At 43.3% G+C, this 72,089-nt stretch overlaps 3 protein-coding genes and 1 pseudogene across 6 annotated transcripts in view; all 4 read left to right on the plus strand.

The window, feature by feature from the left end:
- Window positions 1-1,618: 1,618 nt before the first annotated feature.
- On the plus strand, window positions 1,619-18,318 carry LOC106567925 (alkaline ceramidase 3). Its single transcript, XM_014137821.2, has 11 exons — window positions 1,619-2,142; window positions 11,367-11,477; window positions 14,501-14,553; window positions 14,801-14,853; window positions 15,220-15,301; window positions 15,401-15,436; window positions 16,469-16,527; window positions 16,755-16,856; window positions 16,963-17,067; window positions 17,284-17,329; window positions 17,440-18,318. Exons 1-11 carry the CDS (start codon window positions 2,040-2,042, stop codon window positions 17,491-17,493), a joined length of 804 nt encoding a protein of 267 aa, XP_013993296.1. The 5' UTR covers window positions 1,619-2,039; the 3' UTR covers window positions 17,494-18,318.
- Window positions 18,319-23,589: 5,271 nt separating this feature from the next.
- Window positions 23,590-24,253, plus strand: LOC123726146 (protein BTG3-like; annotated as a pseudogene).
- A 4,181-nt stretch (window positions 24,254-28,434) lies between these two features.
- Window positions 28,435-44,084, plus strand: LOC106567924 (collagenase 3). 4 transcript variants are annotated; one of them, XM_045692246.1, is made up of 14 exons: window positions 28,666-29,075; window positions 29,795-29,918; window positions 30,143-30,294; window positions 34,964-35,181; window positions 35,917-36,081; window positions 36,266-36,510; window positions 36,888-37,036; window positions 41,703-41,831; window positions 42,144-42,305; window positions 42,480-42,615; window positions 42,777-42,910; window positions 43,106-43,265; window positions 43,384-43,487; window positions 43,701-44,084. In XM_045692246.1, the coding sequence occupies exons 5-14, from the start codon at window positions 35,980-35,982 to the stop codon at window positions 43,799-43,801; spliced, it is 1,422 nt and encodes a 473-aa protein (XP_045548202.1). In that variant the 5' UTR covers window positions 28,666-29,075; window positions 29,795-29,918; window positions 30,143-30,294; window positions 34,964-35,181; window positions 35,917-35,979; the 3' UTR covers window positions 43,802-44,084. The 4 variants fall into 4 exon arrangements, with proteins under 4 accessions (XP_045548201.1, XP_045548202.1, XP_045548200.1 ...); XM_045692245.1 differs by lacking the exon at window positions 28,666-29,075 and adding an exon at window positions 28,435-28,579 and having other exon boundaries at window positions 34,964-36,081; XM_045692244.1 differs by having other exon boundaries at window positions 34,964-36,081.
- Window positions 44,085-69,321: 25,237 nt separating this feature from the next.
- The window catches only part of mmp30 (matrix metallopeptidase 30), a 12,092-nt gene continuing 9,324 nt past the window's right edge, over window positions 69,322-72,089 (plus strand). The window contains exons 1-2 of the mRNA XM_014137818.2: window positions 69,322-69,576; window positions 69,841-70,100. Coding sequence (XP_013993293.1) covers window positions 69,463-69,576; window positions 69,841-70,100 — 374 coding nt within the window. The 5' untranslated portion in view covers window positions 69,322-69,462. The remainder of the gene's footprint in view (window positions 69,577-69,840; window positions 70,101-72,089) is intronic.

The following is a 72,089-nucleotide window of genomic DNA, read 5'->3' on the forward strand; positions in this document are numbered from 1 at the left end:
CAGATGAGCAACAAAATCACGTTATATGTAGGCAGTGCCATAAAAAAGTTACAGCCAGGGGTGGAAGCACTACAAATCCTTTTCACCACCTAAAACAGTGGCACAAACTGCAATACGAAGAGTGTGTGAAACTGCGCGCTGCAGAAGCCCCAGCCGCAAGGCGTCGACAACCCGAAAAAGCTCCAGCCCCGAAACAAAGCTCACTGCAAACTTCATTTTCCCGCAGTGTGCCTTATGAAAAGAAAATTGGCAAGTGGTGTACTATAACTAAAGCGGTGTCCTATCACATTGCTAAAGATATGGTCCCTGTTGCAACTGTGGAACAAGTCGGATTCAAAAAGCTACTGAAAACTATGGACCCGAGATATGAGCTTCCCAGTCGCAACTACTTTGCACGAGAAGCACTGCCACAAATGTACACTGAAGTCAGGCACCTTATGGAGCTTTGATTTAAAAAAAGGTACTCCTGTTGTTATACAGTGTTTATGTTTACATGTTATTGTTATTTGAACAGCTGAGCATTTAATCTGAACCAGGTGAAGAGCCCTGTTTATTATTTATTCATTTGATTTTTCAACTGTTCACTGAAATAGCCGGTTTCAATAAAACTACTTGAGACATGTCATATCTGGCTTTGACTTTGACTGAACATTTGCTCTCACTTTGCGGAAAAAATATCGGGATATATATCTTATATCGATATTCAGCCTAAATATATCGGGATATGACTTTTGGTCCATATCGCCCAGCCCTAGTATGACCGTTGACCTAAGCCCTTGAGGAATTTCTAAGTTATATTCTTCAAGAATCCCCCCTTGGGTTGTGCCATGGCGGAGATCGTTGTGGGCTATACTCGGCCTTGTCTTAGGACGGTAAGTTGGTGGTTGGAGACATCCCTCTAGTGGTGTGGGGGCTGTGCTTTGGCAAAGTGGGTGGGGTTATATCCTGCCTGTTTGGCCCTGTCCGGGGGTATCATCGGATGGGGCCACAGTGTCTTCTGATCCCTCCTGTCTCAGCCTCCAGTATTTATGCTGCAGTAGTTTATGTGTCGGGGGGCTAGGGTCAGTCTGTTACATCTGGAGTATTTCTCTTGTCTTATCCGGTGTCCTGTGTGAATTTAAATATGCTCTCTCTAATTCTCTCTTTCTGTCTTTCTCTCGGAGGACCTGAGCCCTAGGACCATGCCTCAGGACTACCTGGTATGATGACTCCTTGCTGTCCCCAGTCCACCTGGCCGTGCTGCTGCTCCAGTTTCAACTGTTCTGCCTGCGGCTATGGAACCCTGACCTGTTCACCGGACGTGCTTGTTGCACCCTCGACAACTACTATGATTATTATTATTTGACCATGCTGGTCATTTATGAACATTTTAACATCTTGACCATGTTCTGTTATAATATCCACCCTGCACAGCCAGAAGAGGACTGGCCACCCCTCATAGCCTGGTTCCTCTCTAGGTTTCTTCCTAGGTTTTTGGCCTTTCTAGGGAGTTTTTCCTAGGGAGTTTTTCCTAGCCACCGTGCTTCTTTCACATGCTTTGCTTGCTGTTTGGGGTTTTAGGCTGGGTTTCTGTACAGCACTTTGAGAATATCAGCTGATGTACGAAGGGCTATATAAAAATAAATTTGATTTGATTGATTTGAAGAATCTATGGGTTTATTTTATTCATTTAAAAGTCCCAAAATGTATTATAGTATATAAATCACCAGCTTTTTTAAAATACATGGTAAAATTATAATTACACAGTAATAACAACATATTAATAAATGTAAAAGTACAATTTTGCACCATTTGCCAGTATGAGTACCAGAAAGTGGGCTATTCCTTTGATACATTTATTTTCCAACTAAATATGCAGTAAGGAAATACTGTTGCGCCTGTAGGCATGTTTCTGCAGCAACCTGTCAAACCAAACCTCAACTGTGCTGAGGTTAACTGTAATTGAGGGAATGGAGGGAGCCTCTCAGTCATTAATCCATTACTAAAGATTCTGCACTCCTCCCTCACACACACAGCTCTCCCGTTCGTTTTTTTCCATCATGGCTCCCTCAGCAGACAGACTGGGATATTGGGGGCGACCAACCTCAACGCTGGATTGGTGTGAGGAGAATTATGTCGTCTCTTTCTACATCGCAGAATTCTGTAAGTACATCTGACACCATGCGTATGGCTAAACTGGAGTTTTAGGACACGAAAACGAATGCAATAAACACGGATGTGGATCCTTGCAGAAGGCCGTCTCGGATATAGGTAAACATCATGACAATGAGCCTGGTGGTGACAACGACATTCCCTTACGCTCGCGTCAGTAGATCAAGGTGCTCTTATATTTTATCTTAATATAACTATAACTGATACATTTTGTCGGTGATGTTTTATACCGGTAAGTAAGTTGCGTGTACGATGCCACGATGCAGACCTGCTAATGACTCAGAACTTCACTTGCAGCTGCAGCACCGCCCTTTCAAGTACCGTTGCTATTACTGTAATAGGCTATCTAGCTAACGTTATATCAATGAGCTAGCTATACATTGATTCACTGGTGTGAAAAATTTACCGCACATTAAAGTCGCTACAAGACAGCTCCAGCTTCAATCTGGGACGGCACAGCCTCTCACATAGACACCCGCAACATTTTTTATATTAATGATATAAGACTAAGAGTTCCATTCCATGATAAACACTGGCTACTCGGCTTTCGTGATTTTCTTTTGCATACCTTTCTGAATGGTACATGAGAGTGATAAAAAATGATGAGTGCAGCAGGCACTAGGCTTTCTGAGGATACAACGCCCATTGACCTGTTCATTTTTGTCAAAATGCGTTAAGGTCTGATCTGGCTACAAATGGCACTTCATGATGCAAGGTGGAACTATGTCAAGTGGGTCATAGTTAATTGTGTTGGACTACTGCTCTTTTACCTTTCTCTCTCTCTGACTCACTCATGACTCAGATTACACTGAGTGATCCAACACCCCTTGTCCTCTCTCCTTCATGACCACGGGAAGGTGAAAACACTGGGTTGAAAGACTATTTACATGCATGATGCATCATATGAAGAAAAAAGGCATCGTACTGGGAACTGATAACAGAACACTTACATTGTTCTTATAAATGTGTAGTAACACAGTATTACTAAAGTGACCATGTAAATGAGCCAAGGCTAGCTTTTTCAAACAGAAATTTGCATCCTGTAGCAGTAATTCCAAAAAGTTTTGGGACACTGTAAAGTCCATGGAGAATAAGAGCACCTCCTCCCAACTGCCCAACTGCCCACTGCACTGAGGCAAGGAAACACTGTCACCACCGATAAATCTACGATAATCGCTAATTTCAATAAGCATTTTTCTACGGCTGGCCATGCTTTCCACCTGGTTACCCCAACCCTGGCCAACAGCTCAGCACCCCCTGCAGCAACCTGCCAAAGCCCCCCGCCACTTCTCCTTTACCCAAATCCAGACAGCTGATGTTCTGAAAGAGCTGCAAAATCTGGATCCCTACAAATCAGCTGGGCTAGACAATCTGGACCCTCTTTTTCTAAAATTATATGCCGGAATTGTTGCAACCCCTATTACTAGCCTGTTCAACCTCTCTTTCGTATCGCCTGAGATCCCCAAAGATTGGAAAGCTGTCCCGGTCATCCCCCTCTTCAAAGGGGGGTGACACTCTCGACCCAAACTGTTATAGACCTATATCCATCCTGCCCTGCCTTTCTAAAATCTTCGAAAGCCAAGTTAACAAACAGATCACCGACCATTTCGAATCCCACCGTACCTTCTCCACTATGGTTTCCGAGCTGGTCATGGGTGCACCTCAGCCACGCTCAAGGTCCTAAACGATATCATAACCGCCATCGATAACAGACAGTACTGTGCAGCCGTCTTCATCGACCTGGTCAAGGCTTTCGACTCGGTCAATCACCGCATTCTTATCGGCAGACTCAATAGTCTTGGTTTCTCAAATGACTGCCTCGCCTGGTTCACCAACTACTTCTCCGATAGAGTTCATTGTGTCAAATCCGAGGGCCTGTTGTCCGGACCTCTGGCAGTCTCTATGGGGGTGCCACAGGGTTCAATGCTCGGGCCGACTATTTCTCTGTATACATCAACGATGTCACTCTTGCTGCTGGTGATTCTCTGATCCACCTCTACGCAGATGACACCATTCTGTATACATCTGGCCCTTCTTTTGACACTGTGTTAACAAACACATGTATGGAGCTTTAATGCCATACATCACTCCTTCCGTTGCCTCCAACTGCTCTTAAATGCTAGTAAAACTAAATGCATGCTCTTCAACCGATTGTTGCCCGCACCTGCCCGCCTGACTAGCGTCACTACTCTGGATGGTTCTGACTTAGAATATGTGGACAACTACAAATATCTAGGTGTCTGGTTAGACTGTAAACTCTCCTTCCAGACTCACATTAAGCATCTCCAATCCAAAATTAAATCTAGAATCGGCTTCCTATTTCGCAACAAAGCCTCCTTCACTCATGCTGCCAAACATACCCTCGTAAAACTGACTATCCTACCGATCCTTGACTTCGGCGATGTCATTTACAATATAGCCTCCAACACTCTACTCAGCAAACTGGATGTAGTCTATCACAGTGCCATCTGTTTTGTCACCAAAGCCCCATATATTATTACCCACCACTGCGACCTGTATGCTCTCGTTGACTGGCCCTCACTACATATTCGTTGCCAAACCCACCAGGTCATCTATAAGTCTTTGCTAGGTAAAGCCCCGCCTTATCTCAGCTCACTGGTCACCATAGCAACACCCACCCATAGCACTCGCTCCAGCAGGTATATTTCACTGGTCATCCCCAAAGCCAACTCCTCCTTTGGCCGCCTTTCCTTCCAGTTCTCTGCTGCCAATGACTGGAACGAATGCCAAAAATCACTGAAGCTGGAGTCTTATATCTCCCTCTCTAACTTTAAGCGTCAGCTGTCAGAGCAGCTTACCGATCACTGTACCTGTACACAGCCAATCTGTAAATAGCACACCCATCTACCTCATCCCCATATTGTTATCCTCTTGCTCTTTTGCACCCCAGTATCTCTACTTGCACATCTATCACTCCAGTGTTAATGCTAAATTGTAATTATTTCGCTTCTATGGCCTATTTATTGCCTTACCCCCCTACTCTTCTACATTTGCACACACTGTACATAGATTTTTCTATTGTGTTATTGACTGTACGTTTGTTTATGTGTAACTCTGTTGTTGTTTTTGTTGCACTGCTTTGCTTTATCTTGGCCAGGTCGCAGTTGTTAATGAGAACTTGTTCTCAACTGGTCTACCAGGTTAAATAATGTTGAAATAAAAAAATAAAAATGTCAAGTGTTACTGATACTCCACAGTCCGCTGCAACCTGGTCTCAGAGCATTTTTTATTATTCTGTATGTAAATCCGAGATACTCCATTTAGTATGACGTTACGTATCAAATCAAATTGTATTAGTCACAATAGTCACATGCTGTAACGCGTGTCGTGTGTGGAGGACAAAGACGCAACAGGGAAGTGTATACTCATCTTCTTTTTTAATATTGAAGAAGGAGAAACAAATGAAACACGTATAAAATTAACGGAAACGACACTAACGGTTCTGTCAGGTGATAAGCACAAAACAGAATACAACTACCCACAATCCACAATACAAACAAACCCCTAATTATAGGACCTTCAATCAGAAGCAACGAGGAGCCGTTGCTTCCAATTGAAGGTCAAGAACAAAACTGCACATAGAAACAGAGTGACTAGAATAAACATAGAAAATGCCCTAACATAGAACATATACCAACACTCTAGACCACTCTAATCAAACACCCCTTGTCTATACACATAGACTAACAATCCCCGAAACATATAAACAAAATACCCCCTGCCACGTCCTGACCATACTAAACACTAACAAATAACACCTTTACAGGTCAGAACGTGACACATGCGCCGAATACAACAGTGATATGCTTACTTACGAGCCCCTAACCACCAATGCAATTTTAAAAAATACAGATAAGAATAAGAAATAAAAGTAACAAGTTATTAAAGAGCAGGTATGTATTATTATGGTATGTATTATTTTGGATGTCCAGCACACATTTCGGATGATATGTTACACATTTTCAAAACAAACAATATGTTAATCGTTTGCAAAACTTACTATATGTTATGTATGATATGTTATGAATTCTAGCTAGGTGGCTAACGTTAGCTAGCTGGCTAACATTAGCTAGGCTAGGGGTTAGGGGAAGGGTTATCTAAAATGGTTAAGGTTTGGGTTAGGGGAAGGGTTAGCTAACATGCTAAGTAGTTGCAAAGTAGACTAATTTGGGTGTTCCGGATTTACATCTACTATGTTACGTCTAGTCTATGAGACCAGGCTGTCCACATGACTAGTAGAGCTTTAGGCAATGGTTGGTTTGGCTTTTAAATGGGTCCCAAATTGTAGAATAAAAGGCCTAGAATGTGCAATGTCCAGTAAATTGTATGTGGAAGACAGACAAAGAAAGAGGCCACCACAATTTTTGTGCTATTGTGTGTGTGCTAGAGCTCAGATTTCAAAACCTCAGCAGAGTAGAACAATAGTAGCGCTGCTTGCACATTAAGGTAGGTCAGAGTACGTTAAACAGGAGATTCTCATGTTTGCTAAATTCAACGTACGGAAACGTTAAACAGGAATGATCCTGGCATTTGACTGAATACAGCAGGTTGGGGCATGCCTGCTGTTATTTGATCTGAAGTCAGTCAGCCTAATGTACAACACAAGATTAAGATTACGATCACTTTATTGGTCAATTACACACAAGGTCCAACCGTAATTTGACTTTGAAAGACATACATACATACACATACATATACAGGTGTGTATGTAATGTACAACACCAGCCTAATGTAAAACATAAATAATGTACAACAGACATCCAACCTACAGTTGAAGTCAGAAGTTTACATACACCTTAGCCAAATACATTTAAACTCAGTTTTTCACAATTCCTGACATTTAATCCTAGTAAAAATTCCCTGTCTTAGGTCAGTTAGGATCACCACTTTATTTTAAGAATGTGAAATGTCAGAATAATAGTAGAAAATGATTTATTTCAGCTTTTATTTCTTTCATCACATTCCCAGTGGGTCAGAAGTTTACATACACTCAATTAGTATTTGGTAGCACTGCCTTTAAATTGTTTATCTTGGGTCAAACGTTTCAGGTAGCCTTCCACAAGCTTCCCACAATAAGTTGGGTGAATTTTGGCCCATTCCTCCTGACAGAGCTGGTGTAACTGGGTCAGGTTTGTAGGCCTCCTTGCTCGCACACGCTTTTTCAGTTCTGCCCACACATTTTCTATAGGATTGAGGTCAGGGCTTTGTGATGGCCACTCCAATACAATGCCTTTGTTGTCCTTAAGCCATTTTGCCACAACTTTGGAAGTATGCTTGGGGTTATTGTCCATTTGGAAGACCCATTTGCGACCAAGCTATAACTTCCTGACTGACGTCTTGAGATGTTGCTTCAATATAGCCACATAATTTTCCCACCTCATGATGCCATCTATTTTGTGAAGTGCACCAGTCCCTCCTGCAGCAAAGCACACCCACAACATGATGCTGCCACCCCCGCGCTTCACGGTTGGGATGGTGTTCTTCAGCTTGCAAGCCTCCCCCTTTTTCCTCCAAACATAACGATGGTCATTATGGCCAAACAGTTATATTTTTGTTTCATCAGACCATAGGACATTTGTCCAAAAAGTACGACCTTTGTCCCCATGTGCAGCTGCAAACCGTAATCTGGCTTTTTTATGGCGGTTTTGGAGCAGTGGCTTCTTCCTTGCTGAGCGGCCTTTCAGGTTATGACGATATAGGACTCGTTTTACTGTGGATATAGATAATTTTGTACCTGTTTCCTCCAGCATCTTCACAAGGTCCTTTGCAGTTGTTCTTGGATTGATTTGCACTTTTCACACCAAAGTACGTTCATCTCTAGCAGACAGAACGCGTCTCCTTTAGCGATATGACTTCTGCATGGTATGGTGTTTATACTTGGGTACTATTGTTTGTACAGAAGAACGTGGTACCTTCAGGCGTTTGGAAATTGCTCCCAAGGATGAACCAGGCTTGTAGAGGTCTACAATTGTGGGGGTCTACAAAAATCTACAAATTTTTTCTGAGGTTTTGGCTGATTTCTTTAGATTTTCCCATGATGTCAAGCAAAAAGGGTACTGAGTTTGAAGGTAGGCCTTGAAATACATCCACAGGTACACCTCCAATTGTCTCAAATGATGTCAATGAGCCTATCAGAAACTTCTAAAGCCATTATATCATTTTCTGGAATTTTCCAAGCTGTTTAAAGGGACAGTCAACTTAGTGTATGTAAACTTCTGACCCACTGGAATTGTGATACAGTGAATTATAAGTGAAATAATCTGTCTGTAAACAATAGTTGGAAAAATTACTTGTGTCATGCACAAAGTAGATGTCCTAACCGACTTGCCAAAACTATTGTTTGTTAACCTGTTGGGGCTAGGGGGCAGTATTTGCACGGCCGGATAAAAAACGTACCCGATTTAAACTGGTTACTACTCTTGCCCAGAAACGAGAATATGCATATAATTAGTTGATTTGTATAGAAAACACTCTAAAGTTTCTAAAACTGTTTGAATGGTGTCTGTGAGTATAACAGAACTCATATGGCACACCAAAACCTGAGAAGATTCCATACAGGAAGTGCCCTGTCTGACAATTTGTTGTCCTTCAGTTGCATCTTTATCGAAAATACAGCATCTCTGCTGTAACGTGACATTTTCTAAGGCTTCCATTGGCTCTCAGAAGGCGCCAGAAAGTGTAATGGGGTGTCTGCTGTCTCTGGGCGAAGAACAGCAGGAGAATTTGTGAGTGGTCAGCCTGGGAACAGTGACACTGGAGATGCGCATTTATGAGAATTCTAAAAAAAATTCTTTCAGCCTTTGAATGAATACAACGTCGCCCGGTTGGAATATTATCGCTATTTTACAAGAAAAATAGCATAAAAATTGATTTTAAACAGCGTTTGACATGCTTCGAAGTACGGTAATGGAATATTTTGTCAGTTTTTGTCACGAAATGCGCTCGCGCGTCACCCTTCGGATAGTGACCTGAACGCACAAACAAAACGGAGGTATTTGGATATAACTATGGATTATTTGGAACCAAAACAACATTTGTTGTTGAAGTAGAAGTCCTGGGAGTGCATTCTGACAAAGAACAGCAAAGGTAATCCAATTTTTCTAATAGTAATTCTGAGTTTGGTGAGCAGCCAGTGGAATCGCGTGGCGCGAAATACAAATACCTCACAAATGCTATTACTTCAATTTCTCAAACATATGACTATTTTACACCATTTTAAAGACAAGACTTTCGTTAATCTAACCATATTGTCCGATTTCAAAAAGGCTTTACAGCGAAAGCAAAACATTAGATTATGTCAGGAGAGTACCCTGCCAAAAATAATCACACAGCCATTTTCAAAGCAAGCATATATGTCACAAAAACCAAAACCACAGCTAAATGCAGCACTAACCTTTGATGATCTTCATCAGATGACACTCCTAGGACATTATGTTATACAATACATGCATGTTTTGTTCAATCAAGTTCATATTTATATCAAAAACCAGCTTTTTACATTAGCATGTGATGTTCAGAACTAGCATACCCACTGCAAACTTCCGGTGAATTTACTAAATTACTCATGATTAATGTTCACAAAATACATAATTATTTTAAGAATTATAGATACAGAACTCCTATATGCAATCGCGGTGTCAGATTTTAAAATAGCTTTTCGGCGAAAGCACATTTTGCAATATTCTGAGTACATAGCCCGGCCATCACGGCTAGCTATTTTGACACCCACCAAGTTTGGCCCTCACCAAACTCAGTAAAAAAAATTGGATTACCTTTGCTGTTCTTCGTCAGAATGCACTCCCAGGACTTCTACTTCAACAACAAATGTTGTTTTGGTTCCAAATAATCCATAGTTATATCGAAATACCTCCGTTTTGTTCGTGCATTCAGGTCACTATCCGAAGGGTGACGCGCGAGCGCATTTCGTGACAAAAAATGTCAAAATATTCCATTTCCATACTTCCAAGCATGTCAAACGCTGTTTAAAATCAATTTTTATGCTATTTTTCTCGTAAAATAGCGATAATATTCCAACCGGGCGACGTTGTATTCATTCAAAGGCTGAAAGAACAAAATGGAGAATTCTAATGAACGTGCACTACAGTGTCACTGTTCCCAGGCTGACCACTCACAAATTCTCCTGCTGTTCTTCGCCCAGAGACAGCAGACACCCCATTACACTTTCTGGCGCCTTCTGAGAGCCAATGGAAGCCTTAGAAAATGTCACGTTACAGCAGAGATGCTGTATTTTCGATAGAGATGCAACTGAAGGACAACAAATTGTCAGACAGGGCACTTCCTGTATGGAATCTTCTCAGGTTTTGGCCTGCCATATGAGTTCTGTTATACTCACAGACACCATTCAAACAGTTTTAGAAACTTTAGAGTGTTTTCTATCCAAATCTACTAATTATATGCATATTCTCGTTTCTGGGCAAGAGTAGTAACCAGTTTAAATCGGGTACGTTTTTCATCCGGCCGTGCAAATACTGCCCCCTAGCCCCAACAAGTTAAAGGTGCTATCCAGAACCTAAAATGGTTATTTTGCTGTCCCCATAGGATAACCCTTTGAAGATCCTGTTTGGTTCCAGGTAGAAACTTATTGGGTTCCATGTAGAACCCTTTCCCAGAGCGTTCTACATGGAACCCAAAAGAGTTCTACCTGAAACCAAAAAGGGTTATCCTATGGGGACAGCCGAAGAACTCTTTTCGAACTCTTTTTTTCTAAGAGTGTTGGCAGACGGGTTGCCCCCCTCAATGTAAACAATGCGCCACGTCTGAGATTTCCGAGACTAGGCTTCAAACTCTGGATGCAGGAGGAACAAAGAACTGAGTTAGCCAGGGAGCTCTTTTAGTGTTTTACCTCTTGCATGCTGTATAAGCCCCATTAAGCACCATTCTAATCATTAGCATGTCATTTCCCATCAGTCTATATGTTCAATTCCTAACTTGATCACTAACCATCACTGGGTGTGGTGAAATCTTCAAATGAATGACTAAATTAAACAAATTTTACCAGTCTAAATCTTGCTTACAGAATGTAAACACGATTCTTTCTCTAAAACCTTGTTTTCTGTCTGCTAAGAGACACTACTCATATACACCAAATGACTGTGTTTGTTGTTTGCTGTCATACAGTACATGTTGTATTGTCTTCCGCTGACAGTTGCTCTGTCTGTTATCTTGTTGTACAGGGAACACTGTCAGTAACCTGATTATGATCCTGCCTCCTATCTACGGTGCCATCCAGACGTATAAAGACGGCCTTGAGTTCCGCTACGTCTACTCCTTCCTTGGACTGGCAGGTAAGTGTTCCATAGACAAGGAAAGCCGCACACACTAGGATCTCAGTTGCAATAATTTAATAACCAATGTTTCATCAGGGTATAATTACAGGTGTCTGTATGTAATCATGGCCGGGTGTGGCTTGATTTCATTGGTTAATTTACAGATATAAATAGAACATATAAAAAGCATGAACGGATAACATACAATCGTAGATCAAATTTCCCTACATAGGCCTACAAACATTTACAATTTGTAGGCCTATGTAACCTATTTGTATCTATGATCGTATGTTATCCATTCATGCTTTTTATATGTTCTATTTATATCTGTAAATTATCCAATGAAATCAAGCCACAGTTACAGACACCTGTGTGTCCTTTGAAACTATATAAACTAGTGACCCGCAGTGTTTGTCATTGTACCCTGATGAAGACAGCTTGTCTGTCGAGACGTTGGTTGTTAAATTATTTCATCTGAGCTCCTAGTGTACGGCTCTCCTTTTCTTTTTCAAGTGTTCTACTCCGCTAGCCAGCCCCTTGCCTAAACAGGTTTCTTTTGCCTCCAGTTTTAAGTGTTCCATAGGCATCTGGAATTATTAGCATGATTTACTCATATCTGATAATACATATATGGGTCAAAGACTAGAGGTCGACCGATTAATCGGAATGGCCGATTAATTAGGGCCGATTTCAAGTTTTCATAAGAATCGGAAATCGGTATTTTTGGACGCCGATTATTTTTTTCTTCTTCTTTTTTTGACCTTTATTTAACTAGGCAAGTCAGTTAAGAACACATTCTTATTTTCAATGACGGCCTGGGAACGGTGGGTTAACTGCCTTGTTCAGGGGCAGAACGACAGATTTTTACCTTGTCAGCTCAGGGATTCAATCTGGCAACCTTATGGTTAACTAGTCCAACACTCTAACCACCTGCTTTACATTGCACTCCACGAGGAGCCTGCCTGTTACGCGAATGCAGTAAGAAGCCAAGGTAAGTTGCTAGCTAGCATTAAACTTATCTTATAAAAAACAATCAATCAATCATAATCACTAGTTAACTACACATCATTGATGATATTACTAGTTTATCTAGCCTGTCCTGCGTTGCATATAATCGCTTAGGTACACGTTGCTCCAACCATAAACATCAATGCCTTTCTTAAAATCAATACACAAGTATATATTTTTAAACCTGCATATTTAGTTAACCTCGCTATATTTAGTTAACCTCTCCGACCATCACCCCTGGTGAGACAAAATCGCGACTCGTCAGTGAAGAGCACTTTTTGCCAGTCCTGTCTGGTCCAGTGACGGTGGGTTTGTGCCCATAAGCGACGTTGCTGCCGGTGATGTCTGGTGAGGACCTGCCTTACAACAGGCCTACAAGCCCTCAGTCCAGCCTCTCTCAGCCTATTGCGGACAGTCTGGGCATTGATGGAGGGATTGTGCGTTCCCGGTGTAACTCGGGCAGTTGTTGTTGCCATCCTGTATCTGGCCCGCAGGTGTGATGTTCGGATGTACCGATCCTGTGCAGGTGTTGTTACACGAGGTCTGCCACTGCGAGGACAATCAGCTGTCCGTCCTGTCTCCCTGTCTTAGGCGCCATCGTGCATACATTTATTTTGTCCCCCCACACCAAACGTGATCACGACACGCAGGTTAAAATATCAAAACAAACTCTGAACCAATTACATTAATTTGGGGACAGGTCAAAAAGCATTAAACATTTATGGCAATTTAGCTAGCTAGCTTGCACTTGCTAGCTAATTTGTCCTATTTAGCTAGCTAGCTGTTGCTAGCTAATTTGTCCTGGGATATAAACATTGAGTTATTTTACCTGATATGCCCAAGGTCCTCTACTCCGACAATTAATCCATACATAAAACGGTCAACCGAATCGTTTCTAGTCATCTCTCTTCCTTCCAGGCCTTTTCTTTTCTTCTTGACGTTATATTGCGATTGGCAACTTTCATAAATTAGGTGCATTACCGCCACTGACCTCGTTCGTCTTCAGTCACCCACGTGGGTATAACCAATGAGGAGATGGCACGTGGGTACCTGCTTCTACAAACCAATGAGGAGATGGGAGATGCAGGACTTGCAGCGCGATCTGTGTCAGAAATAGAACTGATTTCTATTTTAGCCCATGGCAACGCAGACGCTCGTTGGCACGCGAGAGCAGTGTGGGTGCAATAATTGAATAACATAGATTTCTAAATATATTTTGCAACGCTCGCGTCGTGGTCAGCCTATAAGGCACGTTCACGCAGATGAGCAGGGACCCTAGGCATCTTTCTTTTGGTGTTTTTCAGAGTCAGTAGAAAGGCCTCTTTAGTGTCCTAAGTGACTTTAATTGCCCATCGTCTGTAAGCTGTTAGTGTCTTAATGACCGTTCCACAGGTGCATGTTCATGAATTGTTTATGGTTCATTGAACAAGCATGGGAAACAGTGTTTAAACCCTTTACATTGAAGATCTGTGAAGTTATTTGGATTTTTACGAATTATCTTTGAAAGACAGGGTCCTGAAAAAGGGACGTTTCTTTTTATGCTGAGTTATTGTTGCAAACACTAACACAATAATGCCATGGGTGTTCATTTATATTTTTAGGATGAATTTCTACATTTTAAAAACACTTTTGTCATTAGAATCTTAACCTGAACAGTTACACTGCGGGACATTTTGACGCTTTAGAGCTCAATAACTTAATTGAATAGTTTGCTAAACAAATATTTCTGGGTCAAAAGAAGAGTAACAGTTGAGTGATTTAATATAATATTCATACAGATTTATCTTTTTATCTTAAATGAATGGCCTTCGGACACCAAATTTACACGTCTCGTCTTTGACCCATATAACCTATAGTATAACCTTACAGTCACAAGGATTTGGAAAAGTTAGTCTTGTTCCTAATGTCTTTTAAAGTGAGAGTTTTTTTAGACTGAAATTGCATTATCAAGATGCTTATCTTTATTTGAAAGATGGGTTTGAATGTCTATGCCTCTTGCTGGTTGTTTGATGTGATCTCTTCTTTTGTTCCAGCTGTTGGCATTGGTTCCTGGTGCTTCCATATGACACTGCAATATGAGATGCAGGTGAGCTGACTTTTAGTATCTAAAAATAAATCATGATTTGTCAGCATACTGTATGCATCCACCATAAATCACTGTGTTCTCATAATTGCATGGACTTTTTCAGCTGTTAAGGACATACAAAATGTCACCTCATCGTTTCCTGCAGAATGTTCATAAAACTGTTTTTCAACTCTCCTTATAAGTAAGGTTTGCGCCGACCATCCCATTATACATCACTATCTGTGTCTCTGCTGTCTGTCCCCCACAGTTGCTGGACGAGCTGCCAATGATCTACAGCACCTGTGTCTTTGTCTACTGTCTGTAAGTACCCAACATAATGAATTTACACTCCAACTTTCACAGTGCCATTGCCATTGAGCAGCCCAGGCCCAAAGCCCACTGAAAGTAATTTGAGGGCAGTATACATGTGATCAATGAAAAGTTAATCCAATCCTACAATTGATTTATCCCAAGAAAACACACATTTTTCATGGCTATAGATGACATGTAACAGAGCTGATGTCTATTGATTCAGTGCCACTTGCACTTCCCCCATTTTAACTGGGTCATCTTTCATCATCTTTCTCTCCATCCCTCTCAAAAGCCTTACTGTATACTGTATGTCTATAATTACAAATATGTGTTTTATTAGAGGAATGAGAAATTAATTCATTTTTTCTGTTGCAGATATGAATGCTTCAAGCAACAAAACACTCTGGGTGTATTCCCTATCATGTTGCTATTCATCTTCAGTGTCTCAGTCAGTGTGGTGAGTGTCTTATATTTCCCACATAACTGTTTTGTCCCTTTTCATTCCATGACTATATGTCAATGATTAATGTCACTATCTCAATTCTCTTTTTCCCAGGTGTACTTACAATGGAAAGAGCCAGTCTTTCACCAGGTAAGAAAGAGAGTACATTTTCACTCTTCAGTGAGCATGCTCTTTGTTTGCTTTTAGAGTTTACTGTTTCATTAGTACATATTGCCCCTGGCTAACTGTGGAAACAGCCGGACATGAGGTCCTGTTAGATCCAGTTAGATTGCTATTGTGGCATGTCCGTTCAAATGTCTCTGTTCAGGAATGTAATATTTTGCAGCATTGTCACTTTGGGCTATTGACAATGTCGCAGAACACCTTTTGACTATGGCTCAGTCTGATCTTAAAACTCCAGGTTAAAGTTGTATTATAAACTCCTCTCTAGCATACCTCACAATAGTCAGTGAGGCTGTGGATATTGAGAGTCTAGAGAAGCGTCTGTGTTGCTCCACAACAACAGAAACAAAGTGACAAAGCAACCTTTGTTTACACTTTAGAGCCCTCTCTGCTTACTAAACCCCACCGCTCCATGGTGGCACACATTTAGCCATAAACATGCAGTTTTAGCGGACATGGAATTGATTTATTAGATATTTAAAAGAAGTAGGCTGCTCCAGCCGGAGACAACATTACATACATTAAAAATGATAGAGGATAAAAACACATTAAAGCCCAAAGAAGTTGTTTATCCATTGTGGTCCTTGGAGACAGTTAGATGGCAGGTGGTCATGAGCTCTATATCAGCATATGTCAGCATATTATTTAAACGGATTCTTACCAAACTGATGCAAGTATTTGATTTGCTACAGTGTACCCATTTAGATACAATACAACAACTGTGACCATTTATATGTTTCATTAACTGTCACAAAATAGCAGTCTTTATTTGAGCATGGATTTAGCACAACCTTGTGGTTGGAACATGTACATGCTGTACAGTAGTGTTGTCTATCAAGGTCCTTAGTGTTGAGCAGACTGGTGAAAACGTGCATTATACACCTCACACTTCATTTCACCTCTGTTCTGAAAACACCAGGTTTAGGCTACTGTAAAATATGACAGGTCTAGATTTGGTTGCTTTTCAAAGTGTGTTCTTTGTGTGTCCTCACCCCTCAGGTCATGTATGGCGCACTTGTAGCATGCTTGGTGATGCGCTCTATCTTCATAGTTACATGGTAAGTGGCAGTGTGGCAGCAGAAATGTGGCCCAGTAGTTTGGGAAATTAACTAAGAGGTCAAGAGTACATTTATTATCCTTACAATGTATATCAATTGTTTAATAGCCACTCACTCACTGGACGATGCTGGTATCCTGATATTTGTGATTCTGGATGACATTTTCAGAAACTAAAGTTATAACAGTGTTTATACATCTCATCTGACTCCATGTGTTTCCATTGCAGGGTGTACCCCTGGCTCAAACCTGTGTGCTACATCTCCCTGAGTGTCTTTTTGCTGGGGTTCCTGTTGTGGAACATTGATAATCTGGCCTGTGACTCACTCAGGTAAATGTACAACCAAATGACAAATTCTGCCAACAGAATATGAACATCCATTTGTAGACAGAATCAAAATGTAAAACTCTCTCTCTGCTCGCCACTCTCCTTTTAGATCCACCAGACAGAGACTGCCCCCTGTTGTTGGGGCGGTGACACAGTTCCATGCCTGGTGGCACATCCTCACAGGCCTGGGCTCCTACCTACACATACTCTTCAGGTAAGCCATGAATAGATCTATAGGCTTTATATAGGATCTGCTCTTTGTATTTGTTCCCACTTAAATTGATTTATGCTGCTTCAAGAACATCGTCATTGTTGGATGAAAAATTGACTGGTATCTTGCGTAGTTTATGATTTAAGTGTAATGACTGATTAGATGATTCTTACAACAATGTTTCACAAACAAAATCTAAAATGTTCTGTTGTCACGTAGCCTCCAGATAAGGTCAACCTTTCTCAAACACAGACCAAAAGTAAAGGTAAGCGTTCTCTCCTCCCAGTTCTTCAACACATCCCAGTCCTATGCTTGTGTATATGGCACCACAATACCAACACTAACTTAACACTGGTCTACAATGTGTTCAATCAGTTCCTATGTGGAGTGTGGCCCATGTTGCACATTGAGGCACAAAAGACTAGCTGAGTGACTGGGGACCATGAAGGATGGTGACTGCCATTCAACAGGCATCAGCACAGAGACCTGACCTGCCAGTCTGCCAACCCCCCTCTGCTGTCTATGGGATATATGCACCCCACTACCAGAGGGCAGGCAGGCTACACCCCAACCTACCACTCCAGGGACCCTTTGGTTCTGCACTGTGACGATTTGCCAAGTACAGTATAGCATTGAGAGTTTACATGGAATTATATGATTTTTCTCTTTCGTCTATCACAATATAGTAGATTATTAGATTTTGGTGGTGATGTTATAGTGACATTCTGTTTAAATTTACTCGAACATATTTCCTGGAATATGGATACCGCAAAAAAAAGAATATATATATATAAATCATACTAGTGTATCTATTATAACATTCAATATAACACCTTAGCATATTCACAAACCATAATAACATCAGGCTGTATGTCATGGTTGTGTTTAGACCAGGGAACTGTTTGTTACCCATCCATCCTCCTCTGAGGGAATCTGGTCTAGATGATGCAGTGTGTTGGTCACAGACGGGACTGAAACAGACACAGGAAAAGGTTTAATATCAATTATCTTGTCCATTTCTTTCCTCTGCAAGGGATTGGTCACACAAGAAAACTCTGACTTCAATTGCATATATTTGATGTATGCCAAGTGTGGATCTGCATTGCAAAATCTGAAGTTGCTCTGAGATTGTGTTTTTGATGATTTACTTTAATATTATTAACAAATCAAAGGGATATGAAACAATTTAATCTAAGGATTGTTCCACTGCACAAAATGAAGTACCATTTATATCATAGTGGGAATTCCACAGGGTCATTATTTCCATGTGTACTATTACAAAAAAAATTCCCAATGCAAAATATCATAAAGGCTTACCTAAAATACATACACTATCGTTCAAAAGTTTGGGGTCACTTAGAAATGTCCTTGTTTTTGAAAGAAAAGCACATTTTTTGTCCATTAAAATAACATCAAATTGATCAGAAATACAGTGTAGACATTGTTAATGTTGTAAATGACTATTGAAGCTGGAAACAGCAGATTTTTTATGGAATATCTACATAGGCATACAGAGGCCTATTATCAGCAACCATCGATCCTTTGTTCCAATGGCACGTTGTGTTAGCTAATCCAAGTTAATAATTTTAAAAAGGCTAATTGATCATTAGAAAACCCTTTTGCAATTATGTTGCAGAGCTGAAAACTGTTGTGGTGATTAAAGAAGCAATAAACTGGCCTTCTTTAGACTAGTTGAGTGTCTGGAGCATCAGGATTTCTGGGTTCGATTACAGGCTCAAAATGGCCAGAAACAAAGAACTTTCTTCTGAAACTCGTCAGTCTATTCTTGTGCTGAGAAATGAAGGCTATTCCATGTGAGAAATTGCCAAGAAACTGAAGATCTCGTACAACGCTGTGTACTACTCCCTTCACAGAACAGTGCAAACTGGCTCTAACCAGAATAGAAAGAGTAATGGGAGGCCCCAGTGCACAACTGAGCAAGAGGACAAGTACATTAGAGTGTCTAGTTTGAGAAACAGACGCCTCACAAGTCCTCAACTGGTAGCTTCATTAAATAGTACCCACAAAACACCAATCTCAACGTCAACAGGGATTTGTACAATGCATGAACAAGGCTATTGAACTTGACATTGGTGTCTCCCTTTATTCCTTTATCCAACATATCAAACTGAAACATGGTATCAGAAGTGGCTCGAAAACCACACGTTGTCACATCCTGACCATTGTCCGGGATGCTGGCCTTCTAGGCAGAGTTGCAAAGAAAAAGCCATATCTCAGACTGGCCAATAAAAAGAAAAGATTAAGATGGGCAAAGGAACACAGACACTGGACAGAGGACAGAGGAACTACACAGAATACACTATTTCTGATCAATTTGATGTTATTTTAATCTACACATTTTTTTTGCTTTTCTTTCAAAAACAAGGACATTTCCAAGTGACCCCAAACTTTTGAATGGTAGTGTATATCTGCACAAGCTTTGGTGTTGCTGTCAAAACAAGGAATGAGGGATGAGAAAATAGTGTTTTGACTGACCACTGACCCTGACTAAATAATTTGGAGTGGTTAGTTTTTTCATGGATTTGTCAATTGATATCTATACTTTGTCTTAGCAATGAATACAGGAATCTGCATGTCTGCAATATTTAAATTATTATCATTGTCCCGTATTATCCCACACACATTTGCCTGAAGGATGACAATTTTGAACCTGTTAGTATCTACTGTACCGCTCAGTTCATGCATATCTTTTCTAATGGCCACTAGATGGCATGGATTGCCATATTTCAGTTTCAGGTTATGTTCATTTGCCAAAGGAACCTGTCCTGTGAAGGTTTGCCTGCTAAACACCCTCCAGTTTTATTTGTTTAACTCTTACGGGTCACAAATGTAAACATATTGGGGAAATACTGTAGCTTACAATGCAGCATTTTGGGGATGTGGCTATGTGAAACTTCATGTGACTTTGATCTTCAAATGTGAAAATGTAATGTACTTATGTATGGGAATAATATACTGTATGTGTCTCTTAAGTAATGGAATAACACATATATGAAGTGGATACAGAGTGTGATACAAGAACCCATGAACCTTATGGAGTACCTGAACTGCTACATGCTCAGATATTGTGACACATGCATATCGCTGTTTTAATTAGGGTTACATTCGCATGGTTTTTGTTCTCAAACCTCAGATTAGGTTACAGTAATGTTTATATGTTCAGCAGCACCATATGAAGGAGAGATAAGTAGTCATTTAGAAATTACAATGTATTTAATGACCTTAAATCACTGCTTGTAAAAGTTGGAAGGTGGACGGTTATTACTGATAAGGGCGCCTTGTTTCAAGTGACCTTGATGTTCACGATCAATCTAAACTGCTTAAATAAAATCACCTATGTGTTTTAGGAACACTTGTCTACTGTGATAAAGTGATAAAGCCAGTGGAAATAGCTTTTTTTGGATGATGCGATAGGCAATGTAATAATCATTCTTAACCTGTCTTGTCTGATTAAATGATATGTTCCAATCTACCATTATAGCTACATAATAAATTAACATATGTCTTTTGTTTTATGTAATCTGTTATGTAATCGATAGCCAGAACCTACTGTAGTTTTACATAAATACTCAATCTGATGATTCTGGATGACAGAATCACAATTGTCTATTGTATATTTAGTTTGTTCAGTTGGTAAATGTCAAAACCTTTACCAAGTGATGCTCAGAGTTATGTTATTCATAATCTAAACTCAGGGTGGCAGTGTTAACAGAAATACATCTCAGGTTTACAACACACCCAACGCTTCTACAGTAGCATGCTATGCTTGTTTAGTGATGAATACAGTGGAAAAATACTGATCACTAAAGAAACACCCATGAATGATTCATGGTTTTGATACCATGTCTGCCACCAGTTTTATATATCTTATCATAATGGAGCATAATCGTAACTAGTCAGAGATACAGGTGTTGGGTCATGCACTTTTGAGGTGTGTCAGATGGTAGTAGTGAGCTACTTCACTCTTGGTTTACTGCCAATAAAGAGACAGGATATTTACCTGAATGACCTATGACAGGATATTTACCTGAATGACATGCCGAAGTCCAATGTACTACATACTGAAAGTGAACAACATTCAAGATGTACTGTAAAGTACTACGTTCAATCAAAGTGTTTGAGGAGTAAGAGCTAATAGCCCCAAGCCAAAATATCAATTTGTAAGGGGAAGATTGTAGAAGGTTGTTTTTGATTGTTTGAAAGCTTTACTGAAAGACGTATTACATAATTGCCCCTTCTCTCCTCTTTGTCTCACTTGTAAAATGTGTAGTACATAAGCTAGGCAGTATTGACTCACTGTCATGTGAGTATGTAGGAGTATAATGATGTCTGGCTGTTGTGTTGACATGAAACTGCAAAGTGATGTGGAATTCCCACAGAGCATGGAAGGCACTAATGACCAAGGCAAACAAACTGTGTGTGTTGGTCAGGAGTATGTGTTATCCAAGAGTCAAACACTTAATGCAAGGATTAATCTCCCCAAAAACATTACAATTAGTCTTTCCTTTGAGTCACCATGCCGTTAGAGTCTGATCAGACAAGTCTGAAAAATGCACTGGGTGACAAAAAATATATGAAGTGTAATTATTATTTTCTACTACAAACCTCATTAAAAAAGGTTCACAGAACAGATATGGAAGTGTTTACAGTTTAGACTCTAGAGGCAAGTCAGAACAAATCTGTTCCACCAAAGAATTACAACATAGCTAATCTGCCCCAGCTCCTTCTCATCGAATCAACAAGCTGTTCAACACTAAACACACACAATCACTATCCCATTTTCCCAGCAGGTTCTCTAGTGTTTTTAGGAAATGTGTGTATTTCCTGCCTCAATAATTACAGTAGATTTTTTGTTTTCATAGATAGGGATTTTATCAGATTAACACTCTGCCGAAGACTATTGTCCAGCCCAAGAACTACATGTGATTGTTTATTTTTTTTTAAGCATCTTTGAGATTGTTTTATAATGAAAAGTGCTATATAAAATAAATATATTATTATTATTATTACTCGTAGCTTTGTGAAATCTATGGGCCTTTTGCAATCAAAAGAGTTTCTGGGTTCAATGACTGAGAACATTCTTCTTGGGCTGAGAGAATACAAGATTAGAATGATCTAACACATTAGATAGTGAAAACTATTAATTAAATGCAAATAAACACAAGACAAAACCACAAAATACAAGTATTGATTTCAGTTAAATGTGATCATGTATCTTGTGCATCTCAGTTTTGTCCCTGTATTTAGTTGAGCAAATACCAATGCATGTACTGTAGAAGGTGTACAACTGTGTGGAAATTAGGTTTAAAAATAAAAACCCTAGTGAAGTTTTTGTAATGGTAATCAATCTGAAGTCCCTGAGCCATTCTTCCTGTGTTATAAACACTCCCTGCTCTGAGACTGTAGTATCACTGGGCAGAGCTCTGTATGTGTGCCTGGGACATGCAGTACATTAATTACATATTATGATTCTCTGTCTCTGCTACGTATTGCTTGTTTTTGTTCTAAGGTTCACATTCATCCCCGTTCTCTCTTGCAACAGTGATGTTATTTCAATGAAACAGACTGACCTGGATAATTGAAGGTTAAACACGGCAACATTAAACATGTCGTCCCTCAGGAATGACGCAGCAACCCCCTTGTGCCAATTGAGATGTCGCGTGACTAACAAATTTTAGTTAATCACTATATCGCCCACCTTGGGCCGATCAGTGTAATTTTGTAAATGCCGGATCTCTATGGCAAGACGCATAATTCACTAAAGTTTACTCAAAATCAGGTCAGTACTCTCTGAGATATCATGTGACTAACGTACTAATGGACGGAGACAGATCCAAAGTCCCCTCCCCTTCATCGTGGGGGACAATAAACATATTTTGTGCCTAAATAGGGTGAAGGGTCAGAAACTTATGTAAACTGTACAAAAATATAAACACAACATGTGTTGGTCCCAAGTTTCATTATCTTAAATAAAAGTTCCCAGAAATTTTCCAAAAGCACAAAAAGCTTATTTCGCTCAAGCCTGCTGCTTCGCTCAGTTATGTCTGTTTTTTTTATAAAGTCTTATGTTTTCTATCTACTTCATTACACTGTATGTCGTACAAAATGTGCAGTATTGTCTGAACAAAATGACATTTGCGCAGGTGCATATCTATAGGGGAGGCTTGTTCGATGGGAGGCATTGGAACTGTTCCATCAGATGATGCCTCCCCATAAAACCATGGTTTCTCTCTTTTTAGCATTTCAGGCATTGGGTAGGTGCACAGGTGCTACTGTAGGCTGCTATGTCACAGCCTGCAGAATAGCCACAGATCCACTTGTATCCTTAGGGGTTACTGGAGCAGGCTTAGCGCATGCCAAAGGCCAAGCCAACATTTCATCATGCATGCATGATGAAGGCCATTAGCAAAGAATAAGACCCAGCGTTTCCTGTTTCAAAATTATTCAGCATGAGTTGCACAAGACAGACAACTAGCTATGAGTTTGTTTTAGTGGTCACAAGCCCTTGGCTTGGGTTGCATCAGTCTGAGCTGATTTATAGTTGTCCAAATGTTGATGAGCAGCAATTACAAATTTGGACCAGCACATCAGTGAAACATGTTTGAAAAGGAGATTGCAGCAGTGGTGTTTTTCCTGAAAAGACTGAACAAGGTGGAAAGTGGACATGTTTGTGGAGCAGTTGACTGTTGCCCTGCAGGAGAATTCAGGGTGCATTGGTACCCTGACAACCCCAGCAAAGGACTTCAGGTGTATTTGGCTGAACAGGTTGCAAAGGGAGGATCCAGAGCTGCTGCGGGCCTGCCAGGAGAGTGGGGTTCAGTACAAGAACCATGGCCTGCTCAGGGGAAGTGTGTTGTATGTATGGAGAGAAGAACCATGCTTTCAAGGTGGCCAGTTTCTTTGGTGATGAGGATGTGACTAAGAAGGTGACCAGCGCTGGAGGGTGACTTCTGACTACCACTCCGGTTCCTCCTCAGATGAGTATAGTGGCCTCAGGGAAACCCGTCCTCCCCCTACCTTCCCCTAAAATCTCCACACATATCAGATATCTACCCAGCTGCTCCTTTGTGGCGTCCTCCAGTGCCCAAGCAGAAGAAGATGGTGCCCGGTAAAGGATATAACGGCCCTCCACATCCTCCTCACTATGGCTTCAGACCCCAAGGCAGACACACCCAGCCCTTCACAGACAAAATGGCTGGGCTTTGCTGGCCAGAGAGGGGGGCACGGGTACTAGGGTGGAACTCCAGGCCTGGCTTACTGTTAGTGACCACTGTAGCAAGTGTTGACATTAGTATTAGCCTGTTCCAGGTGAAAAATCTGTCGATGTGCCCTTGAGAAATTAATCTAACCGTAAGTTGCTCTGGATAAGAGCGTCTGCTAAATGACTCAAATATAAATAGGGCAGCGTGGGTGAGACAGGTATGAGTCACTTAATGAGAGCTTAACAATTAAGAACTGAGTCATGTCTGGAATACCAAGATTCATAGGTTGTTCAAATACACTAAATTACCAAAAGTATGTGGACACCTGCTTGTTGAACATCTCATTCCATAACCATGGGCATTAATATGGAGGTGGCCATCCTTTGCTGCTATAACAGCCTCCACTCTTCTGGGAAGGCTTTCCTCTAGTTGTTGGATCATTGCTATGGGGACTTGCTTCCATTCAGCCACAAGAGCATTAGTGAGGTCGGTCACTGATGTTGGGCGATTAGGCCTGGCTCGCAGTCGGTGTTCCAGTTCCACCCAAAGGTGTTTGACTGGGTTGAGGTCAGGGCTCTGTGCAGGCCAGTCAAGTTATGCCACACGATCTCGACAAACCATTTCTGTATGGACCTCGCTATGTGCACAGGGACATTGTCATGCTGAAACAGGAAAGGGCCTTCCCCAAACTGTTGCCACAAAGTTGGAAGCACAGAATTGTACAGCCCCAGACAATTATTCCTCCTCCACCAAACTTTACAGTTGACACTATGCATTCGAGCAGGTAGCGTTCTCCTGGCAGATGGTGAAGCGTGATTCATCACTCCAGAGAATGCGTTTCCACTGTTCCAGATTCCAATGGCGGCGAGCATTACACTACTCCAGCTGGCGCCTGGCATTGCGCATGGTGATCTTACGGTTATGTGCGGCTACTCGGCCATGGAAACCAATTTCATGAAGATCCCGACAAACAGTTCTTGTGCTTTCATAGGCAGTTTGGAACTCGGTTGTGAGTGTTGCAACCGGGGACAGTCAATTTTTACACGCTATGTGCTTTTCCACTCGGTGGTCCAGTTCTGTGAGCTTGTGTTAACTTCCACTTCGTGTCTGAGCTGTTGTTGCTCCTAGACGTTTCCACTTCACAATAACAGCACTTACAGTTGACTGGGGCAGCTGTACTGTAGAAGGGCAGAAATTTGACGAACTGACTTGTTGAAAAGGTGGCATCCTATGAAGGTGCCACGTTGAAAGTCACTGTGCTCTTCAGTAAGGTCATTCTACTACCAATGTTTGTCTATGGAGATTGCATGGCTGTGTGCCTGATTTTATACACTTCTCAGCAACGGGTGTGGCTGAAATAGCTGAAACCACTTATTTGAAGGGGTGTCCCATACTTTTGTATATATAGTGTAGTTAATGATAGTTTCCAAGATGGCGACGCAGTAGGACGTGTATATCAGTCTTTGTCTTATCCCTTGTAAATAGCCGGTCTTTTTCGTATATATCTTAATCTCACTTCTATCTACGAACTAAATATACTTTCCTGCAACCTGCCTCACCCAATGTGGTATGGATCTGCTATTTTTATTCCTTATAACGGGAACTTCCATCAGGAGCTAGCCAGCTAACTAGCTACTAGTCTTTGTTAGCCACAGCTAGCTTTCCTCGCCATTTTTCCCCGGAATCAGCCAGCCTTAGCTCGGACAATCACCTGCCAGTCTGCACAGCGCGATATCAACCCAGAGCATATCGGACTGCTTCTCTCTACCATATCACCGGATTCCTGCCGCTCTGGATCATTACACTGGATCATTACTTCTAGCTAGCTGCTAGCTAGCTGCAAACGAGTGGCTACTGTTAGCTAACGCCTCTGTCCTGAAGTAAGCACCAGCTAGCCTCGAGCTAGGCCCATATACCAACTAATTCTAGGGCTACAATTACCTCCTTTGCCAATGGGCCTGGACACTTTAATGTCAGCATGGAGCCCCGCCGATCCATCATGACTGGATTGCCGACGTGATCGCCTGATGTGGTCTCAACAGGCTATTCTGTTATGATATCGCCGCAGAACCATCCACTAGCCCCGGCCTGTTAGCTTTTTCTGAATGCTCGCCCAGTGTAGTAGTGAATACCGTATAGCACCCTGTCTAACCTATTGCTACTCTTTTGACCTTATGATCACTTGGCTACACAGCTGATGCCTCCTGGACTGTTTCAATAACACGGTACCTCATTTTGTTATCCTGTCGGCCCCAGCCTCGAACTCAGGTCCTGTATGTATCGAACTGACCTGCTCTGCCCTTTCTTCGCCATTTACCCATTGTTGTCTTAGCTCTTCTGCTCAACACCTGTGATTGCTTTATACCTCTCTCTAATGTCAATATGCCTTGTCTACTGCTGTCTTGGCTAGTTTTTATTGCTTTATTTCACTGTAGAGCCCTCAGTCCCGCTCAAATTGCCTTCGATAGCTCTTTCGCCCCACCCCACACACATGAGGAGACCTCACCTATGTTAATTGATGCCTCCAGAGACGAAACCTCTCTTATCATCACGCAACGCATAGGTTTACCTCCACTGTACTCACATCCTACCATGCCCTTGTCTGTAAATTATCTCTTGAATCTGTTCTACCACACGCAGAAATCTGCTCCTTTTATTCTCTGTCCCCAACGCACTAGATGACCAGTTCTTATAGCCTTTAGCCGTACCCTTATCCTACTCCTCCTCTGGTGATGTAGAGGTTAACCCAGGCCCTGTAGCCCCCAGTTCCACTCCTATTCCCCAGGCGCAGTCGTTTGTTGACTTCTGTAACCGTAAAAGCCTTGGTTTCATGCATGTTAATATCAGAAGCCTCCTCCCTAACTTAGTTTTTTTCACTGCTTTAGCACACTCCCGCCAACCCTGATGTCCTAGCCATGTCTGAATCTTGGCTTAGGAAGGCCACCAAAAATTCTGAAATTTCCATCCCCAACTATAACATTTTCCGCCAAGAAAGAACTGCCAAAGGGAGTGGAGTTGCAATCTACTGCAGAGACAGCCTGCAGAGTTCTGTCATGCTATCCAGGTCTGTGCCCAAACAGTTTGAGCTTCTACTTTTAAAAATCCACCTTTCCAGAAATAAGTCTCTCACTGTTGCCGCTTGTTACAGAGCCCCCTCAGCCCCCAGCTGCACCCTGGACACCATATGTGAATTAATTGCCCTCCATTTATCTTCAGAGTTTGTACTGTTAGGTGACCTAAACTGCGATATGCTTAACACCCCGGCCGTTCTACAATCTAAGCAAGATGCCCTCAATCTCACCCAAATTATCATGGAACCTACCAGGTACAACCCCAAATCCGTAAACTCGGGCACCCTCATAGATATCATCCTGACCAACCTGCCCTCTAAATACACCTCTGCTGTCTTCAACTAGGATCTCAGCGATCACTGCCTCATTGCCTGCGTCCGTAATGGGTCCGCGGTCAAATGACCACCCCTCATCACAGTCAAACGCTCCCTAAAACTCTTCAGCGAGGAGGCCTTTCTTATCGACCTGGCCCAGGTATCCTGGAAGGATATTGACCTCATCCCGTCAGTAGAGGATGCCTGGTTATTCTTTCTCCCGAGTGGTGCAGCAGTCTAAGGCACTGCATGTCAGTGTTAGGGGTGTCATTACAGATGCTGGTTCGATTCCAGGCTGTATCACAACCGGCCATGATTGGGAGTCCCATAGGGCGGCGCACAATTTGCCCAGCGTTGTTAGGGTTTGGCCGGGGTAGGCCGTCATTGTAAAATAAGAATTTGTTGTTAACTGACTTGCCTAGTTAAATAAACATGTCATGGTTTTACAGTGTAGGCCTACGTAAGTAAATATAATGTTTTTTGTTGTTTTAGAAGTTACTGGCATTTGAAATAAGGTATGCAATATTACAGTTAAGCAGCATTAAGCAGTCTCACAAAGTAAGGCATACGGTTGTTGTAATATCTGTCAGTCTGAGTAGGGGGAAGGTTTGTGACTGGATCGTGTGGATCTGCCACTGACATGGCCTCTCATCTGAGGAGGCAGCCATTGCTTTAATCCTGGGATTTCGCAAGCTTCTGGGCAAGGATCTGCAGAGGTGGGACTCCAAGGACTGCAAGCCCAGGTCATTGTATGCAGATTCGTAGGAGGTGTCGGTGGAGGCTATGATGATTTTGGTTGAATGCCTTTTGATCTTTTCAAGTCGTTGTGGGCTGTGAGACCTGGGTGCCACACCGGAGCTGCATAATCAAGCGCTGGACAGACTAAGCAGATGTTGACTGTCAGAGGGTGGGTTGCATGTGAAGATGGTTGCATGTCCCATTTTATATTGGTTTGGAATGTCACACTGAGCGCTTAGGCACTGGATACTACCTCAAGTGCAGGGAGTTAGTGAAAGGGCTTGTATATCCTGTAAACTACCTACCGCTGTTGTGCTCTTCAGCAAAGCACTTTACACCTTAGTGATCAAGGGGCACTGCTCGGCAGCATAAAGAATATCTATGCAAATGGCCCAATAAAGCAAGTATTGTCTTGTATAGACAGCATATGGCTGCAATTTTCTTATTTTACATCTTGCGCTACTTGACTTCTACTTAAAGGGTAACTCTGCTACTTTTCAACCTCATTTTCATTATCTCCAGCACCAAACCAGTGTACATATGTGGAAACAGCGTGTTTCTATGATCTGTGGTTAAAAAGATAAGAAGAAGGTTCTAAAAAATGCTTTTCTGTGACATCACTGGTTAAGATTAAAAGGAAGAAAAACTGGGATTTTCAAAACCAGGTAGGATATTTTCTTGCTCACCACAAATATCATAGTGTTTGAAAATGATTGTTTTTAAAATGTTTTAACTTTTGATGACGTCATCAGGTATAACCTTTTAATGTTATATTTCTTTCTACAAAATGTAGAAATGAACTGTTTTCACATAGACACTGGTTTGATACTGGAGATAATGAATATGAGGTTGAAAAGTGGGGGAGTTGCCATTTAACTTTTATTTGAGCTTAAAACAAGGCTATTTTTGCCTCAGTATGTTTTTCTTTGGCTACAATGGGAAGCTGTGTACAGTTATTGTAACTGAACTTACTGAAAGCCACCACAACTACAGACTTACAGTCAAACTGCCAGACCATTCATAAATTACCATTACTGATCTGAAGCAAGGTTCTAATTCACCAACTTCTAATTCTGCAGTAGAATTTAGTTTAATTTGTCATAGAGATTTCTAAAAAATAAAGCACAAAACTTGCAAACTAAAGTTATTTTGAATTTGCACAACATGCACAAATTTGGTACAAGTTACCTTCCCAAACCTTGTCTTCAGAAAAGGTCAGGTATGTTTATGAGTATTGCAAGACAGAGGAGATTGCGTAAATTTAAATAACATGTTGGTTGACATCCCAGAGATAGAATTAACTGTGGTGCTGATAGATACTGCCGTGCTGGCAGACACCCCATAACAACTCAAAGCTATGTCATGTCTGATTTATGTGGCGTAGGTATCCTCACTTTGACGAGACAGCCATCACCCTGATCACCAGCCTGTGGTCAGATATACAGTACCTCCTTACATGGACGGTGCCTATGAAAACATTGAAATGAACAACATGCTGTTTTTCAAAGGTACTGTAGCACTGCACAGGAATAATTTGCATCAAATTAACTGGTCGATAACAAATGCTTTGATGTGTCAATAAATATCCTGCTGTTGCAACTCAATAATAGGAGAGTGACAGTAATTGACAAGAGCGTTGAATGTTGGTACTGCATAATATGATGAATTAACACATGACATGTTTGTTTTTCGTAGTGAATGGTAATTCGTTTTGTATCTTTCATGCTCCCAGTACTGGAAAGTGAATCAGCAAGATCTCCTCGAGGTCTACCCCATAAACATCTCAGACTTTGGCTTCCCCTCCAGGATGAAGGCTATAGATGCTGTACTTCACTTTCGCATTGCCTGCCTCACAGTGTTCTTCACCGGGCATGAGTGCTGGAGGTACTCCTTAGACCTATCTAAGACTCTGCCATAGACTGACTCCTTTAAGACTGGCTCCCTTTAGACTGACTTCACTTTGACTCACATGAGACTTCCTCTTTATCTGCCCATTAACATTGTCACATATAATGATTCAACAAATGTGGGTAATGTGGTTATGTCCAATAAAGACACAACATAGAACCATAGAACTTGACTTATGACTGATTTGAATGTCATCACACTCCACATACTAAACTACCTTTTTTATTTCCAAAAGAATTCATCTCCTTCTTCAAGGGGTATGTTGAGTATAAAAATGACCCCAAATGCAAACATGTCACTGCCACGGGGCCTGCATATGAGTTGCTGGACTGTACAGGATAAATTAACGACAACAACACGCTAAAGAGGCTGATCTATCTTCTGCTCAAAGCCTTACACTACCTGGCTTCACCCCAGAGACGGTTGTCCAAATTAGGGAGGACTCAATAGAGGAACATAGTCATATGCATGAAATAGATGTGTCATTCTGTTGTGGTGAAAACCACAACAAATTGGTTTACATCACAGGAAACTTACGACATTCACAGGTTTTCATAAAATAGACTGGGAAATGTATTTTTACAGAATCCGACAGCTGTCAGCGATTAAATGCTTGTTTTGAAATCCTGGAAATCCTGGGTTGAATTGACAGGATCTTCTGATGTAAGATGTTGCATGATTATGTGATGTGACACTACTTGATAATGATGGCATGTTTACCATATTAATGACTGTCACGTATACTCGCTCTCCGGCACTCGAAGTCACAAGGCTGCTCATTATTACGCACACCTGTCACCATTGTTAAGTGCACCAGCGCCTCATCAGACTCACCTGGACTCCATCACCTGCCTGATTACCTTCACTATATATGTCACTCCCTTAGGTTCTTTTCCTAGGTGTTATTGTTTCTATTCCAGAGTTCATGTCTGTACACTACCCGTGATTCTTGTTTTGTTCAATGTAAATGTATTTACTAAATACACTCCCTGAACTTGCTTCCCGACTCCCAGTGTAAAGGTTACAGAACAACGCTACACCAAAGAAAAGCAACAGGGAGTGTTTTTTGTTGGGTGTCCCTAGCATTGCCAAAAGACAAAGAAGATGGCGCCGACAGACATGGCGGCTCTGCTTCTAGATCCGAACAAAGTTTTTTTGCGTGGTATTTCTTACATTATTAGCCCAGAACGTTTTATGTGTTATTAAATACCGTTGAAGTTGGACGTTTACATACACCTTAGCCAAATACATTTACACTCAGTTTTTAAAAATTCCTGACAACCTCTCTTCTTATAGGCAGAAACTCAAACAGGGAGTACCCGCGCGAAGGGCTATTCAACGCTGGTCTGACCAATCAGAATGCATGCTTCAATAATGTTTTGATCACACGGACTGGGATATGTTCTGGGTTGCCTCAGAGAATAACACTGACGTATACACGGACACGGTGACTGAGTTTATCAGGAAGTGTATAGGGGATGTTGTTCCCACTGTGACTATTAAAACCTATCCAAACCAAAAACGTGGATAGATGACAGCATTCACGCAAAACTGAAAGTGCGAACCACGGCATTTAACCATGGCTAGGTGACTGGGAATATGGTAAAATACAATTATTCCCTCCGTAAGGCAATCAAACACGTAAAACGTCAGTACAGAGACAAAGTGGAGTCGCAATTCAATGACACAAGACGTATGTGGCAGGGTCTACAGACAATCACGGATTACAAAGGGAAAACCAGCCACGTCCCGGCCACCGACGTCTTGCTCCGGGACAAGCTAAACATCTTCTGCACCCGCTTTGAGGATAACACAGTGCCACCAATGTGGTCTGCTGCCAAGGACCCACCTTACCTGACACCCTAGACCCACTTAAATTTACATACCGCCCCAACAGAGCCACAGATGATGCAATCGCCATTGCACTGCACACTGACCTATCCCATCTAGACAAGAGGAATACCTATGTAAGAATGCAGTTCATTGACTATAGCTGAGCCTACAACACCATAGTACCCTCCAAGCTCAACATTAAGCTTTAGGCCCTGGGTCTAAACCCCACCCTGTGAAACTGGGTCCTGGACTTCCTAACGGGCCGCCCCCAGGTGGTGAAGGTAGGAAACAACACCTCCACTTCTCTGAAGTTGCCCCAGACCTCTCCGCCATTCCCGCAGAGTACCAGGACCTCCGGGAGGTTTTCAGTAAGGCCCGGGCCACTTCGCTTCCTCCGCACCGACCCTATGACTGCGGGATCGACCTTCTCCCAGGCACCACAGCACCCCAGGGACAAATGTATTCACTGTAGGGTCCAGAGACCAAGGCTATGGAGACCTACATCGAGGACTCCCTAGCTGCAGGATGTATCCGTTCTTCTGCCTCCCCCACCGGCGCAGGGTTCTTCTTTGTGGAGAAGAAGGACAAAACCCTGTGCCCGTGCATCGACTACCGGGGCCTCAATGACATCCCGGTTAAGAACCGCAACCCCCTACCACTCATATCCTCGGCCTTCGAGCCACTCCAGGGGGCCACCATTTTCTCCAAGTTGGACCTTCGGAACGCCTACCACCTGGTGCGGATACGGGAAGGGGACGAGTGGAAGACTGCCTTCAACACGGCCAGCAGTCACTACGAATATCTAGCCATGCCATTTGGTATAACCAACGCTCCAGCTGTGTTCCAGGCCCTGGTTAATGACGTTCTCCGCGACCTGTTGAACAGGTTCGTATTCTTCTACCTCGACGATATCCTCGTTTTCTCCCACTCAGCCCAAGAATACGTGCTCCACATCTAACAGGTCCTCCAGCGCCTCCTGGAGAACCAGATTTTTGTGAAAGCGGAAAAGTGTGTTTCACCATCCCCTTCCTCAGTTAAATCATCACTGCTGGGAATGTACAGATGGATACCGGAAAGGTGCGTCCAGAGTGCAGCTGCAACGCTTCCTGGGATTTGCCCATTTTTATTGCCGCTGTATCTGGGGTTACAGCACCCTGGCTTCCCCCCTGTCATCACTCACCTCATCCAAGGTTCCGTGCATGTGGTCCCCAGCTGCTGACCGAGCGTTCCGGGACCTCAAGCACCGCTTCACCACAGCTCCCATATTAGTTCATCCTGACCCGTCCCGTCAGTTTGTGGTGGAGGCTGACGCCTCGGATGTCGGCGCGGGGGCTGCCCTCTCCCAGTGTTCTTCCATGGACCTCAAGCTGCATCCATGCGCCTTCTTCTCCCATCGTCTTAATGCCATGGAGAGGAATTACGATGTGGGGAATTGTGAGCTTCTCATGATGAAGACGGCGTTGGAGGAGTGGAGGCACTGGTTGGTGTGGGCGGAACATCCTTTCATTGTGTGGACGGATCACAAGAACCTGGAATATCTCCGCACCGCCAAGCGTCTCAATTCCAGGCAAGCTAGGTGGCTCCTGATTTTCACCCAGTTTAACTTCTCCCTCTATTACCGCTTGGAATCCAAGAATGTCAAGCCGGATGCGCTTTCATGCTGCTATAGCCCCGCAGCTACTCCCTCGGACCACGAGACCATCCTCCCCACCTCGTGTCTGGCGGCGGCACTCAGCTGGGGAATAGAGACTCAGGTCCGTGAGACGCAGCGTTCCCAGCCAGACCCGGGGTGGGGGGGCAGATGTTTGTCCCTGACGCTATCCTCCCCTCGGTCCTGGAGCGGGCCCACGCTATAGGCTTACCTGCCACCCGGGCTCCCGTGCGACAATGCTTTTGGTGGCCTACCATGGTCCCTGACGTGTGTCCGCGTTCGTTGCAGCCTGCACAATCTGTGTGCAGAATAAAACTCCTTGGCAAGCTCTGGCTGTTCTCCTTCAACCACTTCCTGTCCCTCACCGTCCTTGGTCACACGTATCTCTGGACTTCGTGGCTGGTCTTCCCCCGTCTGATGGCAACACCATCATCCTTACAGTAGTGGACCGGTTTTCCAAGGCCGCCCGTTCCATTCCTCTCCCCAAGCTACCCTCTGTCAAAGAGACAGCTCATGGTGCAGCACGTCTTCCTGATCCATGGACTCCCGGTGGACATGGTCTCTGACTGGGGTCCTCAGTTCTCATCCCGGTTCTGGAAGGCGTTCTGCACGCTCATTGGGTCGTCGGCCAACGTGTCCTCCAGGTTCCACCCCTGTCTAACGGCCAGTCGGAGCGAGCCAATCAGGACCTGGAGATGACTCATCGCTGCCTTGTCTCCGCCAAAACCACCACCTGAAGCCAGCAACTCATGTGGGTTGAGTGCGCCCGCAACACCCTCCCCTGCTCTGTCACTGGTCTCTCGCCGTTTGAGTGTTCCCTGGGATATCTGCCCCCGATCTTCACGGAGCAAGAGGAAGAGGTCGGCATACCCTCTGCCCAGATGTTCATCCGCCGCTGTTTCCAGACCTGGAAGAGAGCTCGGTTGGCTCTTCTCAAGTCCACCTCCAGGTATCGATGACAGGCGGACCGCCACTGGCTTTTCACTAGGGATCTGCCCCTCGGGGTGGAGTCTCGCAAACTTTCGTCCCCTTCCCCATCTCCAAGATTCTTAGCCTCTCTGCTGTTCGTCTTCTGTTGCCCCATACCCTCTGTATACATCCCACTTTTCATGTGTCTAGGATTAAACCTATGTCTCACAGCCCTTTGTCGCCTGTTTCCAGGCCCACCCCTCTCCTCCGTCTCATCGACGGCCAACTAGCATACACGGTGAGGCGCCTCCTGAAGGTTTGACCGCGGGGCAGGGGATTCCAGTACCTGGTTGACTGAGAGGGTTATGGCCCAAAGGAGAGGTGCTGGGTCCCAGCTAGGGACATCCTGGACCCAAGCATCATCGCTGAGTTCCACCGTCGGCACCCCGGTCAACCAGGTATACACCCAGGTAGGATACCAGGTGGCTACTGTCACACCCTGATCTGTTTCACCTGTCTTTGTGCTTGTCTCCACCCCCCTCCTGGTGTCACCCATCTTCCCCGTTATCCCCGGTGCATTTATACCTGTGTTCTCTGTCTGTTGCCAGTTTGTTTTGTCTCGTCAAGCCAACCAGAATTATTGTTAGTTCCTGTTTCCTCTTGTTAGTTCCTGTTTTCTAGTTCTCCCGGGTTTTTGACCATTCGGCCTGCCCTGACCCTGAGCCTGCCTGCCATTCTGTACCTTACGGACTCTGCCCTGGATTACTGAAACCTGTCGTTTATCTGCCCCCTGTTTCGTAAATTAACATTTGTCACTTTGAACTGCATCGGGGTCTTATCCTGAGGTCTGATAATTTAGCTGATTTGACTATTGATTTGATTTTTGTGTCTGAATACATTTTTAAGGTTATTTTTTCTTCCAAATGATAGTACATAATGAACAGTTAGATGTATTGATAAAAAGTACACACTTCATTGGGATATAAAATGATTACCATAAAGATCAATGACAAATAACAAATATGACCATGTGTAAATACAGTAGATGAAGGCAGGGTTTTTGTAATTCTTTGTCATAATTCCTTTGTTGTGGAAAATGTATTTGGTGATCTGTCATCACCTTGATTTCCTTCCTCTTGTTTGATGGAGAGGGTTTTGACAGTGATTACTCACCTGAGACATTGCTCAACTTCCCATGCTTTAAGCGTATATAAGACAAGCCCTGGCCACACACCACACAAACAAGAAGCTCTCAAGGAAGAAGCATCATGAAGACTTTCAATCTGTGCTTACTACTAGTCAACCTGGCAATAGTGGTTTACGCTTTGCCAATATCGCCACCTACTGAAGAAGATGAAGCCCTTGCAGAGGTATGCTTTTTGTCAAATATTTTTGAAGGAAGGTCTTTATGGGTTTTACAACTGAAAATATTATGATGGAACAGATGTGTTCATGTAACTTCATATGGCTCAGTCAGGTTGAATGTGTTATATTCATAACACTGTAGTAAATGGTACTATCATTATAACATCATGCTTGCTGTGTTTTCTGTAGACGTACCTGAAGAAGTTCTTTAACCTGACGGAGGAGACGGGTCCAATGTTCAGACGGGGGCCCAGCCAGCGGAGCAGGAAAGTCAGCGAGATGCAGAGGTTCTTTGGCCTCAAGGTGACAGGAACCTTGGACGCTGAGACCGTAAAGATGATGAAGAAGCCACGCTGCGGGTTACCTGACGTCCAACTCAGCCGATTCAGTACCTTCGATAACCTTAAGTGGCCGACAAACCAGCTTACCTACAGGTGAGAGGAGTGAGACAAACAAGTTGACCATGGTGAATTGATACTAAGCAAAAATAGGGTTTGTAATGTTAACATTTAGTTAGTTGCAATACCAATTAGGTTGTCTTTAAACTTTGAGAAAAACACTAAACTACACCAAACTGTTTGTTGCACTCACCACGGTAAGTCGCTCTGGATAAGAACGTCTGCTAAATGACTAAAATGTAAAAAATGTAAATGTGTCAATCATAAAGCTTTTGTATTTGCAAACATCAAATTATACACAGAGCCACTGTGAGTGACAGGCCAAAGTCAGGGTTTGCTGAACAAACCCCGAAAAAATTCATAATTGAGAAATATTTTTCTAATGTTGACTGTTGGTGTATTGTCTTTTTCAGAATTGAGAACTACACTCCTGACATGTCTGTGGCTGAGGTGGACAACTCTATAGAGAGAGCACTACAGGTGTGGGCTAAGGTCTCCCCCCTAAGGTTCACCCGTATCTACCGCGGCACCGCTGATATCATGATCTCCTTCGGCAACAGAAGTAAGAAACTTTTATCTTACCTAACACAATGTTAATGTGACCAACTGAAACAGAATTCATTAAATATTTAGTAAGTGTAACCTGGAATTACTTGGATGGGATTCTGAATATGTTTGTCAAAGCTACTAATATCCTATTTTAACAATAATATTGGTAAAAGACCATAGGTCTGATGCACCAACATGTCATACTCTACATGTACACTAAGAATGTATACATTTAAAGATCCACTCCATATATACATACTATCGTTCAAAAGTTTGGGGTCACTTACAAATGTCCTTGTTTTTGAAAGAAAAGCAATTTTTTTGTCCATTAAAATAACATAAAATTTATCAGAAATACAGTGTAGACATTGTAAATGTTGTAAATGACTATTGTAGCTGGAAACGGCAGATTTTTTATGGAATATCTACATAGGCGTCCAGAGGCCCATTATCAGCAACCATCACTCCTGTGTTCCAATGTCATGTTGTGTTAGCTAATCCAAGTTAATCATTTTAAAAGGCTAATTGATCATTAGAAAACCCTTTTGCAATTATGTTAGCACAGCTGAAAACTGTTGTGGTGATTAAAGAAGCAATAAACTGGCCTTCTTTAGACTAGTTGAGTGTCTGGAGCATCAGGATTTCTGGGTTCGATTACAGGCTCAAAATGGCCAGAAACAAAGAACTTTCTTCTGAAACTCGTCAGTCTATTATTGTTCTGAGAAATGAAGGCTATTCCATGTGAGAAATTGCCAAGAAACTGAAGATCTCGTAGAACGCTGTGTACTACTCCCTTCACAGAACAGCGCAAACTGTCTCTAACCAGAATAGAAAGAGGAATGAGAGGCCCCGGTGCACAACTGAGCAAGAGGACAAGTACATTAGAGTGTCTAGTTTGAGAAACAGACGCCTCACAAGTCCTCAACTGGCAGCTTCGTTAAATAGTACCCGCATAACACCAGTCTCAATGCCAACAGTGAAGAGGCGACTCCAGGATGCTGGCCTTCTAGGCAGAGTTACAAAGAAAAATACATATCTCGGACTGGCCAATAAAAAGAAAAGATTAAGATGGACAAAACAACACAGACACTGGACAGAGGAAGGTTGGAAAAAGTGTTATTGACAGACAAATCTAAGTTTGAGGTGTTCGGATCACAAAGAAGAACATTAGTGAGAGGCAGAAAAAAGGAAAAGATGCTAGAGGAGTGCCTGACACCATCTGTCAAGCATGGTGGAGGCAATGTGATGGTATGGGGGTGTTTTGGTGGTGGTAAAGTGGGAGATTGTACAGGGTAAAAGGGATCATGAAGAAAGAAGGTTATCACTCCATTTTGCAACGCCATGCCATACCCTGTGGACGGAGCTTAATTGGAGCCAATTTCCTCCTACAACAGGACAATGACCCAAAGCACAGCGCCAAAATATGCAAGAACTATTTAGGGAAGAAGCAGTCAGCTGGTATTCTGTCTATAATGGAGTGGCCAGCACAGTCACCGGATCTCAACCCTATTGAGCTGTTGTGGGAGCAGCTTGACCGTATGGTACGTAAGAAGAGCACATCAAGCCAATTCAACATGTGGGAGGTTCTTCAGGAAGCATGGGGTGAAATATCTTCAGATTACCTCAACAAATTGACAACTAGAATGCCAAAGGTCTGCAAGGCTGTAATTGCTGCAAATGGAGGATTCCTTGACGAAAGCAAAGTTTGAAGGACACAATTATTATTTCAATTAAAAATCATTATTTATAACCTTGTCAACGCCTATACTATATTTCTTATTAATTTTGCAACTCATTTCATGCAACTCATTTCACATCTCTAAGTGACCCCATACTTTTGAACCGTAGTGTATATAAACTCAGCAAAAAAGAAACTTCCTCTCACTGTGTCAACTGTGTTTATTTTCAGCAAACTTATCATGTGTAAATATTTGTATGAACATAACAAGATTCAACAACTGAGACATAAACTGAACAAGTTCCACAGACATGGAATAATGTGTCCCTGAACAAAGGGGGGGTCAAAATCAAAAGTAACAGTCAGTGTCTGGTGTGGCCACCCACTGCAGTAAGTACTGCAGTGCATCTCCTCCTCATGGACTGCACCAGATTTGCCAGTTCTTGCTGTGAGATGTTACCCCACTCTTCCACCAAGGCACCTGCAAGTTCCCGGATATTTCTGGGGGAATGGCCCTAGCCCTCACCCTCCGATTCCAACAGGTCCCAGATGTGCTCAATGGGATTGAAATCCGGGCTCTTTGCTGGCCATGGCAGAACACTGACATTCCTGTCTTCCAGGAAATTACGCACAGAACGAGCAGTATGGCTGGTGGCATTGTCATGCTGGAAGGTCATGAGCCTGCAGGAAAGGGTACCACATGAGGGAGGAGGATGTCTTTCCTGTAACGCACAGTGTTGAGATTGCCTGCAATGACAACAAGCTCAGTCCGATGATGCTGTGACACACAGACCCAGACCATGACGGACACTCCACCTCCAAATCGATCCCGCTCCAGAGTACAGGCCTCGGTGTAATGCTCATTCCTTCGACGATAAGCGTGAATCCGAACATCACCCCTGGGGAGACAAAACCGCGAGTTGTTAGTGAAGAGCACTTTTTGCCAGTCCTATCTGGTCCAGCAACGGTGGGTTTGTGCCCATAGGCGACATTGTTGCCGGTGATGTCTGGTGAGGACCTGCCTTACAACAGGCCTACAAGCTCTCAGTCCAGCCTCTCTCAGCCTATTGCGGACAGTCTGAGCACTGATGGAGAGATTGTGCGTTCTTGTTGTAACTCGGGCAGTTGTTGTTGCCATCCTGTACCTGTCCCACAGGTGTGATGTTCGGATGTACCGATCCTGTGCAGGTGTTGTTACACGTGGTCTGCCACTGCGAGGACGATCAGCTGTCCGTCCTGTCTCCCTGTAGCGCTGTCTTAGGCATCTCACAGTACGGACATTGCAATTTATTGCCCTGGCCACATCTGCAGTCCTTATGCCTCTTTGCAGCATGCCTAAGGCACATTCACGCAGATGAGCAGGGACCCTGGGCATCTTTCTTTTGGTGTTTTTCAGAGTCAGTAGAAAGGCCTCTTTAGTGTCCTAGGTTTTCATAACTGTGACCTTAAAACTGTTAGTGACTTAACGACCGCTCCACAGGTGCATGTTCATTAATTGTTTATGGTTCATTGAACAAGCATAGGAAACAGTGTTTAAACATTTTACAATGAAGATCTGTGAAGTTATTTGGATTTTTACAAATTATCTTTGAAAGACAGGTCCCTGAAAAAGGAATGTTTCTTTCTTTGCTGAGTTTATATATACATATTTCAATTTCTTTGTTGAAAAACATAATTCCAAGTATAAAAAGTAGAGTAAAATCAGTCGTGGTAAAAGTTAAGATACCTTAAGAGAAAATTACTCAAATAAAAGTGAAAGTCATCAAGTAAAATATTACTTTAGTAAAAGTCTAAAAGTATTTGGTTTTGAATATACTTAAGTATCAAAAGTATATGTCATTGCTAAAATATACTTAAGTATTGAAAGTAAAAGAATAAATAATTTAAAATTCTCTATATTAAACAAACTAGATGGCATCATTTTCATGTTTTTTTATTCACGGATAACCAGGGGCACAATCCAACACTCGGACAAAAGAAGCAGTGTTTAGTGAGTCCACCAGATTAGAGGCAATAGGGATGACCAGGGATGTTCTGTTGATAAGTGTGTGAATTTGGCCATTTTCCTGTCCTGCTAGTCATTCAAAATGTAATGAGTACTTTTGGGTGTCAGGGAAAATCTATGGAGTAAAAAGTACATTTTCTTTAGGAATGTAGTGAAGTAAAAGTAAATATAAAATATAAAAAGTAAAGTACAGGTACCCCAAAAAATGACTTAAATAGTACTTTAAAGTAATTTTACTTCAGTACTTTACACCACTGAGTAAAGTACACACACTTAATAAGGGTGAAAAACCTTTATTTTTTTGTTGACACTATTGCTAAATTCAGTTGGTCTGGTGGGTGCACTCTGATATCAGTGGCCTCCCCCTTGCTTATGGCAACAACAGAGGAGCAATAGTGGACAAAAGAGGAAAGGCCAACCCCCCAACTTGTGCCATTTAATTAGGAGCCCTGCACCATCTACTAAAATGCACCTTTTGTGAGGTAAATCAGGTGATAACTGAGGTGCTAGGGAGGCTGAAGTGGGTCTTCAAAACTGAAACATGAAAGACAGACAGACACTTAAAAGGCTCTCAGGATGTTTGAGTAGCAGGATTAGAAAGGGAGAGCGGGAGATACCTGTGGAGGATCCACTCTTTACATTCCTCCTGTCAGAGCACAGTGCAGGTATATTCAGACATTATGACAGTGTTCCCTGGCTAAAAGCCTTGAAACAGAGGGACACCCTACGCCCCATCCCACTTACATAACCAACATCACCACCACTCGTAAAAAAACACATGACATCAGTATCATAGCACTGCTTGTCCCCCTCACTGTAATCTGTCTACAGTTTGATGAGTTGAAAGAGTGTTATTAGAGTCACTTTGCCTTATACATTGGGCCCCTATAAGTGCATCGATTTGAGAAACTAACATAAATAATTGTAAAAAATGTATACATATGCATTTGTCCTCATCTCTGATGGCTTCTACTATTATTTCTCCTGTCTGTGTAGATCATGGTGATTTCTACCCCTTCGATGGCCCTGATGGTACCCTGGCCCATGCCTTCTCCCCCGGCGCTGACATTGGAGGAGATGCTCATTTTGATGATGACGAGTACTTCACCTTCAGCTCAACCAGAGGTGAGAACCTCTATCACAACAATAAATGTGGAACATGACTTAATTTACTACATTACGCTGTTTCAATTGTAGGACAATCCTGGGTGAAGTGTCAGGTAGCCTAGCGGTTAAGAGCATTGGGCCAGTAACAGAAAGGTTGCTGATTTGAATACCCAAGTCGACTAGGTGAAAAATATATCAATGTGCCCTTGAACAAGGCACTTAATCCTAATAGCTTTTGTAAGTCGCTCTGGTTAAAAGCATCTGCTAAAATGTAAACGTCGTGAAAATGTCCACAACAGAGTAGAAGAATGATATATTTTCATCATATAGGGTACAACCTGTTCTTGGTGGCTGCCCATGAGTTTGGCCATTCCCTGGGTCTCAGCCACTCCAACGACCCTGGAGCGCTGATGTTCCCAGTGTACAGCTACACAGAGCCCAGCACCTTCTCTCTGCCACGTGATGATGTCACCGGTATCCAGTACATATACGGTCAGTATTCAATAATCTTTTCTCTTTCTGACCTGTTTGATTTACATTTATATTGCTGTATTCCACTTCTTTTGACTGACTAACAAAAAGGCTCATGCTAATAATCTCCAAGTAACTATTTTATGAGACTTTCCAATATTGGAACCGGAACTAATGAGTATCTGTTTCCTCCAGGCCCAAACCCAGATGTTAACCCCAACCCAGATAAGCCCGACCCTACACCTGCTTCCACCCCTGACGCATGTGACCCCACCCTGGTCCTGGATGCTGTCACCACTCTGCGTGGGGAGAAGATGTTCTTCAAGGGCAGGTACAGCACATCATGTAGCCTAGATCAGATGTTCAGTGACTTATGGTAACCTACAGCTCAGACAGTCAATGAATGACACTGTTTCCCAGAGAAACAAAATGCTTGCCTTTTAATCTGTGACCCAGAGCTCTAACGTCCTGATGACCTCCCTCCATCTTCAGGTTCTTCTGGCGTATTTACCCTCAAAGCAGCAAACCACATCAGAACCTCATCAAGACTTTCTGGCCTGAACTCCCCGACAACATCAATGCTGCTTATGAGAGCCAGCTATCTGACAGAGTGTTCCTCTTTAAAGGTATTGCAGTCACCAATTGCCTCAAATTAGCCCTTGTATGGCTGTAGTCTCCACATGGTGTCTAGACAACAACTATGGAGACTACAGCCATATCAGTGCTAGCCTCACTATATGCCTGTAATGAATACTGTGTGAATACATTAACCTGTTTATTTGGAGTCATATCTCAGTAATACTCTGTCTCTGTCCCTGCAGATCGTCAGGTCTGGGCTCTCTATGGCTATGACATCGCCCCCGGCTATCCCAGAAACCTGAAGAGCTTGGGTCTGCCCAGGACCGTGAAGAAAGTTGACGCCGCCCTGTACGATGAACATTCTCGCAAGACCTTGTTCTTTGTTGGCGACAACTACTACAGGTTAGTGGAGTCTAGATTATCATTACAAGCTTTGGTAAATTTTTCTATGTACTGTATGTTGCCAATATATATTGATGTCAAGAGTATCACAATCTCACTAATATTTCTGTTACCGTAGCTACGATGAGGAAATGAAAAGCATGGACAGCGGTTTCCCCAAGCGTGTGGATGAACAGTTCCCAGGCATGACAAGCAAAGTGACTGCAGCCTTCCAAGTTCGAGGTGAGTGTGATACAGCATCTAAGCACACAACTGTGCATTACAAGCCAAGGAGACTTAAATATACAAAATATTATTTCCTACCTTCTAAAGTTTTCATTGAATATAAGAAAATCCCCTGAATAGTCCTTTTAAGTCATATTTTAGATTTTCTTGAGCATTGATAGTTTGTCAGTGTGGCATGTCGCTAACCTCTTTACCCTATATGGTTTTCAGGCTTCACCTACCTCTATAGTGGCCCCTACGTTTTTGAATACAGCATGAGGACCAGAAGACAGTTCCGTGTGCTAGGAAACAACTACTTCCTGCCTTGTTAGACCATCAACCATAATGAAATGCTTAAGAAGCAGCCGTGAACAATGATGAATTTAGCCAAATGACAAAGTTGTTTCAAACATGAAGTTGTTGTATTTTTGGGAGATTTTAGAGATTTGTTTTCTAGGAAATATTATTGCCATATATCTATTTAAATAAATATTTATGTATCTAAATTATTTTATATTTTTCTTGACTAAATAATCTGAAAACATGAATGTATTGAATGTAGGCCAAACATATTTGTACATGTTGCATATTCAAATAAATTCCAGGTTCTTGTGATTTCTTTGTTTTTAGCTTTTACTATGGTGGACTTATGGTGGAAACATTATAAAGCATAGATGTTAATTTGAACCCTTTTCTGATGAAACCTCAGACAACATTACCAAACAATTAACTTAAACAAATATACAACCAACATGTGGACATCCCTTCAAATGAGTGGATTTGGCTATTTCAGCTAGACCCGTTGCTGACAGGTGTATAAAATTGAGCACACAGCTATATGATCTCCATAGACAAACATTTGCAGAAGATTGGCCCATACTGAAGAGTTCAGTGACTTTCAACATGGCACCGTCATTTGATGCCACCTTTCCAACAAGTCAATTCGTCAAATTTCTGCCCTGTTAGAGCTGCCATGGTCAACTGTAAGTAATGTTATTGTGAAGTGGATACGTTTTGGAGCAACAACGGCTCAGCCGCAACGTGGTAGGCCACACAAGCTCACAGAACGGGACCGCTGAAGCGCATAAAAATTGCCTGTCCTCGGTTGCAACACTCACTACCGTGTTCCAAAATGCCACTGGAAGCAACGTCAGCACTATAACTGTTCGTCGGGAGCTTCATGAAATGGGTTTCCATGGTCGAGCAGCCGCACACAAGCCAAAGATCACCATGCGCAATGCCAAGCGTCGGACTCTGGAGCAGTGAAAACGCATTCTCTGGAGTGATGCATCACGCTTCACCATCTGGCAGTCCAAAAGACGATTCTGGGATTAGTGGATGCCAGGAGAACGCTACCTGCCCGAATGCATAGTGTCAACTGTAAAGTTTGGTGGAGGAGGAATAATGGTCTGGGGCTGTTTTTCAACTTTCGGGCTAGGCACCGTAGTTCCAGTGAAGAGAAATCGTATCGCTACAGCATCAATGACATTCTAGATTATTCTGTGCTTCCAACTTAGTGGCAACAGTTTGGGGAAGGCCCTATCCTGTTTCAGCATGACAATGCCCCCAGGCACAAAGCTAAGTCCATACACAAATGATCGATGTGAAAGAACTTGACCCCATTAAACACCTTTGGGATGAATTGGAACGCCGACTGTGAGCCAGGCATAATCACCCAACATCAGTGCCCGACCTCACTAATGGTCTTGTGGCTGAATGGAAGCAAGTCTCCACAGCAATGTTCCAACATCTAGTGGAAAGCCTTCCCAGAAGAGTGGAGGCTGTTGTAGCAGCAAAGGGGGGACCAACTCCATATTAATGCCCATGATTTTGAAACAAGATGTTTAAGGAGTAGGTGTCCACATACTTTTGGCCGTGTCATGAATCTATATTAGGGTACTTGAAAGCATAAAAAATGGAATGGATAATATAATAAGATAGATAGAGAATAACAATGAAGAAACACTGTAACACACCCATTTCAATTTCATTCATGCAGCACACTGATTTAGTATACCACAACTTATTGAAGTACATTATATGGTGTGTGGCTTTGATCTGGTCAGCCTAGACTGCTATGTCTTTGATTATTTTCACAGACCAATGAGTATGAGCAGTGGAAAGAAACCATGAACTTGTGTGGCAGTGCCCAGGCTAGAGAAAATGAGGTATGAATCTCCAACTCCATGTACTGCTTTGCTTGGTCAAACCCCCATTATAGTCCAGTGACACAGGACAAAATCAGAGGTAAGTGTTGCACTGATAACAATTATATGTTACGGAACGTTAGAAACAGGTTATTAGTTATCACATCAGTATGAGGCATTCTGACGAAGCAGGTGCAAGGCATTGGGGAAATGATCCTGCCTTAAAAGAGAAATCCTCTTGTCAATTAAGTTTTTAGAATTGCCTAATTCCCTGTTTCCGCTCTTTGAACTCAAAATAAACACACTGCACTAATCTGGGCAGTTACTTACAGTAGGTTAAGTGAAGCCTCAATATTGCCTACCCTGGAAGCCTGTATGTCAGACATTAGGAAGTGGATGGCGGTAAATGTTTTACTTTTAAACTCGGACAAAACAGAGATGCTAGTTCTAGGTCCCAAGAAACAAAGAGATCTGCTGTTGGATCTGACAATTAATCTTGATGGTTGTTCAGTCGTCTCAAATAAAACTATGAAGGACCTCAGCATTACTCTGGACCCTGATCTTTCTTTTGACGAACATATCAAGAATGTCTTCATAACATTGCAAAAATCTGAAACTTTTTGTCCAAAAATGATGCAGAAAAGCTAATCCATGCTTTTGTCACTTCTAGATTAGACTACTGCAATGCTCTACTCTACTGCTACCCAGATAAAGCACTAAATTATCTTCAGTTAGTGCTAAACACAGCTGCTAGAATTCTGACTAGAACCAAAAAATTTGATCATATTACTCCAGTGCTAGCCTCTCTACATTGGCCTCCTGTTAAGGATAGGGCTGATTTCAAGGTTTTACTTGAGATAATATTCAAATTTTTGGTAACTTTAATATTCACATGGAAAAGTCCACAGACCCACTCCTAAAGGCATTCGGAGCCATCATCGACTCAGTGGGTTTTGTCCAACATGTCTCCGGACCTACTCACTGCCACAGTCATACTCTGGACCTAGTTTTGTCCCATGGAATAAATGTTGTGGATCTTAATGTTTTTCCTCATAATCCTGGACTACCGGACCACCATTTTATTACGTTTGCAATCACAACAAATAATCTGCTCAGACCCCAACCAAGGAGCATCAAAAGTCATGCTATAAATTCTCAGACAACCCAAAGATTCCTTGATGCCCTTCCAGACTCCTTCTGCCTACCCAAGGACGTCAGAGGACAAAAATCAGTTAACCACCTAACTGAGGAACTCAATTTACCCTAGATGCAGTTGCACCCCTAAAAACTAAAAACATTTGTCATAAGAAACTAGCTCCCTGGAATACAGAAAATACCCGAGCTCTGAAGCAAGCTTCCAGAAAATTGGAACGGAAATGGCGCCACACCAAACTGGAAGTCTTCCGACTAGCTTGGAAAGACAGTACCGTGCAGTATGGAAGAGCCCTCACTGCTGCTCGATCATCCTATTTTTCAAACCTAATTGAAGAAAATAAGAACAATCCGAAATTTCTTTTTGATACTGTCGCGAAGCTAACTAAAAAGCAGCATTCCCCAAGAGAGGATGGCTTTCACTTCAGCAGTAATAAATTCATGAACTTCTTTGAGGAAAAGATCATGGTCATTAGAAAGCAAATTACGGACTCCTCTTTAAATCTGCGTATTCCTCCAAAGCTCAGTTGTCCTGAATCTGCACAACTCTGCCAGGACCTAGGATCAAGGGAGACACTCAAGTGTTTTAGTACTATATCTCTTGACACAATGATGAAAATAATCATTGCCTCTAAACCTTCAAGCTGCATACTGGACCCTATTCCAACTAAACTACTGAAAGAGCTGCTTCCTGTGCTTGGCCCTCCTATGTTGAACATAATAAACGGCTCTCTATCCACCGGATGTGTACCAAACTTACTAAAAGTGGCAGTAATAAAGCCTCTCTTGAAAAAGCCAAACCTTGACCCAGAAAATATAAAAAACTATCGGCCTATATCGAATCTCCCATTCCTCTCAATTCTTTTTGAAAAAGCTGTTGCGTAGCAACTCACTGCCTTCCTGAACACAAACACTGTATATGAAATGCTTCAGTCTGGTTTTAGACCCCATCATAGCACTGAGACTGCACTTGTGAAGGTGGTAAATGACCTTTTAATGGCATCAGACCGAGGCTCTGCATCTGTCCTCGTGCTCCTAGACCTTAGTGCTGCTTTTGATACCATTGATCACCACATTCTTTTGGAGAGATTGGATACCCAAATTGGTCTACACGGACAAGTTCTGGCCCGGTTTAGATCTTATCTGTCGGAAAGATATCAGTTTGTCTCTGTGAATGGTTTGTCCTCTGACAAATCAACTGTAAATTTCGGTGTTCCTCAAAGTTCCGTTTTAGGACCACTATTGTTTTCACTATATATTTTACCACTTGAGGACGTCATTCGAAAACATAATGTTAACTTTCACTGCTATGCGGATGACACACAGCTGTAAATTTCGATGAAACATGGTGAAGCCACAAAATTGCCCTCGCTGGAAGTCTGTGTTTCAGACATAAGGAAGTGGATGGCTGCTAACTTTCTACTTTCAAACTCGGACAAAACAGAGATGCTTGTTCTAGGTCCCAAGAAACAAAGAGATCTTCTGTTGAATCTGACAATTAATCTTGATGGTTGTACAGTCGTCTCAAATAAAACTATGAAGGACCTCGGCGTTACTCTGGACCCTGATCTCTCTTATGTCGAACATATCAAGATTGTTTCAAGAACAGCTTTTTTCCATCTGCGGTAACATTGCAAAAATCTGACATTTTCTGTCCAACATTGATGCAGAAAAATTAATCCATGGTTTTGTTACTTCTAGGTTAGACTACTGCAATGCTCTACTTTCCTGCTACCCGGATAAAGCACTAAATCAACTTTAGCTAGTGCTAAATACGGCTGCTAGAATCCTGACTAGAGCCAAAAATATTAATCATATTACTCCAGTGCTAGCCTCTCTACACTGGCTTCCTGTTAAGGCAAGGGCTGATTTCAAGGATTTACTGCTAACCTATAAAGCATTACATGGGCTTGCTCCTACCTATCTTTCCGATTTGGTCCTGCCGTACATACCTACACGTACGCTATGGTCACAAGACGCAGGCCTCCTAATTGTCCCTAGAATTTCTAAGCAAACAGCTGGAGCCAGGGCTTTCTCCTATAGAGCTACATTTTTATGGAACGGTCTGCCTACCCATGTGAGAGACGCAGACTCGGTCTCAACCTTTGTCTTTATTGAAGACTCATCTCTTGTTTGGCCCTGTCCGGGGGTATCATTGGATGGGGCCACAGTGTCTTCTGATCCCTCCTGTCTCAGCCTCCAGTATTTATGCTGCAGTAGTTTATGTGTCGGGGGGCTAGGGTCAGTCTGTTACATCTGGAGTATTTCTCTTGTCTTATCCGGTGTCCTGTGTGAATTTAAATATGCTCTCTCTAATTCTCTCTTTCTCTCTTTCTGTCTTTCTCTCGGAGGACCTGAGCCCTAGGACCATGCCTCAGGACTACCTGGCATGATGACTCCTTGCTGTCCCCAGTCCACCTGGCCGTGCTGCTGCTCCAGTTTCAACTGTTCTGCCTGCGGCTATGGAACCCTGACCTGTTCACCGGACGTGCTTGTTGCACCCTCGACAACTACTATGATTATTATTATTTGACCATGCTGGTCATTTATGAACATTTTAACATCTTGACCATGTTCTGTTATAATATCCACCCTGCACAGCCAGAAGAGGACTGGCCACCCCTCATAGCCTGATTCCTCTCTAGGTTTCTTCCTAGGTTTTTGGCCTTTCTAGGGAGTTTTTCCTAGGGAGTTTTTCCTAGCCACCGTGCTTCTTTCACATGCATTGCTTGCTGTTTGGGGTTTTAGGCTGGGTTTCTGTACAGCACTTTGAGATATCAGCTGATGTACGAAGGGCTATATAAATAAATTTGATTTGATTTGATATCTTCAGTAGGTCCTATTATTGAGTGTAGTCTGACCCAGGAGTGTGAAGGTGAACGGAAAGGCACTGGAGCAACGAACTGCCCTTGCTGTCTATGCCTAGCCGGTTCTCCTCTCTCCACTGGGATTCTCTGCCTCTAACCCTATTACAGGGGCCGAGTCACTGGCTTACTGGTGCTCTTCCATGCCGTCCCTAGGAGTGGTGCGTCACTTGAGTGGGTTGAGTCACTGACGTGGTCTTCCGGTCTGAGCTGGCGCCCCCCCTTGGGTTGTGCCGTGGCGGAGATCTTTGTGGGCTATACTCGGCCTTGTCTCAGGATGGTAAGTTGGTGGTTGAAGATATCCCTCTAGTGGTGTGGGGGCTGTGCTTTGGCAAAGTGGGTGGGGTTATATCTTGCCTGTTTGGCCCTGTCCGGGGGTATCATCGGATGGGGCCACAGTGTCTCCTGACCACTCTTGCCTCAGCCTCCAGTATTTATGCTGCAGTAGTTTATGTGTCAGGTGGCTAGGGTCAGTCTGTTATATCTGGCGTATTTCTCCTGTCTTATCCGGTGTCCTGTGTGAATTTAAGTATGCTCTCTCTAATTCTTTCTTTCTTTCTTTCTTTCTTTCTTTCTTTCTTTCTTTCTTTCTTTCTTTCTTTCTTTCTTTATTTCTTTCTTTCTTTCTTTCTTTCTTTCTTTCTTTCTTTCTTTCTTTCTTTCTTTCTTTCTTTCTTTCTTTCTTTCTTTCTTTCTCTCTCTCTCTCTTGGAGGACCTGAGCCCTAGGACCATGCCTCAAGACTACCTGGCATGATGACTCCTTGTTGTCCCCAGTCCACCTGGCCGTGCTGCTGCTCCAGTTTCAACTGTTCTGCCTGCGGCTATGGAACCCTGACCTGTTCACTGTGATCACTATTATTTGACCATGCTGGTCATTTATGAACATTTGAACATCTTGGCCATGTTCTGTTATAATCTCCACCCGGCACAGCCAGAAGAGGACTGGCCACCCCTCATAGCCTGGTTCCTCTCTAGGTTTCTTCCTAGGTTTTGGCCTTTCTAGGGAGTTTTTCCTAGCCAGCGTGCTTCTACACCTGCATTGCTTGCTGTTTGGGGTTTTAGTTTCTGTACAGCACTTTGATATATTAGCTGATGTAAGAAGGGCTATATAAATACATTTGATTTGATTTAGTGGTGTGGGGGCTGTGCTTTGGCAAAGTGGGTAGGGTTATAACCTGCCTCGTTGGCCCTGTCCGGGGGACGGGGCCACAGTGTCCCCAGACCCACCCGTCTCAGTATTCAGTATCTATGCTGCAATAGTCTATGTGCCGGGGGGTGGGTCAGTCTGTTATATCTGGTGTATTTCTCCTGTCTTATCTGGTGTCCTGTGTGAATTTAAGTATGCTCCCTCTAATTCTCTCCCTCACTTCCTGGAGGACCTGAGCTCTAGGAGCAAACCCCAAAGGAAAACAGGCTGCCTAAGTATGACTCCCAATCTGCAACAACGATGTACAGCTGTCCCTGATTGAGAGCCATACCAGGCCAAAATAAAGAAATACAAAGCATAGAAAAACGGACATAGAATGCCCACCCAAATCACACCCTGACCAAACCTAAATAGAGACATAAAAAAGGCTCTCTCAGGTCAGGGCGTGACAGATTTAATTAACCTGCAACTTTAAATAATAAGCAAGCAATATAATTATTTTCTTCTCAATCCTTTTCTAATGTTTTTATATGTAGTGTAAATTTCAGTGTGTATCCTGTATGTTAGAGGCTGTATGCAAATTTGCTGTATTCCGCATCAGGACATCAGAAGCCAGCCATACAGTATAATGGTAACGCATCCTTAGTCTTGCCTGTCTGGGCATGAGCAAACATTTGCAGGGAAACCTCTCTCCCCTCTGGCTATTCTTGTACTTTAACATGTCCTTCAAAGCCTACTTAAAGTACTTTAGATTGACAGTTGTGCATATCACAGGGCTCTTGGTGTAGGAGTGAGTGTCAGATTAGCTACACGTCATTTGGGGGATTCAAGATTTTCCTCAGTTTTCCAATCCAGATCTAACAGCTGACTCACGTATTCCCTGGCCAATGTTGTTGTCCAGCACCCCCCACCCCCTCTCTAACAGCAATACTGTACTTCCCTAATGGCAATAGCCAGCTAAAACACACCAACCTAACTTGCTTTTATTTGTTTGATCACAGAGAGAAGTAAAGTTCTTCATACTTGATATGACGTTTTTAACCCTAACCAAATTTGGTATGCATCCGACTTTGGTATACAACATTTGCATTCGTCGTTTTGGTTTGTGCTGGAAGTAGGCATTGATCAATGCTAAATATTAAATTAAAATCTTCTTACCATCACATCTTCTTACCATCACATCTAAGCTAATATGACACAATTTTCGATGAAAATGTGATGGAGGTAGGCTACACAACACACGCTCGCCTTCCGTCATGTTCCATTCATGTCTGGTCTAGGTTATTGGCAAACAGTTAATTCTCATAGGCTCCATTACACCATCGGCTGACCAAGAGTGATATAGCCTTTAATTGTTCACAGATAAAATAATGACAAATCAAATCAAACTTTGTCACATGCGCCGAATACAACAAGTGTAGACTACCGTGAAATGCTTACTTACAAGCACTTAACCAACAGTGCAGTTCAAGAAGAGACAGTGCAGTTCAAGAAGAGCCAACAAGAGGCAACGCATAAAACATATAATAGCAGTTATATCACAGTTGTAACCTGTGTATTATGAAGTGAAATGGTTGATTACGCAAGGTAAGCAATTAGATCATTATAAGCGATGAGTCTATAGGCTACACATCAGTCATAATAACTGTATATCAGTGAGCCAAGAATGATGCTTCATGTGCGTAAAGTACCAAGTAGCAATTGCCAAATACATGAGTGCAGAGATGTCATCAGTGTTCTAGCCAAAGCTTCAAAGATTCTTGTGAAATTGTTTTGTGGAATGAGATTTGGATTAACCTTGCTGTCTGTCTCTCTGACATTTGCAACATTGTTTCAATATTGAAATTCGATCTCCAGCCAGTCGAAATCATGAATTAGTATAATTTTTATTGATATATTTTGATATATACAAAGAAATGTCAATAGAAAAACACAAAATGTCATTCCAGCTTAATTAAGTTTAGCTGTGTAGTTGGCTCTCTCTTCAGAACAGCGGCCTGGCAAGAAAGCACATTTCCTATACCAGGCGAAATCGCACACCATTAGCTCATTGTTATGGATGTATTCCCCCCCAAAAATCACTAGAAAACAGCATAAACAAACGCAAATGCAGCTACTTTGCTGTTATTCTGGCTGTGCTGTTGGCTAGCTAGCAAGCAAGGGATAAGAACATTGCTAGCCATCATTGGTAATGGAACATTTAGAACGAACGACTGGGCCGCGTCCATAGAGGGCTTGCAGTTGATATAAAACGCCTCCTGGTGGCCATGTTGGAAGACCACCGCATTAATTCTTCTGACAACCACAACCGAGTGGCTACCTCAAACTGCATGACAACAGTGCCTAAAACTAGTTGATTCATCACCACGGTCATTTTCTCTGGAGAATGTGGCTGCTCTAACAAGGCAGGAAAGACAACAGGATTTTTATTTTTTTTACAGATTCCCCACAATCATGAAACACCTTTGTTGACACGAATGACATAAGACTCAAGAAGTCAGAAAAGCTAAGAAACCTTTTTGCCTGTCAAGACCTGAACCCAGACAGCTGTCAATACATGGTTTGCTAAAATCATTTCATCAATGGTTAAGTCAAGTCTGATCAATTTCAAGTTTAGTTTTCCTGTTATGCTAACCAGGTGTTAAAAACAACACTAAGTTAGCTCGATAGCTTGTAGTCTAGCTATTAGCATGTGTTGCTTGAGTTTCAAGTTTTGGGGAAGCAATTTTTTTCACCTTAAAAATGCCCCTTTATAACAAAGGATTGCATGCCTCTAGCATCACATTTGCAGACTAATGTAAGCCTACTATTATTAATGTGATGAGTAGATTCGATAGTGATAATTTAGGCTATTAATAACTGAGTAGTGGCATAGGTTTTTAGGCTATGTCAGAGATGTGGCCTTTGCTAAACATTTATTGCAATTCTACTACACTTTATATGACTGTAGTAGAATTGTAGTAGAATTTTAATACGATGGTAGGATAGGCCTACTCTACTGACACTGACAACATATCAATAAAAAAATTATAGAGTCTTGAAAGCAACCATGTAATCTAGTCCAAAAACGGGTCCTGGCTAAAAGGAATCCGTTTTTTGTCAAATTAATGTAAAATGTTAGGGTTAGCTAAAATACAAAAATCTACCTTTTTTTATAACCTTAACCTAAGGATATTATGGATATTAGGATATTATGTTAATTTGACAAAAGCTGGGTCCCTTCTAGCCATGACCATGAAAAGGTGAGAAGCAAATTGTAACAGAGACGCTGAGAGTCGAGAATCAGGTGCAGATGAAACATATAATAAAACAACAAACATGAAAAGAGACAACATAACAGTAGCGTCTACGCATAAACACAGGAACAATACTGACTGAGGAAAGAACCAAAGGGAGTAGCAGATATAGGGGAGATAATCAGGAATGAGATGGAGTCCAAGTGAGTATCATGATGACGTGCAGGTACGCGTAATGATTGATGCAAGGTCTGCGTAATGATGAATCCCAGGACCGGTGGTAAGTATACCGGCGACGTCAAACGCCGGAGTGGAGGAGCGGGAGTAGACTTAACCTGTCTGGGCTAGGGGGCAGTATTTTCAAAACCTGAGAAAATTCCAAGCAGGAAGTGGCCTGTCTGACAATTTGTAGTTCTTCTTTCTAGTCCCTTTCGAAACTACAGTATCCCTGGGGTTACGTTGCACTTTTTAAGGCTTCCATTGGCTCTCTAAAGCCTTCAGAAAGCGGATTGAGGCGTCTCCTGTCTCTGGGCAGAGTATGGTAGCTCAGTTTGTCAGTGGTCTGCCTGGTGACTAAGAGATTGGATATGCGCGGTCCCGCGACATGCTGTTTTTTCTTTTCCTTTTTGAATGAATCCACTATTGTCCGGTTGGAATATTTTACGAGAAAAATACCATTAAAATTGATTTAAACAGCGTTTGACATGCTTCGAAGTACGGTAAAGGAACATTTAGATTTTTTTTGTCTCGAAAACGCGCTCGCGTGTTACCCTTTGGATAGTGACCTGAACACACGAACAAAACGGAGGTATTTGGACATAACTATGGATTATTTGGAACAAAAACAACATTTCTTGTGGAAGTAGTAGTCCTGGGAGTGCATTCTGACGAAGATCAGCAAAGGTAATACAATTTTTCTAATACTAATTCTGAGTTTAGTGAGCCCTGAACTTGGTGGGTGTCAAAATAGATAGCCGTGATGGCTAAGCTATGTACACAGAATATTGCAAAATGTGCTTTCGCCAAAAAGCTATTTTAAAATCTGACATCACGATTGCATAAAGGAGTTCTGTATCTATAATTCTTAAAATAATTGTTATGTATTTTGTCAACGTTTATGGTGAGTAATTTAGTAAATTCACCGGAAGTTTTGGGTGGGAATGCATGTTCTGAACATCACATGCCAATGTAAAAGGCTGTTTTTGGATATAAATATGAACTTGATTGAACAAAACATGCATGTATTGTATAACATAATGTCCTAGGAGTGTCATCTGATGAAGATCATCAAAGGTTAGTGCTTCATTTAGCTGTGTTTTGGGTTTATGTAACATATATGCTTGCTTGGAAAATGGCTTTGTGATTATGTGTGGCTATGTACTCTCCTAACATAATCTAATGTTTTGCTTTCGCTGTAAAGCCTTTTTGAAATCGGAGAATGTGGTTAGATTAACAAGAGTCTTGTCTTTAAAATGGTGTAAAATAGTTGTATGTTTGAAAAATTGAAATTATAGCATTTTTGAGGTTATGTATTTCGCGCCACGCTCTTCCACTGGCTGTTGAATAGAGTGGGACGGTGACGTCCCACCTTGCCCATAGAAGTTAACAGTACCCCCCCTCTAACGAGCGGCTCCAGCCGCAGGACGATGCCGACCAGAGGGACAACCCTGACGACAAGGAGCGGGCCGGTCCTGGCGGCGAAGGTGGAAATCATGGATGATGTTGGGATCCAGAATGTTCTCCACTGGAACCCAATACTTCTCCTCTGGGCCATACCCCTCCCAGTCCACCAGATACTGCCGCCGACACCCACGACATCGGGAGTCCAGTAGAGATCTGACGGAACAGGCCGGACTCCCCTCGATATCCAGGGGGGGTGGAAGAGTTTTGTGGGGTACATCATTAGCTAGGGGACCAGGAACCACCGGCTTGAGAAGGGAGACATGAAAAGAAGGAGAGATACGGTAGTCCTTGGGAAGTTGTAACCTATATGTTACCTCGTTGACCCTCTGGAGAACCTTGAACAGCCCAACAAACTGTGGGCTCGGTTTCTTGCAGGGCAGGTGGAGTGGGAGGTTCCTGGTAGAAAGCCAGACACGATCCCCAGGGTGGAACGCAGGGGTCGTACCGCGGTGGCAGTCTGCCTGCTCCTTTTGACGGTGGATGGCGCGCTGGAGTCTCACATGAGCATCGCTCCACACTTCTTCTGTGCACCTGAACCACTCATCAACCACAGGAGCTTCGGTCTGGCCCGGGATCCACGGAGCCGATCCGGCTGAAAATCCATAACACACTGGAAGGGGGTTAACCCAGTGGAGGAGTGACATAGCTAGTTCTGGGCGTACTCTGCCCATGGAAGGAATCGAGCCCACTCAGTTCCTCAGGAACCTCCCCAGCTCCAAGTTCATCCTCTCCACCTGCCTGTTGGACTGAGGCCGGTACCCAGAAGTGAGGCTGATCGTGACCCCGAGCTTCTCCATAAAGGCTCTCCATACTCGTCATGTGAATTGGGGGACACGGTCAGAGACGATGTCGCCTGGAAGGAATAGTGCCTCAGCAACCTGGAGAGCAGTAAGGAGACCAGAAAGAGGGATTAAATGACAGGATTTTGAAAATCTATCCACAACCACCAAAATGGTGGTGAAACCGTCAGAGGAGCGGAGATCAGTAACAAAGTCAATGGATAGATCAGACCAGGGAAGCTGAGGCACGGGAAGGGGAAAGATTTTCCCTGCTGGAGCGTTCCGGGGGGATTTGGTTTGGGCACATTCGGAACAGGAGTTGATGTAACAAGTGACATCCTGAGCCAAGGTGGGCCACCAGTATTTCTCAGAGATGGATTGGGTAGTGCGAGAAATACCTGGATGTCCAGAGACGACAGCTGTGTGTGCCCAGATCAGCAGCCGGTCCCTTATCCCCGTTGGAACGTTGATGCGCTCGTGAGGACAGTTAGTGGGTGTGGGCTCCCTCTCCAGAGCCTGGCGGATGTCCACATCTACATCCCAGACCACAGCAGCTACAACTCGGGAGGATGGGATTATAGGAGCATTATGGACAGGACCCTCTCCCGAATCGTAGAATCAGCTTGGCGCAGATTCAGCCTCCTCGCTGTCTGTATGTACTCCAGGTTCCGATGGTCGGTGAGGATGACGAATGGTTCCTTGGAACCCTCCAGTCAGTGTCTCCACTCCTCTAATGCCAACTTCACTGCCAGGAGCTCTCGATCACCGACGTTGTAATTCCTCTCTGCAGAGGACAGTTTCTTAAAGTAATATGTACACGGGTACAATTTCTGTGGATAACCCTGTCTTTGAGACAGAACTGCCCCCACGCCCACCTCTGAAGCATCCACCTCCACCACAAAGGATATCGTGGGATCTGGGTGTTTGAACAATGGGGCGGAGGTGAAACGTACCTTGAGTAGACAGAAGGCCTCGTCGGCTGCTGGGCTCCACACCAACCTACGGGGACCATCCTTAAGGAGAGAGTTGAGAGGAGCGGTGGCGGAGCTGAAATTCCTGATGAAATGGCAGTAGATGTTGGCAAACCCCCAAAACTGTTTTCACCCCTTTATGGTGGTTGGGACTTGCCATGACCTGACCGCCTCTACCTTCTTGTTGTCCATCCTCACTCCCTGTGGGCTGATTTGGTAGCCTAAGGAGACAGCCCTCTGATGAAATTGGCACTACTCAGCTTTGACGAACAGGTGGTTAGCCAGGAGATGTTCCAGACGCTGAGAGTCAACAACCAGTTGCAAGTGAAACGTTTAATAAAACAACAAACATGAACCGAGACAACATAACAGTAGCATCAACGTATAAACACAGGAACAATGCTGACTGAGGAAAGAACCAAAGGGAGTGACAGACATAGGGGAGGTAATCAGGACCAGGTGAGTATCATGATGATGTGCAGGGGAGCGTAACGATTTATGCCAGGTGAGCATAATAATGAATCCCAAGACTGGTGGTAAGTATACCGGCGACGTCGAACACCGGAGGGGAGGAGCGGGAGTAGACATGACACAAATTGTACAATATGCAGTGCATTCTGGAGAGAATTCAGACCCCTGGACTTTTCCACATTTTGTTACTATCACGTCCTGACCAGTAAAGGGGTCATTTTGTTATTGTAGTTGGTCAGGACATGGCAAGGGTGTGTTTGTTTTGTGTTGTTGTTTTTTTTTGGGTTAGTTCTATGTTATGTATTTCTATGTTTGATTTTCTAGTATTTCTATTTCTATGTGATATTGTTTGGGATTTGTCTCTAATTGGAGGCAGCTGTATCTCGTTGCCTCTGATTAGAGGCCATATTTAAGTAGGGGTTTTTGTCTTGTGTTTTTGTGGGTGGTTGTTTCTATGTATAGCTGTGTAGCCTTACAGGACTGTTTTCATCGTTGTTGGTTATTTTTGTTAAGTGTTCACGTTTATTAAAATAAAAGAAGAAGATGAGCACTGCACCCGCTGCGTTTTGGTCCCATCATTACGATGATTATGACAGAATCACTCACCACCAACGGACCAAGCAGCGTGGAAGAGAGCAGCACCAGGAGTGGAGTAAGCGGTGTGCTCGGGAGGTGATGGCATCCTGGTCGCTGGAGGAATTGGAGGCAAGAATTGACTGGACTTGGGAACAGCTATTGGACTATTGCAACAGCCTGCCGGGGAAGCAGGTGGAGGTGAGGAGGCACGCCCCAACATTTTTTTGGGGGGGCACACGGGGAGTTGGAGTAAGTCAGGCAATAGGCCTGAACAACTCCTCGTGCTTATTATGGGGAGCGACGGATCGAGAAAGCACCGAGTTATGCGGAAATGCATACTGTATTGCCCAGACGCATTCAAAGGCCGGTGCAATCGGTGAAAGCTCCTCAGTATGGCCAGGCTATGGTGAGCACTCAGCCAGAAAGGGTATGCTCCAGACCTCCAGTGCATCTCCAGGGTCCAGTTTACCCTGTTCCTGCTCCTCGCACTAGCCCTGTGGTGCGCGTCCCTAGTCTGGCGCCTCCAAAGCCAGCCCCATGCACCAGGCCTTTAATGCGCCTGCCCAGTCCAGTACGTCCTGTTCCTGCTCCTCGCACTAGCCCTGTGGTATCTCGAGTACACCCGGGCAGCTAGGAGACTGAATCCACGTCAGGCCAGGTGGGCCATGTTCTTTACCCGTTTCCGGTTCACAATCTCCTATCGGCCAGGTTCACTTAACACGAAGGCCGACGCACTGTCCCGCCTATATGACACTGAGGAAAGGGCCATCGATCCAACTCCCATCCTCCCAGCGTCGTGCTTGGTAGCACCGGTGGTATGGGAGGTGGACGCGGAGATTGAGCGGGCGTTACGGTTGGAACCTGCACCATCTCAGTGTCCAGCAGGTGTTCAGTACGTGCCGCTCCTCGACACCTGCCTAGAGGGAAATTACAGCCCCTCCCCGTTCCACAGCGCCGTGGTCGCACTTGTCAGTGGACTTTCTCACCGACCTTCCCTTATCTCAGGGGAACACCACAATCATGGTCGTTGTGGATCGGTTCTCGAAGTCCTGCCGTCTCTTCCCGTTGCCCGGTCTCCCTACGGCTCTGCAGACTGCGGAGGCCCTGTTTACCCATGTCTTCCGGCACTACGGGGTGCCCGAGGACATCGTTTCTGATCGGGGTCCCCAGTTCACGTCCAGAGTTTGGAGGGCGTTCATGGAACGGTTGGGGGTCTCGGTCAGCCTGACCTCGGGTTTCCACCCCGAGAGTAATGGGCAGGTGGAGAGAGTGAACCAAGAGGTGGGTAGGTTTCTAAGGACGTATTGCCGGGACCGGCCCAGGGAGTGGGCGAGATACGTCCCATGGGCAGAGGTAGCCCAAAACTTCCTCCGTCACTCATCAACCAATATGTCACCGTTTCAGTGCGTGTTGGGCTACCAGCCGGTCCTGGCTCCATGGCACCAGAGCCAGACCGAGGCTCCTGCGGTGGAGGAGTGGGTGCAGAGCTCGAAGGACACTTGGAGAGCCGTGTAAAGCTATTTTGTAGGCAAACTGAATGCGCACAACAGTAAACCGATAATCTCATAGATAACCTCACCTGAATACCATATTCATAATGTATCAAATATAAGGCGAGTGGACGGCAGAAGAAGAGCGCTGACCAGCACCGCAGTGAGACCCCTGTGTTTGCACCAGGGGATCGAGTCTGGCTCTCGGCTCGAAACCTACCCCTCCGCTTGCCCTGCCGGAAGCTGGGCCCGCAGTGTGTAGGGCCGTTTAAAGTCCTGAAGAGGATAAACGAGGTGTGTTACCGGTTACAACTTCCATCTTACTACCATATTAACCCCTCGTTTCATGCGTCTCTCCTCAGGCCGGTGGTGGCTGGTCCCCTGCAGGAAGGTGAGGTGCCGGAGGTCCCTCCACCCCCTCTGGACATTGGGAGCCCCGGCGTATACGATACGCGCCATTCTGGACTCCAGACGTCGGGTGGGGGCCTACAGTACCTCATCGACTGGGAGGGGTACGGCGCGGAGGAGAGGTGATGGGTACCAAGGAAGGACATTTTGGACCCCTCACTACTGAGGGATTTCCACCGCCTTCATGGGGATCGCCCTGCGCCTCGTCCTCCGGGTCGCCCTCGAGGCCGGTGGCGGCGCGCTGCAGGAGCCGCGCGTCAGGAGGGGGGTACTGTCACGAATCCCACCGAAGGTGGCTCCCCTGCCTGCTCGGGCGGCGCTCGGCGGTCGTTGTCGCCGGCCTACTAGCCACCGCTGATCCCTTTTTCCTTTTCTGTTGGTATGTCTTATTGTTTGCACCTGTTCCTTATTTGTGTGTCTTGATTTGTGGTTATTTAAGCCTGTTTAGCCCGCCCAGGTTTGTGCAGGATTATTTTATGTCAGTGTACTTTTTGGATGTGCTGGCGATCTGCCTGGTTTATTTTCTTTCCGGACTGTGTGCCCTTTGTGAATGGGTTGGTCATTTAGTTCACACGCCTGTTGTGTTGGCGTCGACCGTGTTGTACCAGAGAAAATAAATCTCATTTTTTCTTACCTCTGCTCTCTGCGCCTGACTCCTACCACCACTCCTAGCATTCGTGACACACAATCTATTCGTGCAAATATGTACAAAAAGTATTTCATCAGATTTTATACGTTTTTCTGCGTTTTTGTATGGCTTCACACTCAATTCGTGCATATATGTACAAAAAGTATTTCGGCAGATTTCATGTGTTTTTGTGTGGCTTAATTCATGTGAAAATACACACATGTTTGTGCGACTTCATTTATAGGAAAATACATTTTTTGGGGAAAAACTTCGGAACAATCTTTTGAAAGTTATTGGAGCAATGCATTTTGGACAATGGCGTTTTACACTGCCTTTTTTATGTCCCACATTTATTATATAAAATCAACCCGGTTGTCACCGAAGTACTTATAATATAATAGTAGCCTTACATTTTAAATTTTTATTTTATTCATGCAAATGCTGTTTTCTATGCTTGTTTTCGCTTAATACATTGGGATACTGGTGCTATGTCGGATTTTATGAGGATTGCCGGATTGGAGTACAAAGCTGATTTGTCTGTTTTTTTGTGGTATCGATGAAGGTATTTGATTGGGGAATGGAGATACATTTTCATGTTGGGAAATTAATTCATCAATAAATGTGGGGAAACAGAAGACCTGCAAAAAAATCTGTTTTGTTTAAATTACCTTGGTGCAACTGCATGGTATTTACAACTATAACGAGTCTGGACTATTACTGCCATAAGCAAATAGGAAAACGCTCATCCAGAGATGGCACTCGTAGTGGCCGGCTGGGGACTTTAATACAGGGAAACTTAAATCAGTTTTACCTAATTTCTATCAGCATGTTAAATGTGCAACCAGAGGAAAACATTTCTCGACCACCTTTACTCCACACACAGAGACGCATACAAAGCTCGTCCACCATTTGGCAAATCTGACCATAATTCTATCCTCCTCATTCCTGCTTACAAGCTAAATTTAAAGCAGGAAGCACCAGTGACTCGGTCTATAAAAAAGTGGTCAGATGAAGCAGATGCTAAACTACAGGACTGCTTTGCTACTGTAGCACAGACTGAAATATGTTCTGGGATTCTTCCGATGGCATTGAGGAGTACACCACATCAGTCACTGACTTTATCAATAAGTGCATTGAGGACGTCGTTCGCAAAGTGACTGTTCGTTCATACCCCAACCAGAAGTCATGGATTACAGGCAACATTCGCACTGAGCTAAAGGGTAGAGCTGCCGCTTTCAAAGAGCGGGACTCTAACCTGGAAGTTTATAAGAAATCCCGCTATGCCCCACGATGAACCATCAAACAGGCAAAGCGTCAACACATGACTAAGATCGAATATACATGCAATGCATCATCCAAATTGCATGATAGCCTATGACTACTGTAAGTGGATTTTTTTCTATTTTTTTATCCTAAAACAACAAATTAGGCCAACCATATTATAAATTAGGCCATCATCACTGTCAATCGTGAATAGTAATAATTCTTCACGTTTTACAGGTGAAACGTCCATGCTGAATGCATGCCAACCATTTGATCCCAATCAGTTTCATGAGAATATGCTTTTCGGTTTTCTTGAAAGATGTAAGGGTGGCGAACCAGCTAATCTAATTTTAGAGCAGATGGAGTGAGACACAGCCACCGCAAGAGAAACAAATCAACATTTCAGCACAATCATCCTAAATTGTCATAAGAAATGACATGGTGTTTTTGGTATAACAGTAGCCTGACATTATCATGCTATTCTATTCGGTTTCTTATGTAGAATACGAAAGTGATTTTGTGAGACATAGCACCAGTGGCAATTTTAACATGTAAATCTTGGTGAGGCAAACAAAACATTTTTTTTTAGATGCATGACAGCAAAGTCACTACACAACACAACACTAAACAATACATTAATTGCACTATAACGGTGACAAATGGTGCCCACAAACTGTTATGGCCTACATAAAGCTGACCCAACAGCAGAGTCCCAACAGCAGTCCCAACATCTTACCACTGCTACACCTGGCTATCAGCGGAGCCTTGTCTGGCAGCGAAACAGTTCATTCAGCCTCATTTACTGCCTTTAAAAAAACAGCTGATATGGCTGACTTACTTAAACATGTGGTTTCTACTGGAAATTGAGATCTACAAACTATGGCATAAAGGGAAGACAAGCGGGTAAGAGGCAATCTATAATTTCGATTAAGACTATGAGCGAGCAAGGACGGACGTAGTGAATATAACTATTTATTCAGCACTTTTGAAATGTACAGTGACAGAATTCAGAACATGGGCCGTTCTTACATTATTCTCCCTGTACACCAGGTCAGAACATTGGATGAATAAATGGGACATATAAGCAGACAATGAAAGCTCTTACAATATTCAATGATGACATTTCTCTAAATCAGGCTACATGTGCACCACCAAGTCAGAAAAGTATGCAAAATTATGAGGGGAAAAGGGACCAAATTATTAGGGTGAGGCACATGGGCTACTAACAGCTTACTACACAACATACACTTAGAATTACTTTCTTAGCTACAGTATACATATCTCCCTAGCATAGTACATCCTTTATGCAGCAGCATACAATACTTTTTTGAACTTGTTGTGCTGTGCTCACATGAACAGGAAGGTGGCGAGGCGGTCCTTTGTGGGCAAATTTTGTCATCAAACTTTGTCATCAAAGTCCAGCATTTTCTGGATTTATGGAGCTTTCAAGAGAACTGAGAACTCAGAAAAACAAGGTTGAATCATGACGTTAGTGATCTTCAGGTTGGAGCTCTAAAAAGAGGCCCGAGTTCCCGACTTGGAATACCGATTTGGATGACCATTCAAAAGGTATTTTCCCAGTTGGAGCTATTTTTTTCCAGTTCCCAGTTGTCTTTAATTCACTGAAGTCTGAGATTTCCCAGTTCCCGAGTTTCCATATGTTTTGAGCACGGCAAATGTTATGCTGAATTGACAGCATGGCCAACGTTGAATGTTTATCATTTTAAGCTTGGAAAAGAGACACTTGAACCCAGACTTGGACCACACATCCACTCCACTGAATAGCAGGCTAGTGATTACTTTGCAATGCTTGCAGTTAGCCACTGATTCATTCCAAACCACTAATTGTTGAATTTGTGATTTCCAACTTGTGTAACGTTTATGTCCAATGGACGATGAGCACCAATACGTTTTATCTATGATTTCTCTTCAATTGACAAGGGTTGAAAAGGATTAGTAGATTGTCAACTTGATTCATGATGATGACTGCTAGCTTGCTAGCTAAGATTTTGAAAGTTGATGTTGACATGATCAGTCCAATCAAAATACGAATATATACATATTAATATATGAATGAGCAATGACAGAGCGGCATAGGCAAGATGCAATAGATGGTATAAAATGCAATACATTCACTTGAGATGAGAAATGCAAGATATGTAAACATTATTAAAGTGGCATTATTAAAGTGACTAGTGATCCATTTATTAAAGTGGCCAATGATTTCAAGTCTGTATGTAGCCAGCAGCCTCTCTGTGTTGGTGATGGCAGTTTAACAGTCTGATGGCCTTGAGATAGAAGCTGTTTTTTGCTCTCGGTCCCAGCTTTGATGTACCTGTACTGACCTCACCTTCTGGATGGCAGCGGGGTGAATAGGCAGTGGCTCGGGTGGTTGTTGTCCTTGATAATCATTTTGGCCTTCCTGTGACATCGGGTGCTGTAGGTGTCCTGGAGGGCAGTTAGTTTTCCCCTGGTGATGCGTTATGTGCAGACGGCACCACCCTCTGGAGAGCCTTGCGGTTGTGGGCGGTGCAGTTGCCGTACCAGGCGGTGATGCAGCCCAACAGGATGCTCTCGATTGTGCGTCTGTAAAAGTTTGTGAGGGTTTTACGTGACAAGCCACATTTCTTCAGCCTCCAGCAGTTGAAGAGGCGCTGTTGCACCTTCTTCACCACACTGTCTGTGTGGGTGGACCATTTCAGTTTGTCCGTGATGTGAAAGCAGAGGAACTTGAGGCTTTCCACCTTCTCCACTGCTTTCTGCTGTCCCGTCGATGTGGATAGGGGGCTGCTCCCTCTGCTGTTTCCTGAAGTCCACGTTCATCTCCTTTGTTTTGTTGACGTCGAGAGGTTGTTTTGCTGACATCACACTCTGAGTGCCCTCATCTCCTCCCTGTAAACTGTCTCATCATTGTTGGTAATCAAGCCTACTACGGTTGTGTCATCTGCAACCTTGAGGATTGAGTTGGAGGCGTGCATGGTCACGCAGTCATGGGTGAACAGGGAGTACAGGAGTGGGCTGAGCACGCACCCTTGTGGGGTCCCAGTGTTGAGGATCAGCGAAGTGGAGATGTTGTTTCCTACCTGTCAGGAAGTCCAGGACGCAACTGCACAGGGCAGGGTTGAGACTCAGGGCCTCTCGCTTAATGATGAGCTAGGAGAATACTACCATGTTTGTATGCGGCTTTATTAACTCAAAGATTATACAGTGGGGGACAAAAGTTTTTGATCCCCTGCTGATTTTGTACGTTTGCCCACTTACAAAGAAATTATCAGTCTATAATTTTAATGGTAGGTTTATTTGAACAGTGAGAGACAGAATAACAACAAAAAAATCCAGAAAAACGCATGTCAAAAATGTTATAAAATGATTTCCATTTTAATGAGGGAAATAAGTATTTGACCCCTCTGCAAAACATGACTTAGTACTTGGTGGCAACACCCTTGTTGGCAATCACAGAGGTCAGACGTTTCTTGTAGTTGGCCACCAGGTTTGCACACATCTCAGGAGGGATTTTGTCCCACTCCTCTTTGCAGATCTTCTCCAAGTCATTAAGGTTTTGAGGCTGACGTTTGGCAACTCGAACCTTCAGCTCCCTCCACAGATTTTCTATGGGATTAAGGTCTGGAGACTGGCTAGGCCACTCCAAGACCTTAATGTCCTTCTTCTTGAGCTACTCCTTTGTTGCCTTGGCCGTGTGTTTTGGGTCATTGTCATGCTGGAATACCCATCCACGACCCATTTTCAATGCCCTGGCTGAGGGAAGAAGGTTCTCACCCAAGATTTGACAGTACATGGCCCCGTCAAATGATGCAGTGAAGTTGTTCTGTCCCCTTAGCAGAAAAAAACCCCCAAAGCATAATGTTTCCACCTCCATGTTTGACGGTGGAGATGGTGTTCTTGGGGTCATAGGCAGCATTCCTCCTCCTCCAAACACGGCGAGTTGAGTTGATGCCAAACAGCTCCATTTTGGTCTCATCTAACCACAACACTTTCACCAGTTGTCCTCTGAATCATTCAGATGTTCATTGGCAAACTTCAGACGGGTATGTATATGTATTCTTGAGCAGGGGGACCTTGCGGGCGCTGCAGGATTTCAGTCCTTCACGGCGGAGTGTGTTACCAATTGTTTTCTTGGTGACAATGGTCCCAGCTGCCTTGAGATCATTGACAAGATCCTCTCGTGTAGTTCTGGGCTGATTCCTCACCGTTCTCATGATCATTGCAATCCCACGAGGTGAGATCTTGCATGGAGCCCCAGGCCGAGGGATATTGACAGTTCTTTTGTGTTTCTTCCATTTGCGAATAATCACACCAAATGTTGTCACCTTCTCACCAAGCTGCTTGGCGATGGTCTTGTAGCCCATTCCAGCCTTGTGTAGGTCTACAATCTTGTCCCTGACATCCTTGGAGAGTTCTTTGGTCTTGGCCATGGTGGAGAGTTTGGAATCTGATTGATTGATAGCTTCTGTGGACATGTGTCTTTTTTACAGGTAACAAGCTGCGGTTAGGAGCACTCCCTTTAAGAGTGTGCTCTAATCTCAGCTCGTTACCTGTATAAAAGACACCTGGGAGCCAGAAATCTTTCTGATTGAGAGGGGGTCAACTACTTGTTTCCCTCATTAAAATGCAAATCAATTTATAACATTTTTGACATGCGTTTTTCTGGATTTTTTTGTTGTTATTCTGTCTCTCACTGTTCAAATACACCTAAATTAAAGACTAAACATTCTTTATCAGTAGGGAAAACATACAAAATCAGCAGGGGATCAAATACTTTCCCCCCCCACTATATATATTTTTTACATTGTTTGCAAACTGATATGTATTAATTAATTAATGCCAAAATAACGTAAAATATATACATATATTTTAAGCTAATCAGGTCGCCACTGCATAGCACCATTTTGAGAAGTGGTGGAGCGTTGCTCTGCTGTGCACCCGCAGCAGTACACCACTGATTATGAGGGTTGGATGACTTCAGGAGTTTCACCAATGCTCTATGAAGTAAGTGTCGGATTCAGTTGACTACAATTTGTTTTACACCATTGCAGCAGCGCAAAAGATTTGGGGCTGACCAAAAAGCATTCGGGGCTAAAGCTCCGAAAGCCAGATCCTGGTGACGTCCATGGTAGCAACCCTAGATTTGTGTCAGGACTACACTACATGGCCAAAAGTATGTGGACAGGTGCTCGTCATTTCAAAATCATGGGCATTAACATGGAGGTGGTCGCCACTTTGTGGCTTTAACAGCCTCCACTCTTCTGGGAAGGCTTTCCATTAGATGTTGGGCTGCAGGGACTCCATTCAGCCACAAGAGTATTAGTGAGGTCGAGAACGGATATTGGGTGATTAGACCTGGCTCGCAGATCCAATTAATCCCAAAAGTGTTCGATGGGGTTGAGGTCAGGGCTCTGTGCAGGCCAATCAAGTTCTTCCACACTGATCTCGACAAACCATTTCTGTATGGACCTCAATTTGTGCACGGGGTCATTGTCATGTGGAAACAGTAAAGGGCCTTCCCCAAACTTTTGCCACAAAGTTGGAAGCACAGAATCATCTAGAACGTCATTGTATGCTGTAGCATTAATATTTCCCTTCACTGGAACTCAGAGGCTTTGCCCGAACCATGATAAACAGCCCCAGACCATTATTCCTCCTTAACCACCACACTTTACAGTTGGCACTATGTATTTGGGCAGGTTAGCGCCATCCTGGCATCCTCTAAACCCAGATTCGTCCATCGGACTGCCAGATGGTGAAGCGTGATTCATTGCTACAGAAAATACATTTCCACTGCACCAGGGTCCAATGGCGGCGAGCTTTTTACCAGTCTAGCCGACGCTTGGCATTGCGTATGGTGATCTTAGGCTTGTGTGCGGCTGCTAGGCCATGGAAACCCATTTCATGAAGCTCCCGACAAACAGTTCTTGTGCTGATGTTGCTTCCAGTGGCAGTTTTGAACTCGGTAGTGAGTGTTGCAACTAAGGACAGACAATTTTTACGCACCACAGGCTTCAGCACTTGGTCCCGTTCTTTGAGTTTGTGTGGCCTACCACTTCGTGGCTGAGCCATTATTGCTCCTAGACGTTTCCACTTCACAATAACAGCACTTACAGTTCAACGGGGCAGTTCTAGCAGAGCATAAATTTGATGAACTGACTTGTTGGAAAGTTGGCATCCTACGACGGTGCCATGTTGACAGTCACTGAGCTCTACAGTACGGGCCATTCTACTGCCGATGTTTATCTATGGAGATTGTATGGCTGTGTGCTCGATTTTATTCACCTGTCAGCAACGGGTTTGACTGAAATAGCCAAATCCACTCATTTGAAGGGTCCACATACTTTTGGCCATGTAGTGTATATTTCGTGGAATGATGAAATAGTATTAATACATTTATCAAAGTAACGTTTTTAATGAAAATATGTCAATCATTGTTTGAGTATGTTGGTAATATGTTGTATAAAGTGATAATGTCCTCAAAGCCAGCGTTTGGAGGATTTATTGGCACGGTTTGCCGGCCTGAAACGAAAAACACCCATGCCAAGATATCCTCCAAACTCCGGCTTCTCGGGGTGTTATCACTAAAATAAGAGTTCTGCATAATATGCATATTGTGATCATTGCAAATCATCTCTTTCACAAAACAAAGAATTGTATTCAGTTAAAAATCTATCTTTTCAGATGCCATATTTATTTAGGATGCAGTTAATCAGAGTACATATTTTTTACGTGTGTTTCAATAAAGTAGCTGATGTGCCATTACTGGCCTGACAATGAGTGAGGCATCACAAACCAGATATGACAGCCTCACAAGGAGAAGCCCCATGTTTGCAAACTTTCTCTTCCTTGCATTGACAAAGCCCATCCAAATCTTCCCCCAAATCTACAGCACCTGCCCTGTCCTCCCCCTCCTTCTCCTCCCACGTCATTGATAACAATCCCTCGTTTCCTGAATAGGACCTGCTCAGACAGAGTCTGGAATGCTGTAGTGCTCAATCATGCATGCAGTGCCAGGGCCCTTCGGATACCGTACGCAATTTTTGGGAAATGACAAACAATCTATCATCACACCCATTCTAATGTGTGGTGCCTGGGATCTGGGCTATATAAGGAGAGGTGCAGAGGGCTTAGGGCAGACAGACTTTCTCCTCTGCAGTAGAAGGTTACATTCATGGGAAGATCATTGTTTACCGTGTTACAGACAGTGGCTGCTTTGGCAATTTGTAAAGCAGCCCCTACTACAAGTCAAGATGTCACTCTGTCTTCAGATGAGGCCAGAGCTAAGGTAAAGTATTGCTAATTACTGTCGTTTTATGTGTGTGTATTATTTCATATTTACGTATAGTGTACATATTCATCATTAAATGTTACGTTGTTTCTTTGACAACACAATGGAATGTACCAATTGAAACAAACAAACAGTACAGAGATAAACTACCCAAGGTTTGGTTGATGGACAATTGTGCGTCAACCAAACCGTTAAACTGTACTTGACCTCGGACCACGAACTGTCCATTTATACAAGATTGACAGTTAGCTCTCTGTACAGGCCTATCTATCCCAGTTTTACTCGGTTGCTGGCTCCAACAACTCCATCATGTCCAGGCGAGTGATGATGGACACCCCAGTGGACTCATTTGAGAGAGACCTGAGGAGCATGCAGAACTTCTTTGGGCTGGAGGTGACAGGCAGGCTGGACTCGAACACCCTGGAGGTGATGGCCAAGCCCCGCTGTGGGGTCACAGACGTGGCCCACTACGGACACTTCCAGGGCAAGCCCCGCTGGAAGCAGAGCATCGTCACTTACAGGTAGCCTAGATTCCGGACAGAGACACCAGACATTACCAACTGAGTACAAACTACTTGAATCAACTTTGTTTCCACAGCATAAAAAAACGTAATGTTTTTTTGTTTTTTTTAATCGATGTGTTCGTGATGATGTTGAATCAACATGGAAATCTGAATGGATTTTTTAAAAGGCAGCAATGTAAACACATTTCTGGAATTATTTTATTTTTTCACCTAACCTTTAACCTAAATCCTACATGGTTCAAATGTTGTTGATTTCAAATCAAATCAAATTGTATTTGTCACATGCGCCAGGTGTAGACCTTACAGTGAAATGCTTACTTACAAGCCCTTAACCAACAATGAATTTAAGAAAAATAGATATCTAAAAAAAAAAGAAATACACACTACCCTCTGTAGTGCCTTGAGGTCGGAGGCCGAGCAGTTGCCATACCAGGCGCTGATTCAACCGGTCAGGATGCTGAAAACCTGGAAACCTTTTGAGGATGTGAGGACGCATGCCAAATCTTTTCAGTCACCTGAGTGGGAATAGGTTTTGTCGTACCCTCTTCATGACTGTCTTGGTGTGCTTGGACCATGATAGTTTGTTGGTGATGTGGACACCAAGGAACTTGAAGTTCTCAACCTGCTCCACTACAGCCCTGTCGATGAGAATAGGGGCGTGCTCGGTCCTCCTTTTTTTGTAGTCCACAATCATCTCCTTTGTCTTGATCATGTTGAGGGAGAGGTTGTATCCTGGCACCACATGGCCAGATCTCTGGCCTCCTCCCTATAGGCTGTCTCATCTTTGTTGGTGATCAGTCCTACCACTGTTGTGTCGTCGGCAAACTTAACGATGGTGCTGCAGTCATGCTTGGCCATGCAGTCATGGGTGAACAGGGAGTACAGGAGGGGACTGAGCACGCACCCCTGAGGGGCCCCGTGTTGAGGATTAGCATTGCAGATGTGTTGTTACCTACTCTTACCACCTGTGGGCGTGTCCAGTTGCAGAGGTGTTAAGTCCCAGGGTCCTTAGCTTAGTGATGAACTTTGTTGGCACAATGGTGTTGAACGCTGAGCTGTAGTCAATGAACAGCATTCTAATGTAGGTGATCCATTTGTCCTGATGGGAAAGGGTAGTGTGGAATGCAATAGAGATTGCATCATCTGTGGATCTGTTTGGGTGGTATGCAAATTGGAGTGGGTCTAGGGTTTCTGGGATAATGGTGTTGATGTGAGCCATGACCAGCCTTTGAAAGCACTTTATGGCTACAGACACAAGTGCTACGGGTTGATAGTCATTTAGGCAGGCTACCTTAGTGTTCTTGGGCACAGGGACTATAGTGGTCTGCTTGAAACATGTTGGTATTACAGACTCAGTCAGGGACAGGTTGAAAATGTCAGTGAAGACACTTGCCAGTTTGTCAGCGCAAGCTCGCAGTCCTGGTTATCTGAAAGGAAACACTTTGAAGTTTGTGGAAATGTTAAAGGAATATAGGAGAATATAACACAATAGATCCGGTTAAAAGATGGTACAAAAATATATATATATATATATATATATATATATATATATGCTCAAAAAAATAAAGGGAACACTAAAATAACACATCCTAGATCTGAATGAATGAAATAATCTTATTAAATACTTTTTTCTTTACATAGTTGAATGTGCTGACAACAAAATCACACAAAAATAATCAATGGAAATCCAATTTATCAACCCATGGAGGTCTGGATTTGGAGTCACACTAAAAAATTAAAGTGGAAAACCACACTACAGGCTGATCCAACTTTGATGTAATGTCCTTAAAACAAGTCAAAATGAGGCTCAGTAGTGTGTGTGGCCTCCACGTGCCTGTATGACCTCCCTACAACGCCTGGGCATGCTCCTGATGAGGTGGCGGATGGTCTCCTGAGGGATCTCCTCCCAGACCTGGACTAAAGCATCCGCCAACTCCTGGACAGTCTGTGGTGCAACGTGGCGTTGGTGGATGGAGCGAGACATGA

The sequence above is a fragment of the Salmo salar genome, chromosome ssa13 (assembly GCF_905237065.1).
Source record: "Salmo salar chromosome ssa13, Ssal_v3.1, whole genome shotgun sequence".
NCBI lineage: Eukaryota > Metazoa > Chordata > Actinopteri > Salmoniformes > Salmonidae > Salmo > Salmo salar.

What these genes read in the sequence shown, in the direction of transcription:
- LOC106567924 (XM_045692245.1), top strand. Translation starts at nt 35,980, where the DNA reads ATGAAGACTTTCAATCTGTGCTTACTACTAGTCAACCTGGCAATAGTG. An exon ending in ACAAACCAGCTTACCTACAG is followed by an intron (nt 36,511 to 36,887) that starts GTGAGAGGAGTG and finishes TGTCTTTTTCAG; the next exon opens with AATTGAGAACTACACTCCTG. An exon ending in TGCAGCCTTCCAAGTTCGAG is followed by an intron (nt 43,488 to 43,700) that starts GTGAGTGTGATA and finishes TATGGTTTTCAG; the next exon opens with GCTTCACCTACCTCTATAGT.
- LOC106567925 (XM_014137821.2), top strand. Translation starts at nt 2,040, where the DNA reads ATGGCTCCCTCAGCAGACAGACTGGGATATTGGGGGCGACCAACCTCA. An exon ending in AAGAGCCAGTCTTTCACCAG is followed by an intron (nt 15,437 to 16,468) that starts GTAAGAAAGAGA and finishes CTCACCCCTCAG; the next exon opens with GTCATGTATGGCGCACTTGT. An exon ending in CTGGCCTGTGACTCACTCAG is followed by an intron (nt 16,857 to 16,962) that starts GTAAATGTACAA and finishes CTCTCCTTTTAG; the next exon opens with ATCCACCAGACAGAGACTGC.